This window comes from Phyllobates terribilis, unplaced genomic scaffold (genome assembly GCF_046119375.1).
Source record: "Phyllobates terribilis strain yellow unplaced genomic scaffold, ASM4611937v1 Scaffold_3__8_contigs__length_932513732, whole genome shotgun sequence".
Classification (NCBI taxonomy): Eukaryota; Metazoa; Chordata; class Amphibia; order Anura; family Dendrobatidae; genus Phyllobates; species Phyllobates terribilis.
Window position 1 is genome coordinate 409748606 of NW_027362763.1, and position 72089 is coordinate 409820694.

Here is a 72089-nt window from a genome sequence, read left to right on the forward strand (position 1 = left end):
TATCAGCTGTGTATCCACCAGACTTCTGCACAACACAACTGATGGTCCCAACCCCATTTATAAGGCAAGAAATCCCACTTATTAAACCTGACAGGGAACACCTGTGAAGTGAAAAGCATTTCCGGTGACTACCTCTTGAAGCTCATCAAGAGAATGCCAAGAGTGTGCAAAGCAGTCATCAAAGCAAAAGGGGCTACTTTGAAGAACCTAGAATATAAGACATATTTTCAGTTGTTTAACCCTTTTTTGTTAAGTATATAATTCCACATGTGTTAATTCATAGTTTTGATGCCCTCAGTCTGAATGTACAATTTTCATAGTCATGAAAATACAGAAAAATCTTTAAATGAGAAGGTGTGTCCAAACTTTTTGTCTGTACTGTATGTAGTTGTGTGATTGTTTTTGTCCTTTTTAATATAAATAAATATTAAAAGTCAATTTTTACATACTACTCCAATTAGATTTGACAGTGAATTAAAAAAAATGCAGAGTGCAAAAATATGAATGTATAAAAGCAACAAATAAAGTGTCAGTGCACAATGAAAACATGCAGCACTTAATTCATAAGAATATAGAGTTCAAATCATAATAAATGATGGAATACCAGGAATAAATCACCTAAATGTATACAAAGTTCATAGATGAAGGATCATATCAATGTATGAATAATAAAAGGACTAACTAAACCATAGTCAAAGTGCACTGCTTGTCCTCCAACTCACCCTCCAACGCACATTTTGCAATGCTTCCTCACCACTCCCACTTATTAGTGTATGGTCAGTGTGTCAGTTTTTACCATCAATGATTTTTATACATGGATAAATAAATAAATAAATTACAAAGCTTTTCCTATACTTTGCAATGTTAATCATGGACAGCACATGGTATGTACGCTGATGTCATCCATATGCTGTGTGATTTTTCACATACCCATTGACTTATATTGATCATTTATATCCATGATACTGGTAAAAAACATGAAAAAATGTAACAGCGCAATAGGGTCTTATCAAACGCAAAAAAATTGGTACAAAAATAATAGAACTGCTCGTCTAATAGGGTTGTGTGAGACATAACACCTAAAAAGCTTGGAATCCAGATTCTGAAGCTTCCTAGGGATGTCAGAAATAGATGTCTGGAATGGAAGTTGTTCTGCGCTCTCTGGAGTCACGACAAATCAGTAGTTAGGATGAAAAATGTAGGTTTAGTGTCTACGAGTTTCAGAGTCCACTGACTCTTTCCTCAGGACAACCATACAGAACTGTTATGTATGGTTGTCCTGAGGAAGGAGTCGGTGGACTCTGAAACACGTAGACAATAAACCTACATTTTTATCCTTACTACTGGTTTCTTGTGACTCCAGAGAGTGCAGAACAACTTCAATTCCCGGTAAAAAACAGGCATGTCTCTGTGTTGATTTTTTTGGGGACACAGGGTCCGCAATAAAAACCACATGTTAACATCTCCACAGACTATAATGGGTACGTACTGTATTTGTGAAAAACAAGGCTAGAGCACATATTTGAAAAAGGGGCGTCTGAATGAGGCTTTAGGAAGTTTATAGCAAACGCCAATTAGTAGTTTACCATTATGGCTAGTCCCATGGATATTTCTTCTAGACTTTCACAGCTTCCCCCAATGTCATCACTGAGCAAAGGTCTTAGGTTGGATTGAATAAAAATGCACATCCCTTCTCCTTTTTTACAGTTCCTGTCCTTTCTTAATGTGGTTTAAGACTTCACATGTGTCCCCCAGGCATAGCACTTGTCCAACCAGTTTCTCTAATGCCTTCCCACAATATGATTTGTAGCTGGCTTTACAATCTCTATTTCATGCATTCTATTTGAAAGGACTTCTTGCAGGCATTGGATATGACAAATCCATTGTCAACTACAAAAGAGATTTCCTAATTCATTGCCTATCTGCTTGAAAGTCTAAAGATGTTTAGGTTTAATTTCTATTACTCTGTGCTGGGAATAGTCTGACACAGTGAACGTTATTGAAGTGGATGCATTTTCATTTCACAGACTTCAGGATTTAACAGTATTTCAGTGTTTGTTTTCTTACTTTAGGTACAGCTTTCAGCTTAAATAAATGTCTATTTTATACAGTTTTCTTCAATTCTAGAAAGTCTATACCTGGTAAAAAAAAAACCTACAAATAGAGTGACTCAGTAAGTTGTACAAGGTTACTCTAAAGCATTCCTGTAGTGCAGGTATATTAGAAACCCTAGAGATATGGCCAGTGTAATTTGGTTAAATGTGTACATCTTTTAGTTTGCTCACCGTAGCCGCAGAGGTAAAAACCTGAGCTGCACAGGATAACATATTCACTTACTGCATAGAAACCCTACTGTTATTACTCCAGGGGAAAATATTTTTGGATGCTCGTCAAACTGTCTAGGGACTTTAAAATTGCATTCAAGTTAAATACCGGGCAGTTTTAATAGTATGTTTATGTAAGATCGAGAACATAGCTATAGAATATCACTTTTTTAAACATTTACCAAATAGAGCATATTAATCAAACTGGGGCTAAAATTCTCTAGTACTCATGAGTAAGAATAACAGATGGTTGCAAAAGGGCTAATTCTCTATTCACACATTGTTACATTGTGCATTTTTTACCTCAAGTTAAAAAAAATATTGTCCATATATTTGCTCTTGAAGTTCTTAAAATATGTTGTGTTTTAGTTTGTGGCACGTATGCCATTTTTAATCATGGTGACCTTTTATTTTTTCATTTAATTTAAGAAAAAAGACCACATTGCTTAACCTCGTCAAGACATGGCCCTTTTCCAATTTTTTATTTTAATGTTTTAATTCCCTTCTTCCAAGAGCCATTACTTTTTTATTTTTCTGTCAATATAGCCGTATGAGGGCTTGTATTTTCAGGACGAGTTGTACGTCTTGAATGACACAATTCATTGTACCACATAATGTAATGGAAAACGGGAAAAAAAATTCCAAGTGTGTTGAAACAGCAAAAAAAGTGCAGTTTTACAATTGGTTTTTGGGGTTTTTATTTACCTTGTTAACTGTATGATAAAACTGGACTTGCAATATGATTCTCCAGGTCAGTAATGAGTATACAGGTACCAAGCATATATAGTTTTTTTTTTATTCAAGTGGTGAAAACAAAAGAAAAAAAGATTTAGGTTTTATTCCAATTTCACAAGACCAGTAACATTTTCATTTTTCAGGAAATGGGGCTGGTTGATGGCTTATTTTTTGCTCCCTGAGCTGACGTTTTTACTGATACCATTTTGGAGTAGATACGATATTTTGATCACCTCTTATTGCATTTATAACAATGTTGCGGCTGCCAAAAAAATGTAATTCTGGTGTTTTGATTTTATTTTCATTACGCCATTTACCGATCAGATCAATTTATTTCAAAGTTTTATAGATTGGACTTTTACAAATGCAGCGATATCAAATACTGCGGTAAAAATCCAGCCATTTCTGTCCTTCATTTAGAGTTTGTAGCAGTGTGTTAGTGAAGCTATTCACACGTAGTCGCAGTGAAAATAGGAAACTACAGGGCAGCTATTTCAAACCGTGGGTGTCCATCAAACATATGACATATAACTACGGTACAAATCAAGCCATTTCTGTCCTCCATTTAGAGTTTGTAGCAGTGTGTCAGTGAGCTATTCACATGTGATCGCTGTGACAAATAGTAAACTATAGGGCCACTATTTAAAACCGTGGGTGTTCGTCAGACGTATCACATATAAATACAGTACAAATCCAGCCATTTCTGTCCTCCATTTACAGTTTATATGAGTGTGTCAGTGAAGCTTTTCATACATGGTCGCTGTGAAGGATAGTAAACTATAGGGCCGCTATTTAAAGCCGTGGGTGTCCGTGAGACGTATCACATATAACTACAGTACAAATCCAGCCATTTGTAGTGAACGTGGAAAATATTGTCCTCCATTTAGAGTTTTTTAGCAGTGTGTCAGTGAAGCTATTCACACGAGGTCACTGGATTCCAAGGACTGGGGTAAGGACAGCTGAACGCTGCGAAGGGACAAGGACGTGGATGGTGATGGTTGCAAGTCTGCAATGACGGGTGCAGGGAGGGAGGCATCTTCGCATGCGCCACGGACAGGGGATTGGTGTGCACGCACAAAAAGGGAAGAGGCAGTGGTGTCACTTGCAGACACTGTTTCTGGAACTTGGCGTTTGGCCCAGCTAGTAGGATGCTTTGCTGTCATGTGATTTCTCCCGTGCATCCCCCCTTCTCTGGAACTCTCTACCCAAACATTTCTGACTGTCGCCTTCAAAAGGCACCAAAAGACCCACCTCTTCCAACAACCTGCTGTAACTCTCGCTCCACCATACCGCTGCACGACCAGCTCTATCCTCACCTACTGTATCCTCACCCATCCCTTGTAGACTGTGAGCCCTCACGGGCAGGGTCTTCTCTTCTCCTGTACGAGTAGCTGTGACATTTTTGTTCAAGATTATTGAATTGTTTTTGCGATGTATTCCCCTTTTTCACATGGAATAAATGGTGCTAAAGTAATAATAACAATGTGATCCAGACTCATGGCTACTGAGACTGGACTGTGTGGAGACATGGTGGTGGTGGCAAACTGACTGGAAGCATTATCTGTTATCCAACCAACAACCTTTTCACACAGCTCTGGCTTCAATAGTAGTGTTCCGCAGCCCCCTACAAATTGGGACAGGAAGGTAGTTCGACATGATGTGGCTGTTTGTTGTGCTCCCTCAACAGGCACAGTTTCATCTTGCCCAAGGCCTCGGCCTCTACATCCATCACCATAACATCCACTTCCCCATCCCTTTCCACACACCTTGCCCATTTTAAATGGAGTTTAATATTTGTCATGTTGCCAAAAATGTCTGTATTATTGCAGCAGTAATATAGGATCACATCTGATGACCACAGTTTTAGGCAGTGACCTGGGAGCCAGAGATGCTTCCAGGGGTCTTCCCCATTCTGTTCCCATGTCTTTTCAGCACTGTATGGATGTGTCTGTTCATGTCTCACACACAACATGGACAGATAAGGTAGTAAAATTTTAAAATGACATTTACTGGTGAATGTATTTTCACTGTTGAAAGCAATGCAAAAGTGCAAAAACGCATCCAAAACGCTACGTGTGAACATATCCCAAGGTGTGGAGGAGCATTTTTGTTTTTGGTTATTTATTTTGCCTTATACGTACAAGTCATTACTCTCGAAAGGATGTTCCTTAAAATTTTTCCCAGGAAAATCCATTTAGTTTTTGTATGTTTTATTGTGAGTACGTATAAGTGGTCTAATACTCTGACAACGCTGTTGACAGCAGTGACCTGGGAGTCAAAGATGCTTCAAAAGGTCTTTCCCCATGCTGTTCCCATGTCATTTGAGCACTGTTCCCATCAATTTGGACAATTTTTAGTCCCTTTGCAGACATCCAAGGAGGGGGGGCGCCGGAACAATGCTTGAGTTTCCCATAGACTTACATTGGGCTCCTTTTTTGGATATAGCACTGTGAGCATTCCAATTTGCTCGACTCGAAAAATGAGTATCCGAGCCTTTTAGTGCTCGCTCGTCACTACTATTTACCTCTGTGTTATACAGCTGCTATTAACCTTTGTCATGCTAGAAGATTACAGTCTACATTTACTTCTCGGTCTCTTTGTGGCTAACCAGTGCCCTGTTGAAAGATACCAGACTGCATAGGAATAAATGCTTCCATCCTGGATGATACAAATTTACTATACAGCTACAATGTTTATTTGTAACCACACACCCAGCTGCTTATTTATCTGCCCTCCTTCATATTCCTGCTGTCTTGGTCCCTTCTCTCCATGTGTCATCTGTCAAGTTCCGCTCTTTTCCACTGCCATCATCAGTCCATGCTACTCATCCAGAATCCACATCACCAGCTGAGCCCGTAACACTGCTGTCCAGTGCACAGTAGTAGATCAATTACTATTTGAATTGCCATTTAGTACACTAATGCTACATTCTACTCTTTGCAGCTAATGTATGTGCTGAATACTCACACGGCAACCCCTTTATAATCATAGGATGAGGCACCCTTTGCAGCTACTCAGGTCACATACCCCTTCTGCTAGTCCTGTCTAAAGTTAACATCTTTGATGTAGATTAAATTATTTAGAATATTTAGAAGAAAGCATCTGGACACCACATTTCTTATTTTATAAAAAGCATGAACCCCATTTTTTCACCATCCTCTTATGTGCAATATATACAGTTTTACAAATATTTGTCGCCAAAATGTTGAAGATATTAAATTATTCATTTATTTTTTTTAATCTGCAATCACAGGTTCTGCACAAATGTAAAACAATATAATAACAGGACTTCTTATTCCAAGCTATTTTGGCAGGTTTGCAATGTGATGTTGCTTAGCCAGCATGAAAATGTGCTACTGTAGCTAGCAAATAAATAAGCAAATTATTGCAGTCAGCCCAAATAATTATGTTTGAACTAATTGAGCATAATAAATGAAAGATAAACTGAAAGCAAGGATAAAGTAACATGCAATAGAATTCTGGTCATTCATCTGGTTAAACATCTAAAACATTTATCTTGAGATTTAATCATTTTATTGCATGTTGGTTTGCATGCTCGTTTCCTTTTGGCAGATTGAGAAGATTAATTACACTCTACTGAAGTGATAATAATAGATTTTATAATACATTGAACCAGGCTGCATTTTACTGATTCCAGCAGAGCAGAGTAAAATGATTATTTATATTCCAGTTTAACTGAGTGGTGAAGTTACATTATTTTCTGTTGATATTCAACGTTGCTTCAACCTCTGCAAATATAGACTTCTAAAGGAGTAATGCTAAGTGCTCATGGTGGCTGTGCCTACTGTTAGACATATATGATCAAGAAATATATTTCTGAAAGTGGCCAAAGTCTTAAAGAATACCGTGGCATCTGTCCACTGTAGGACCACATTTTTTGTGATGTCCCACTATTTTGGAAAGTGCAGTCTGCTGTGCTTTCCTATACAGTTGAATGAACGGTATGTGGACTCTTACGGGCCATGCGAAGACTAAAAGGACATTCTTTTATACTCTCTTTGGTGGTTGGATGCCTACATAGTTATATAATGTAGTATGGTTGAAAGAAGTCCATCAAGTTCAATCGGGGGATTAGAGAAGATAAAGGGAAGGAATATAGGTACAATCATAATGCATGAATTAATCAGACCTAAAAGATCAAATTTTTCCTTCTGATTGCAATTGTCAAATGACTGGAGCAACATTTTAAACAAGAATTTTAAACATTTCAATAATTGTTTATATTATTTTCTTCTAAGAAATAAATTATGCCTTTTATGAAACCATCAATGGCTCCTGTTGTGACCAGTTACCTAGGTAGGCTATTCCACAGATTATTAGTTCTCATGATACAGAAGGCTTGCCTCCACTAAGATTGATAATTTTTTCTCCAGATGGAGGAAGTGCCCCCTTATTTTTTGAGTGGGTTTTACACTAAACAGTTTTTGATTATGTTATTTATATACCTGTAAGGCTTTGTGCCCACAATGCAGAAATGCTGTGGATTTTTCCGGAGCATTTCTGCATTTCCCTGGCAGAAAAAACGCATGCGGATTTTACATGCATTTTTTCTGCCAGGTAGAAGCGTTTGTGAAGCGTTTTGAACATGCGATTTCGCATGCGGGTTGTCAAGCACTTTTCCAAGCGATTTTAGCATCACTTGGAAAAGTGCTTGACAACTTGGTCACACTATATAAATCCATGCAACCCAACCGGCATAGATTCATATAGTGTGACCAAGTTACGATGCTGCAATCGCAGCATCAATAGTAAAAAAAAAAAAATTATACTCACCTTCCGATGGCCCCCGGTCTCCTTCTCTGGTGCGTCCGGTGTCTTCGGCGGCTCGCGGTGGTGTAAAAGGACCTTCCATGATGTCATTTAGTCGTGTGACAGGTCACGCAACCGCCGACGTCAGCGGTCGCGTGACGTATCACATGACTAAATGATGTCATGAAAGGTCCTTTAACCACTGCGAGCAGCTGAAGAGCCAGCAGCACCGCCGGGAGCAGACAGAGGGCCATCAGAAGGTAATTATATGTTTATTTTTTATTTTAATTATATTTTAATAACAGGTACTATGGTACCCGAATCTGGATGAGAGTCTCCTCTTCTCCAGACACGGGTACCATCCACGCATTGAATCGCATAATACCCACATGTGTACGTGTAGTCATGCGGATGTTATGCGGTCCAATGCAAGTCAATGGAGGCTAAAACGCCGCAATTCAGCAAAATTAATGGACGTGCTGCGGATTTTTCCGCAATGATAATCCGCAGCGGAAATTTCCGCAGCATGTGCATAGCACATGCGGATTATCATTGGGGTCCATTGCAGACCTATTACCAAGCATTTTTTAAGCATTTCTGTGGCGGAAATTACGCTGCGGAAACGCATAAAAAACAGCCTAAAAGTTAATCATATCCCCCTTTACATATCTCTTCTCAAGACCAAATAAATGTAATTTTTTCAACTTTCTTCATAACTAAGATTAAAATCATAGAATCCTAGAAAGGTAAATTTGGAAGGGACCTCCAGGGTCATCGTGTCCAATCCCTGCTCAATGTAGGATTCAACAAATCATCTCAGACAGATGTCTGTCCAGCCTCTGTTTGAAGACTTCCATTAAAGGAGAACTCACCACCTCTTGTCGCAGCCTGTTCCACTAGTTAAGCACTCTCATTGTCAAAAAGTTTTTTCTAACATCCAATCTGTATCTTCTCCCATTCAGTTTCATCCCATTGCTTCTAATCTTTCTTTGTGCAAATAATAATGAAGCTGATCCTGCTATAGTTTGATAGCCCTTCAGATATTTGTAGACTAGTGTTGAGTGAATTTTTTGGTGAGAACAAGCCGCAACCCCGAACACAAACACAAATTTGAAATGCCAAACAAATTCGCTCAACACTATTGTAGACATTTATTAAGTCACTTCTCAGTTTTCTCTTTTGCAAGCTAAACATTCCCAAATCCTTTAACCGTTCCTCTTAAGGCATTGTTTATAGACCGGTTACCATTCTGGTCGCTTTTCTCTGAACTTGCTCCAGTTTTTTCATGTCTTTTTTAAAATCTGGTGCACACAGTATTACAAATGAGGTCTGACCAAAGAGGAGTAGAGAGGGATAATCACTTCACGTGATCTAGACTGTATGCTTCTGTTAATGCAACCCAGAATTGCGTTTGTCTTTTTTGCTGCTGCATCACACTGTTGACTCATGTTCAGTCTGTGATCTATTAGTATACCCAAGTCTTTTTCACGTGTGCTTTTGCTATGCCCTATTCCTCCCATTCTGTATATGCTTTTTTCATTTTTCTTGCCCAGATGTAGAACTTTGCATTTCTCTCTATTTAAAATAATTCTGTTAGTTGCTGCCCACAGTTCCAGTTTGTTTGGACCTTTTTGAATCCTCTGTCTCTTCTCTAGTATTAGATATCCCTTCTAGCGTTTTGTCATCAGCAAATTTAATCAGTTTACCCTCAACTCCTTCATATAAATCATTGATAAAGATGTTGAACAACACAGGGCCCAGGACAGAGCCTTGCGGTACCCCACTTGAGACATTCTTCCAAATGGATGTGCAACCATTTATGACCACTCTGAGTCTGATCACTAAGCCAGTTATGAATCCATCTAACAGTTGCCCTGTCCATTCCATTGTTGGTCATTTTTTCAATAAGGATGGTATGAGATACTTTGTCAAATGCATTTCTGAAGTCAAGATATATTATATCTACTGTGTTTCACTGTTCCACCCAGTCAGTGATTCCATCATAATAGGAAATTAAGTTAGTCTGATATGACTTATTAGTTACAAACCCATGCTGGCTCTGGTTAATCACTTCATTCTCATAAAGGTACTTGTATACATGTTTAATTATTTGTTCAAAGATCTTTCCTGGCTCACAGGCCTTTAGTTTCCTCGGTCCACCTTCTTCCCATTTTTGAAGATAGTGCCATCATTCACTCTTCTCCAGTCTTCTGGGATCATAGAGAGTGGTTAAATTATTTCCTCTACTATCTCTTTCAGTACCCTAGGATGCAATTCATCTGGACCTGGTGACTTGAATTCATTTATGTTAGCTAAGCATTCCCTCACTATCTCTCTGTTTATAGCTAGTGTGGATTCTTCTATTCCTTCAATAGTACTGTGAAGATAAGGATGATGTTACATTTTCCTTCTGTGAGAAAACAGATGCAAAATAGGAATTTAAAAGTTCTGTCTTCTCAGCATCAGCTTTTACCACTTTACCATTATCATACTGTAAAAATCCTATAGCATCTTTGACTTTTCTTTTACTTTTGACATACCCCCAAAATCCTTACTTATTGCTTTTAACATCTCTTGCAAGCCTTAATTCATTATCAGGTTTAGCTAATCTGATGCGTGCCCTGCAGGTTCTGCAGACAGAATTATATTCTTCTTTAGATATGCCTCTCTCTTTCCATTTGATAAACATTTCTTTCTTCCTTTTTAGCATGTGTTTAAGTTCTGTGTTCATCCATCCTGGTTTCCTTTAAATGCTTCCTATTCTTCCCACTTTTAGGGATTATTAACGATTGGGCTTTGAGAATCTAATTTTTGAAAATTTCCCATCCTTCCTGGACATTTCTGTCTTTAAGGACATCCAGCCATTGGATCCCTCCCATCCTCTTTCTGAGTCCCTTAAAATCTGCCTTTTTGAAATTCAACCTTGAAGCCTGACTCTTCACAGGTCTTCCTCCTCTAGTTCTCCAAATTTCTATGATATCATGATCGCTGCCTCCTAAATTCTCAGCCACCTTTACTTCCTCAACCATTTTCTCCCTGTTGGTAAGAATTAGATCCAAGGTAGCAGATCCCCTTGTTCTTTCTTCTAGCTTTTGGAAGATAAAGTTGTCAGCAAGAGAGGATAAGAATTTGCTGGACCTGTTAGGCTATGTGCCCACGATGCAGAAATGCTCCAGATTTTTTCCTGAGCGTTTCTGCATCTCCCTAGCAGAAAATACGCATGCGGATTGTAGATGCGTTTTTCCTTCCTTGGACAAGCGGATGTGAAGCGTTCTTCACATGCATTTCCACATGCGGGTTGACAAATGCTTTCCAAGCGATTTTAGCATTACTTGGAAAGTGGTTGACAACTTGGTCACACTATATAAATCCATGCAAACGGCATGGATTTATATAGTGTGACCTTAAAGAATGGTATAAAATAAAAAAATAAATATATACTTACCTTCTGATGGCCCCCGGAGTTTTTATTCGATCCGTCCTGGCTTGCCGACAGCTCGCGGTACACTGAAGGACCTGCCATCATATGACTAAATGACATCAGCGCAGGTCCTTCAGTCCACCGCGATCTTCCGGCAAGCAAAAACAAGCACACCGGGGGCCATCAGAAGGTAAGTATCATATTTATTTTTTATTTTATTCTTTTTTTTACAGGTTCTATGGTACCCGGATCCGGAGGAGAGTCTCCTCTCTTCCAGACCCGGGTACCATCCGCACATTGAAACGCATGTAATCCGCATGTACAGATCCAGTGATGCGGATTACATGCGTTCCAATGCAAGTCAATGGCGGCAAAAACGCAGCACTTCCGCAATATAATTGGTAGTGCTGCATTTTTTTCCGCAATGATAATCCGCAGCAGAAATTTCCTCAGCATGTGCACAGCACATGCGGATTATCAATGGGGAACATGGCAGGCCTTCTGCCAAGTGTTTTTTAAGCGTTTCTGCAGCGGAATTGCTGCTGCGGAAATACTTAAAAAACGCATCGTTGGCACACAGCCTTACTTTTGCCTGAGAGAGATTCCCAGCAAATGTCTGGATAGTTGAAATCTCCCATGATCACTACGTCATATTTTTTTTTTTTTGATAACTTGGCCATCTGATGCATAAAGAGTTCATTCATATCTTCAGCTTGCCCAGGTGGCCTTTAGTAAACACATACAATGGTGTCCTTTCCATTGTTCTCTCCTTATATTTTTACCCAAACAGTTTCCTCAGTACTCCCAGTCTTTAAGATTCAATCTCCGTGGAGATATACGGTTTTCTTACATACAATGCGACACCTCATCCCCGTTTATTAAGTCTGTTTCTTGCAAATAAGTTATATCCTTCTAGCCTTGTATTCCAATCACGTGTATCTTCCCACTAAGTTTCGGTGATGTCAATGACATCATATTTCTTTTCCTGCGTTAGTAGCTCCAATTCCCTTTGTTTGTTGCCAATGCGCTGTTCATTTGTATAGAAACATCTTAGTTTGTGATCGATTTCTCTTCAATGTTTTTAGTATTTTGATTTTTTTGTCTTTGTTCTTCCTTTCCACTTCTAATAGCGGAGCTCTCAATAGTATTTGTGCGCTGTATGGCTCTACCTAGCCTTTTGCTTCCCTTCCCACAATGTTCTAGTTTAAAGCTCTCCTGATGAGTGTAGGAAGGTGACTTCGAAATATGTATTTTCCAGTCTTGGTAAGGTGTAGCCCATCTCTGGCAAGTAGCCCATCGTATAGGTAATTCACTCTGTGATCCAGAAATCGAAACCCTTGCTGATGGCACCATCGACGTAACCAGTTGTTTACCTGTAGAATCTTGTTCCACTCCCTTGTTCTATAGACATCCAATGGGAAGATGAATCAGAAGAACACCTGCGCTCCCAGTTCTTTCACTTTTTTGCCTAAGTCTTCAAAGTCACTGCAGATGGTTTTCAGGTCCTTTCTTGCAGTGTCATTTGTCCCCACATGTATTAGCAGGAATGGGTAGTCATCTGTAGGTCTGAAGAGTCCTGATATCCTGTCAGACACATCTTTGATTTTTGCAGCTGGAAGGCAGCACATTTCTCTTGAGGTTATATCTGGTCTGCAGATAGTGGCCTCTGTTCCTCTCAACAGGGAATCCCCCATGGCCATCACTCTCTGTTTCTTCTTCATAACAATTTTCTTTCTCCATCCAAGAGGACTCTGAATGCTTACAAGGTTGTTCTTTGTGGGCAAAGTCTTGTTTTGATGTATTTGAAAATTATTCTCCTACATGAGAGCCTATTACTGGTTCCTGGGTAGAAAGGGTGTTGACTGCCTTCTGATCCTCCTACTTCTCTGGGTCACATGCTTCCATTTCTCCGTTTCTTCAGGTTCACTACAAATTTCTTCTCTTTCTGTATTCTGAAGAGATACTTCTGTTCTGTCTAAGAATTCCTCACCTTCCTTAACCTGAGAATTCCTCACCTTCCTTCCACCTTCCTTAACTTCGTTAACACCTTCCTTAGCCCGAGGGTGGTTTGCACGTTAATGACCTTGCCAATTTTTACAATTCTGACCGCTATCACTTTATGAAGTAATAACTCTGGAATGCTTCAATGGATCCCACTGATTCTGAGATTTTTTTTGTGACATATTGTACTTCATGATAGTGGTAAAATTTTTTAAATATGACTTGCGTTTATTTGTGAAAAAATCATAAATTTGGCGAAAATTTAGCAATTTTCAAAGTTTTAATTTTCATGCCCTTAAATCAGAGAGATATGTCACACAAAAAAGTTAAATAACATTTCCCACATTTCCTACATGTCTTCTTTACATCATCACAATTTTGGAACCAATATTTTTTTTTGTTAGGAAGTTATAAGGGTTAAAAGTTGACCAGCAATTTCTCATTTTTCCAAAACAATTTACAAAACCATTTTTTTAGGGACCACATCACATTTGAAATGACTTTGAGGGGCCTTTATGTCAGAAAATACCCAAAAGTGCCACCATTCTAAAAACTACCCCCCCCCAAGATGCTCAAAAGCACATTTAAGAAGTTTATTAACCCTTCAGGTGCTTCACAGGAATTTTTGGAATGTGGAAGAAAAAAATGAACATTTAACTTTTTTCACAAAAATGTTACTTTAAACCCCAATTTTTTTATTTTCGCAAGGGTAACAGGAAAAGTGGACCCCAAAATTTGTTGTGCAATTTCTCCTGAGCATGCCAATACTCCATATGTGGGGGAAAACCACTGTTTGGTCGCATGGCAGGGCTCGGAAGGGAAGGAGCATCATTTGACATTTTGAATGTAAAATTTGCTTGAATAATTAGCGGATGCCAGGTCACGTTTGGGGAGCCCCTACAGAATAGGAGGAATAGAACTAAGCAACAGCACGTGTGAAAAAACTTGGGTATACTAATAGATCACAGACTGCACATGAGTCAAGAGTGTGAGGCAGCAGCCAAAAAGTTCTGGGATGTATTAAGAGAAGCATAGAGACTAGATTAAACAAAGTAATTATCTAGTCCTCCTTGATCAGACCTCATCTGGAAAACTGTGTCTAGTTCTGGGCACCACATTTTAAAAAGACATTAAAAAAACTGGAGCAAGTTCAGAGAAGAGCTACCAGGATGGTGAGCGGACAGCAAACCATGTCCTAGGAGGGGCTGTTAAAGGATCTGGGAATGTTTAGCTTGCAAAAAAGAAGGCTAAGAGGAAACTTAATAGCTGTCTACAAGTACCATTTTTATTTACATTTGTTTTTTTGATCGCGTTTTATTGCATTTTTTGCTTGGCGGTATAATGATAAAGCAATGATTTTTGCTTCGTTATTTATTTATTTTTTTAGCATGTTCACTAAACTATTGGGACAGTTTTATATGTCAGGTCGTTCCGGACGGTGCGATACCAAATATGTGTACTTTTATTGGTTTATTTTTTTCATAATAAATAAATATTATGGGTACAATATATTTTTATTTTTGGAGGGTTATTTTTTTCTTTTTTTTTTAAATATTTTTACAATTTAAAAAATTTTTTTTTTTCATTTTCTGGCACTTTTTTTACTTTTAAACTTTGACCCACTATGGCACTTTCACTTTTTGCAGCCTGATCGACTGTATAGCATAGAGAGCAGCAGCTCCTTATGTTATGCAGCCTATCAGCGCTGCACAGGGAGAAGTTACTTTGGTCATGCACATTGCATGACCAAAGTAACTTCCTGCTGTCTGGTGACCCAGATGTTGTGATGACGTCATGGGGTCACCATGACAACATCCGGGAGCCGTAGCAGACAGCGGGGAGCATCGGCAGAGGAGGTAAGTATCAGCGTTTACCTCCCCTTGCCCCTTGCTTGTGTGCGGGTGCGATCGCAACACGCGTAATAGTACATAGCTGGTCCATAAGGCCCAGGGCACAGCTACTATTACTGACAGGATCGTAAAGGGGTTAACATTGAGAGATAGAATATCCAAAAAAAAAATCAAGAAAATCACATTGTATAAATTAGATAAATTTAGTTGCATTTTGCAGTGAGAAATAAGTATTTGATCCCTCTGGCAAACAACACTTAATACTTGGTGGCAAAACCCTTGTTGGCAAGCACAGCAGTCAGACATTTTTTGTAGTTGATAATGAGGGTTGCTCACATGTCAGGAGGAATTTTGGTCCACTCCTCTTTGCAGATCATCTTTAAATCATTAAGATTTTGAGGCTGTTGCTTGGCAACTCGGAGCTTCAACTCCCTCCATAAGTTTTCTATGGGATTAAGGTCTGGAGACTGGCTAGGCCACTCCATGACCTTAATGGGCTTCTTTTTTAGCCACTCCTTTGATGCCTTGGCTGTATGTTTTGGGTCATTGTCTTGCTGGAAGACCCAGCCACGACCCATTTTTAATGTCCTGGCGGAAGGAAGGAGGTTGTCGCTCAGGATTTTGCAGTATATGGCTCCATCCATTCTCCCATTGATGCGGTGAAGTAGTCCTGCTTCCACTTGCATGCTTGACAGTGGGGACGGTGTTCTTTGGGTCATAGGCAGCATTTCTCTTCCTCCAAACACGGCGAGTTGAGTTAATGCCAAAGAGCTCAATTTTTGTCTCATCTGACAACAGCACCTTCTTCCAATAACTCACAGAATCATCCAGGTGTTCATTGGCAAACTTCAGACGGGCCTGCACATGTGCTTTCTTGAGCAGGGGGACCTTGCGGGCACTGCAGGATTTTAAACCTTTAAGGCGTAATGTGTTACCAATGGTTTTCTTGGTGACTGTGGTCCCAGCTGCCTTGAGATCATTAACAAGATCCCCCTGTGTAGTTTTAGGCTGATTTCTCACCTTCCTCATGATCAAGGATACCCCACGAGGTGAGATTTAGCATGGTGCCCCAGATCGATGTTGATTGACAGTCATTTTGTATTTCTTCCATTTTTTTACTATTGCACCAACAGTTGTCTCCTTCTCACCCAGCGTCTTACTTATGGTTTTGTAGCCCATTCCAGCTTTGTGCCTGGGTATAATCTTGTCCATGACATCCCTAGAAAGCTCTTAAGTCTTGCCCATGTTGTTGAGGTTAGAGTCAGACTGATTAATTGAGTCTGTGGACAGGAGTCTTTTATACAGGTAACTATGTAAGACATCTGTCTTTAATGCAGGTAATGAGTTGATTAAGAGCGTCTAACTGGTCTGTAGGAGCCAGAACTCTTAATAGTTTGTAGGGGATCAAATACTTATTTCTCATTGCAAAATGCAAATAAATTTATCTAATTTATACAATGTGATTTTCTTGATTTTTTTAGATATTCTCAATGTTAAAATTAACCTACCCTTAAAATTATAGACTGTTCATGTCTTTGTCAGTGGGCAAACTTACAAAAACAGCAAGGGATCAAAAAATTATTTCCTTCACTGTATATTGTTTGAATGGGCACCTACCTCAGAATGCCACAAGTTCATGTTCATCCACAGTGACATTTTCTTCAGTATTGCATCTCTTGGAAGAATCTCTTTCCATTTATCCCAAACTTCTCTAATAGCGGCTAGTTATTAGAGAATTATCTAATGTTAGCAGAGGACAATTTTCATGGATGGGTAGAAGGCTGCAAGTTCCAAATTACATTTTTGTTTTTAGACTGAATTGCTTGCTTTGGACTAGTTCTCTGGGTATCATGTGCCTCATCAGTTCAACTTCAGAATCAGAATTCTTGTAATCACTTTCCTCGCCACTTATATGGTCCTCATCTTTAGACACTTTTCCAGTTGCATATCTTCTTCAGAATCTGAGGCGTTGGCAAGCTTTTCCAATTCAGCTTCATTCAATAGATGTCTTAGCCACATTTTTAGCCAGCTTTCAAGATAATGGACACTCATGACTTTCACGGGGTAAAATCAGCATTGTGGAATAAAATAGTACTATATAAATAATAGTGTTGAGTGAACACTAAAATGCTCGGGTGCTCGAAGCTCGGGCCGAGCTCACCGTGATACTCGGGTGCTCGCCCAATGTTAGTCTATGGGAGACCCAAGCATTTTTGCGGCGGCACCCCCGGCAGTCTGTAGAAAGCCTAAAAAGTGCCCAAAACGATAGTGACAGTGCTCAAATGACATGGGGACAGCATGGGGATCGCACCAGGAAGCATTTCAGACCCCCAGGTCACTGCTGTCAACAACGTGGTCAGAGGTATTAAGCCACTTTTACGGGCTCACAATAAAACGATCAAAAACGAAACTGAAACTGTTTTCCTGTGAAATATGTTAAGGAACATCTTTTCCAGGGTAAAGACTTGTGTATAAGGTAAAATAAATAACCAAAAGAAAAAATACTCCTCCACACCTTGGGCTATGTTCACAAGTAGCATTTTTTATGCGTTTTTGCACTTTTGTATTGCTTTCAACCGTGACAAATGCATTCACCGGGAAATGTCATTTTAACATTTTGCAACCTTATCTGGCCATGTGCTGTGTGACACATGCATACAGTTCTGAAAAGACATGGGAACAGTATGGGGAAGACCCCTGGAAGCATCTCTGACACCCAGGTCCCTGCCTAAAAGTGTGCTCATCAGAAGTGATCCTTGCCGCCTCAGAAGATGCAGACTTGCAACTATCCCCGTGCAAGTCCTTGTCCCAGGGCAGTGTTCAATTGTACCTTCCCAATTCCTTGCAATGCAAGCGCAAATATGCAGCCAACCACCCACCCACCCGCAGGCTACAATACTATACTGCTAGCTTGCACTTGAAATGGGGTCTTTTAGTTTGAAGGAGGCCGAAGCTGGCCACAACCTCATGGCTGCGTCGGTGGCGAGGTCTTCATACTCAGTACCCAGCCGCCACTATTTGTCCCGGGAACCTTCCCCACACTTTTCTTAGCCTGGCCTGCTTTAGGGCAGCATTGGACAAACCCACCAGACAACCAGACTCCTCCGGTGGGCCCTGGCTTCTCCATCAAAGGAGTTGAGAGTGCCAAGGTGAGGAGCATGATGATGATGATAGAAGTTAGCATCTGCTTTGCTTTCTTGGAATGCAGGCATAAGTGTGCAGCCTGCCACCCACCCACCCCCAGGCTGCAATACCATACTGCTAGCTTTCTTGCACTTGAAATGAGGTCTTTTAGGCTTGTGAAGGCAGACGCCGGCCACCATGTCATGGCTGCGTCGGCGGCTTGGTATCCATACTCAGTCCCCAGCCGCCCGGCGGCCGGGTGTCCACACTCGGTCCCCAGCCACCACCAATTTGTCCCGGTGCACCTTATACACAAGCGCACATACCAAAACATTACCTGTGCCCTCCCCAGTGCATTTAGTGGGAAGGACAGCCTAACTACAAACACATGGACAAGTGAATGTGGCCAGGGATGGTCCATCTCACTGACAACTTGACACTGGGTTAATATTGTGGAAGCCGGGACACAGTTGGACACTGGGATGCAACACGTCCTCAAGACATAGAGGATTGCGGGTCCTGGGTCAATCAGGCTTCAACACAAAGTTCAGAAGGTAGACAGCAGCAGTGGTCAGCCTCCTACATAACGAGTAAATTATTCATGATCATGAGGCCATCCATCTCCTTAGCTTTCTGTTCCTTGGAATGCAAGCGCATGTATGTAGTAGCGGCTAGGCCTGAGGTGGTCAGCGTTTTGGCGCATATCCTACCTCCTCCGAGGATTGCTGGATGTTTTCCTGCTACTATCCCAGTTCTATGACTCCAGTTAAAACAAAGCTTCAGGTGATAAATGATTGATGAGGTGGTGGCAAAGGAGAAAGAGCAGGAGGAACAGGGACCATTCACATCAATATCAGGCCAGTCAACCACACATGTCTTGTAGGATATGTTTCTGTACCAAAAGGAGCGGTTCGGCTACACAGTTATAGGACATACAGTGAGTGCAATGCCTACCAAAAATTTTGAGGCACTCCAATGCCCCTTGGAAGTGACATGGAGGTCAGAGGGCCTTAACTAAACCGTTTTTTCCATTTATAGCAACTGGGTCTCCTGTACACTGTTGGCCTAAGCAGTGAATGGAAGGCTTTCCAAAAATTATGAGGAACTGCAATGCCCCTTGAAACAGACGTGGATTACAGCATACTAAAAACCTTCTACCCATTAGGGGAGTGGGTCTCCCTTAGTGTTCGCCTATGCATTGAAATGCAAAAGCTGACTAAAATTAGGAGGAAATGAAATGCCCGTTGGAAGAGTCGTGGAGGTTAGAGGTAATTAAAAACAACATTTCAATGCCCCTTGGAAGAGCTGTGGAGTTCAGATTGGTTTAACAAGATGGTTTTACTGCCCCTTGGAAGAGACGTGGCGGTTGCAGTAGCTTAACAAGACGGTTTTAATGCCCCTTGGAAGAGACATGGGGTTCAGAGTGGTTTAACAAGATGGTTTTAATGCCCCTTAGAAGAGACGTGGAGGTCACAGTAGCTTAACAAGACAGTTTTAATGCCCCTTGGAAGAGACGTGGAGGTCACAGTAGCTTAACAAGACGATTTTAATGCCCCTTGGAAGAGACATGGAGGTCCCAGTGGAATAAAAAGACAATATCAATGCCCCTTGGAAGAGTGGTGAAGGTCCCAGTGGAATTAAAAGACAATGTCAATGACCCTTGGAAGAGACGTGGAGGTCACAGTAGCTTAACAAGACAATTTTAATGCCCCTTGGAAGAGACGTGGAGTTCAGAGTGGTTTAACAAGACGGATTTAATGCCCCTTGGAAGAGACGTGGAGGTCACAGTAGCTTAACAAGACGGTTTTAATGCCCCTTGTAAGAGACGTGGAGGTCCCATTGGAATAAAAATACAATATCAATTCCCCTTGGAAGAGATGTGGCGGTCACAGTAGCTTAACAAGACAATTTTAATGCCCCTTGGAAGAGACATGGAGGTCCCAGTGGAATAAAAAGACAATATCAATGCCCCTTGGAAGAGTGGTAGAGGTCCCAGTGGAATAAAAAGACAATGTCAATGACCCTTGGAAGAGACGTGGAGGTCACAGTAGCTTAGCAAGATGATTTTAATGCCCCTTGGAAGAGACGTGGAGTTCAAAGTGGTTTAACAAGACGGTTTTAATGCCCCTTGGAAGAGACGTGGAGGTCACAGTAGCTTAACAAGACAGTTTTAATGCCCCTTGGAAGAGACGTGGAGGTCACAGTGGAATAAAAAGACAATATCAATGCACCTTGGAAGAGACGTGGAGGTCACAGTAGCTTAACAAGACGATTTTAATGCCCCTTACAAGAGCCATGCAGTACAGCATATTAAAAACATTATTCCCTTTATTGGGGAGTGGGTCTCCCATAGTCTTTGCCTATGCCTTCCAAGCAAAAGCTGCCAAAAATTAGGACGGAGGAACTTGCAATGCCCCTTACAAGAGCCATGCAGTACAGCATATTAAAAACATTATTCCCATTATTGGGGAGTGGATCTCCCATAGTCTTTGCCTATGCCTTCCAAGCAAAAGCAGCCAGAAATTAGGACAGAGGAACTTGCAATGCTAGCAACACGGACCACGGTCACCCTGGTGGTAGAGGCTGAAGATAAGGAGAAGAGCAAAAAACAGCCGAAATGAGGAAGCGTATACCCATGTGTGGGTGTGAAGCGGTGCATGGGAATACACCTCCCGAAATAACACAGTGGATTTGACTTTATGTTACTCTGCTGTCTTTTGGTGGTGATGAGAAGTCTGGCCCAATCCAGCCCTTGTTCATTTTGATAAGGGTCAGCTTGTCAGCATTGTCAGTTGACAGGCGAGTGCGCTTATCAGTTATAATTCCATCAGCTGCACTAAAAACACGCTCAGATAACACGCTAGCGGCAGGGCAGGCCAGGACCTCCAAGGCGTACAGAGCGAGTTCATTCCAAGTGTCCAGCTTGGATACCCAATAATTAAAAAGCACAGAGGAATCACGGAGGACGCTGGTACGGTTGGCAAGGTACTCCCTCACCATCTTTTGAAACTTTCCACTCCTTGTGAGAGTACCCCACGCCTCAGGGCCTGTAAGCTGGGCAGGTCTCAGAAAACTGTCCCAGAACGTTGACAGTGCTCTCCTGCCTCTGCTGGATTGGAGTTGCGTCTCTCTCGCCTGTACGCCTTGATTGGGCAACGAACTGTGACCTCTGCCGCTAGCGTGTTCAGATGGGAATTTTTTTAACAGTTCTGCAGCAAGGGCCTTCTGGTTCAGCCCCATTTTTGTAGACCTCTCCACCTCAGGAATAAGAGAGTGAACGTTCTCCTTGTAGCGGGGGTCTAAAAGTGTCACCAACCAGTAATGACTGTCACCCCACATTTTGACAACAGGAGGGTCACGGTTAAGGCAGCGTAACATAAAGTCAGCCATGCGTGCCAGACTGGTAATGGGCAAGACTTCCGTGTCCTCACCAAGATGACGACTGACCATGCTCTCCTCCTCCTCCTCCCACCTGTCCTCAGGCCACCCACGCTGAACCAACGGTATTACAGTTGTACAGATACTACTGTCTACAGCGCATGATACCAGCTCCTGTTCTTCCTCCTCCTCCTGTCCCTCATTGTCCCCCACTGCACATTGGGAGGAGATGAGGCTGGGCTGTGTGTAATCGCCCGCTACGGCTTCTTGATCCATCTCATCATACTCTGGCTGCAATACCTCCTCTTTAATTCTCTGCAGAGAGCGTTGCAAAAGACAGATAAGTGGGATGCTGACACTAATGATGGCGTCATCGCCACTCACCATCTTGGTGGACTCCTCAAAGTTTGTCAGGATGGTACATATGTCAGACATCCAGGTACACTCCTGAGGTCTTATGTGTGGAGTCTGACCTGAATATCGACGGCCTTGTTGCAGCTAGTACTCCACAACTGCTCTCTTCTGCTCACAAATCCTTTGCAACATGTGGAGTTCCAACGTGTGGGGACATCACACACCAGTCGGTGTGCCGAAGCTACAAACGCTGCTGCAACACAGTAAGGGCGGCGGAAGCTGTAGCCGACTTCTGAAAATGAGCTGACAGGCGGCGTACTTTGACGAGCAGATCTGGCAACTCGGGGTACGATTTAAGGAACCGCTGAACCACGAGGTTAAGCACATGAGCCAGGCATGGTACGTGTGTGATCTCGCCTCACCTCAGAGCCACCACCAGGTTACGGCCATTGTCACACACGACCATGCCGGGATGTAGGTTCAGCGGTCTCAGCCACAGATCTGCCTGCTCTTTCACAGCTGTCCACAAGTCACAAGCAGTGTGAGGTTTATCACCTAAGCTTATGAGTTTTAGCACAGCCTGTTGCTGCTTGGCTGAGGCAGTACTGCAGTGCTTCCAGCTTGTAACTGATGTGGTGATATCTGAGATGGAGGCTGAACATGAGGAGGAGGAGGATGATGCGCAGGAGCTGTACACTGTGGGGGCAACTCTGATTGACATAGGGCCCGCAATCCTCGGTGTAGGGAGGATGTGTTCTGTCCCAAGGTCCGACTGGGTCCCGGCTTCCACTATGTTTACCCAGTGTGCCGTCAAGGAGATGTACCGTTCCTGGCCACATGCACTTGTCCACGTGTCCGTTTTCAGGTGGACTCTCCCAGTAACTGCGTTGTTGAGGGCACGGCAGATGTTTTGGAACATGTGCTTGTGTAGTGCGGGGATGGCACACCGGGCAAAATAGTGTCAGCTGGGGACCGAGTACCGAGGGACGGCCAACACCATAAGGTTGCGGAAGGATTCCGTCTCCACCAGCCTAAAAGGCAGCATTTCCAATGCAAGCAGTTGTGAAATGTGCGAATTTAGGACTGTGGCCTCTGAGGCGTTGGCTGCGAATTTGCGCTTTCATTCAAAGGTCTGGGATATGGACAATTGAACGCTGCGGTGGGACGTGGACGTGGACGTTGATGCTGTTTCTTGACAAACTGCCATAACAAGTGAAGACTGAGAGGAGTGGGCATCTTTGCATGCAGTATGGACAGGGGATTGCCTTGCACACACAACAGGGGGTTCTCTTACATGCACAATAGCGGAAGAAACAGTGGTGAGACCCACTGACACTGGTCGTGGACCCTGGGGTTCGCCCCACAAGGTCGGGTGCTTTGCTGACATGTGCCTGATCATGCTGGTGGTGGTCAGGCTGGTAGTTTTGTCACCCCTGCTGATGCTGGCCTGGTACATGGTACAAATGGCCTTTTTGGGGTTATCAGCAGAGTCTTTAAAAAAATTCCAGACTCTGGAAGACCTACAGGTTGTACTGGCAACATCCCTCCTGTTGATGTTACGGGGAACCGTTGCCCGCTTTCTGTCTGTGGCCACCACACTGCTTCTTCCTGCCTGTTGGGGTACTCTGCCTCCCTCCCTCTGTGTGCTGCTGGCCTCGCTCTGCCTGTCCTCCTGCCACGTTGGGTCAGTTAGTAGATCATCCAGCACCTCCTCCTCTTCCACTTCTGCACCACGGTCCTCCTCCTCACTTCGTGGCAATTGTGTCTCGTCATCGTCCACCTCTTGTGACAAGAGACCCAGCAGGAAGCAGAACGATCGCCTAAAGGTAGTTAATCTGTCTGACTTAACCCTAACAGAAACACAAATAAAAGTTCTAGAAAAGGGTTTAACCTTCTCCCCGTCCTCACACCTAGATCAGTTCACGGTGGTGAAGGACTTGCATTTATTCGCCAGAAAAATCATCCTGCAAAAACTTCATTACAGACCAGACTTGGACCTACTCTTTCCCACTGAACTTGAAAAACGGGCCTTAAAGGATCTTGAGGATCTTGAGGTGGAAAATATGCAGAGTGATGGAGGTAGGTTTCCAATGTCACTGATTCAGAAATCCAAAACCTTCCCTCCACTATCTACTTGCCCGGCAGTTGACATTTTTACAAAAATAGTAACAGCTGAAATTGAGTCACTTCCACGTAGTCCTATGAATAAACTGAATATGAGTAGGGATGAGAGATTGGCCCTTGAGGATTTAAAAAATTTACCAAATGTGGTCATTAAGCCAGCAGATAAAGGGGGCAATCTGGTTATTTGGCCACATGACTTGTATGAGAAACAGGCAGCCAAGATTCTGGATTTTCCAGGGTGCTATCAAAAATTAACATATAATCCACTGACTCAATATCAGTCTCAACTAATAGAGATATTGGAGAAAGCATTGGAAGACAATATTATACCTAAAAGATTGGTTGACTTGATTAAGAGGACACGACCAAGATTGTCAACTTTTTATTTATTGCCGAAATTACACAAAGATCAGTTGGATCCTCCTGGAAGACCCATTATTTCAGGCAACGGTAGCCTGTGTGAAGACATATGTAAAATCATAGATCACTTCCTTCAACCTTTGGTACACACGTTACCATCTTATATTAAAGATTCAACTGAAGCCCTGAAAAGGCTAGATACAATACAACTGGAAGCTGGATCTATCATGGTGACCGCGGATGTTGAGGGCTTGTATTCCTCAATCAAGCATGATGACGGACTAAGAGCGATATCTCTGTTTATGGAAGAAAGTAACATTGATAAACCCATGTCTACCTTGATTACAACACTACTCCGATTTGTTTTGGAACACAATGTTTTTACTTTCAATAAGAAAATCTATCTACAGAAACAGGGAACTGCGATGGGGGCCTCATGTGCCCCTGCATACGCAAACCTGTTTCTGGGGGCATGGGAGAGGTACCTTTTCCAGAGTGATGAAGTCGATGACATCCACCTCATACAGGGGTGGATGAGGTTCATCGATGACATCTGGTTCATCTGGGAAGATACAATTACCCAATTAGAGAAATTTATGGAACTACTAAGCAGGAATAACCTCAATATCAGACTTACCTACCAATATGGGAGAGAAGTCAACTTTTTAGACCTGCATATCATTACCACTTACAGTGGATACATCATGACTGATGTGCATAGGAAGGCGACTACCACAAATTCACTTCTGCACAGTACCTCCTCTCATCTCCCCTCTACCATCAGAGGAATCCCTATCGGGCAATTCCTGAGATTAAGAAGGATTTGTACCACTAGGGAATTGTTTCAACAACAGTCCCAGGATTTGACGAGATGTTTTAGAGATCGTGGCTACAGCAACAGAAGTATAAAGGCTGGCTATAAGAGAGCTATATGCACCAGTAGGGAACAATTGCTTTACTGCAATAAAGAGATAAAGGAGGATAGCCATGGCCCCATAAGATTCATAACTGAATACAATGTTCAGTGGCACGAACTCATGGAAATTATCAAAAAACATTGGAAAGTCTTATTAATGGATCCCACATTACAAAAAATTCTACCCCAGAGGCCTTTCATGGTGGCAAAAAGATCTAGAAATTTGCAAGACTCATTAGTACACAGCCATTATGAAAAAGGCTCTTGTCCACGACCTATTGATAAAACCAGATTTGGCTTCTCAACATGTGGCAGATGCAAAGCTTGTAAAAACATGACTAATGGAAAAAACTTTAGTAATTTCAATAACACCAAGATATTTGAGATTAGGAAAACTTTGTCCTGTAATTCGAAGGGTATTATTTATTACGCACAATGCCCATGTAAGAAAATCTATATTGGTCTTACAACCCGAGAATTGAAGGTAAGAACACGAGAGCATGTTCTGGACATAGAGAAATCGGCTTTGATTGATGAGGTGGCTGGTCTGCGCAGTCTTCCCAGGCATTTTAAGCTTCACCACAATAGTGACCCTAGAGGTCTTAAGATTAAGGGCATTGACCAAATTGACATGGGCATTAGGGGTGGAGATTTGGGTCAGGCCCTGGCCAAACTCGAAAGTAGATGGATATTCCGGCTTGGCACATTATCTCCTCAGGGGTTGAATGAGCAATTTGGATTTGGTGCTTTCTTATAATTATAATTATGTTATTCACATCCTTTTACTATCCATCTATTATCAATTGATCTCTTCCTACTGTAATATAACTGTTACCTTGTTTCCCTTATATCCTGGGTTGTACCCTTTTTAATCCGTTTTTTTATAGATTTTAACTTTATTGCTTCTAGTTCTTACCTGCTGCTGTTCCTTGATGTGACATGGAGTCTGGGATGACCCTTCGGAGTGTTTGGGTTTAGGTGATGGCTCCGGGATATGAAGTCTGCGGTGATTGGACCGTGCCAACTAATGACTACGTGAGGCTAAAAAGGATGAGAAAGACACAAGAAGATCCATTACTTTGGACTTTATTAATTAATTAATAACAATTAATTTTTATTTTTTGTCTCAAGGACATTTATATTTGTATTTATTCAAACTAATTTTTCATTTCAATGATATGTATTCATTTACAAATTTCTATCCATTTTATCATTTTTCATGTTCACTCTCACACATTTCACATTTCACATCTCACTATATATTTTCTCATACCTTCATTCACACTCTTCATTCAACACATTCAATCTTAATTTTTTCCACTCTTTTTTACACTTTTCATTCATTATATCCAATTTTCATGTTCACACATTTTCGGTATCTTCATTGACTCATGTTCAATACTTATTTGCTACAGTATTTTTCATCAACCTTTTCGGTTATATTCACACATTCCTCACTTGGCTCACACTTACATTCACTTACCACAGCATTCTTCACCAACTCTTCTGTTCACATTCCCACATTTCCTACTTGGTTCACATTCAATATTCATTTGTCACTGTATTCCTTCACCCACTTTTCAGTTTACATTCACTTACTTTTCACCTGGCTCACACCTAACATTTCATGTAACCAGGTGTTTGCATTACATATATCTTTGTTTTTACACATTTCTTCACCTTACATGCACTATCTTTTTTTTTTTTTTTTTCTTAATTACTGTCCCACTTTCTCTCTTTCATCCAAGTTTCATTCTATGTTTTGTAGTGTATTGATTGACATCTCCTTGGTATTTCCTTGATATCCTCTTGACTTTTTTTTTTTTTGTTTCTATGTTGATATATTGCCCTGATCACTGGCACGCCCCCTCCAAACATCGCTACTTCTGTATGGGGATTCCAAACCTGAGAGCCTTGATCATTGGCACGCCCCTTCCAAACATCGCTACCTCCGTATGGGGATTCCAAACCTGAGAGCCTTGATCATTGGCACGCCCCTTCCAAACATCGCTACCTCCGTATGGGGATTCCAAACCTGAGAGCCTTGATCACTGGCACGCCCCTTCCAAACATCGCTACCTCCGTATGGGGATTCCAAACCTGAGAGCCTTGATCACTGGCACGCCCCCTCCAAACATCGCTACCTCCGTATGGGGATTCCAAACCTGAGAGCCTTGATCACTGGCATGCCCCCTCCAAACATCGCTACTTCTGTATGGGGATTCCAAACCTGAGAGCCTTGATCACTGGCACGCCCCTTCCAAACATCGCTACCTCCGTATGGGGATTCCAAACCTGAGAGCCTTGATCACTGGCACGCCCCCTCCAAACATCGCTACCTCCGTATGAGGATTCCAAACCTGAGAGCCTTGATCACTGGCACGCCCCCTCCAAACATCGCTACCTCCGTATGGGGATTCCAAAACAGAGAGTGCGCATGCGCGTGAACGGACCCATCGCACTTCCGGTCCTGCTCAATAGACACGCTATGCGATCCATCGCATGTGTGCCACGCGCAGGACTAAGGAAGTTCCTATTCACTGATGGGATACCTATGTGACGCGCCCCCTGGGCCTGTGCTGTGCAGGGGGATACCCGGAGCCGGATCGCTGGGGGTTGTAGTCCTCCGTGGCGGTGACCCGGTCCGTGCCCAGGGCGGTCAAACCAGTGGCAGTCTATTGGTGTTATAATAAGTGTCCGACTACGCCACCCGTGGATTGCGGTCAGTGGAGACCGCCGCTGCGCTGCAGACCGCTGAGGCTGATGTTGTTTGCGCAGCTGAGTATGGGATGACTCCCCACGGGAGAAGTATTGCCTCAGGGCAGCTAATGTGGATGATGGTGGTAGTGATGGTGTGAGTGTCCCAGTACTGATGGTGCTGGTGCGGCGATGAAACACAGAGACTTGTAATTGCAGTTTCCAAAGCTTTACTCACGGTTGTTATTCAGGTCAATGCTGCAGGCGATGACTGCCCAAGCCGTGCTGCGTCCACCAGGTGAGGGACTCAGTCAACTCCCAGGCAATTCCAGAGTGTGATTCAGAGTTCCCCTCTCTTCCTTTCTACTGGCCGTCCCCACTACTGACCCACCTTTGTCCAGCTTCCTCGGGCCTTCTGTTGGCGAAACCTCTCCCGGTTTCCCTGACCCTATACGGTATGCCTTTCTGGTGGATGTAGTGAGGGGTCGCACCAAGATGTGGTCACAACCTCCGGTTTTGGCTGAGGATTAGTCGCCTCCACCAATTCGGGTTCCGGTACCCTGCTCTGCCAACCCTTCACCCAGTATCTCCTCTGGGCATATGGGGTTCCTTCTGCCTTCGTGTCTCTGGGCCTTTCTCTGTGTTCTTTGCTTCCTTTCTCCTCTGTTCCAGTTCCTTTCTTACTTTCCTTTCTGTTCCTCCTCCTCTCTCTCTCTGCTGTTTCTGGCCTCCACTCCAGGCCTGCCTCTGGAGCTGGGCCCAGACTGAGCCACAGCTCCCTGTCAGCCCTCTCTGGCTGAGCTCCTCTCCTCTTCTCCTCCTGCCTGAACTGAACACTGATCTAAGATGGTGCCCACCTTATATACCTCCCTCTATGTGTGAGCCCAGGTGACTAGCAACCAATGGGCTCCTATCTATGCCCAGAAACCCACCCCTATCTGCTCCTACACCACTGGGTGTACTTTCCCCTCCCCACTCCAGCCAGGAACAGAAGCTGTCGTGCCTGCACTCTGTCTAGTGGGAGCACCGTTGGTCTGTTCCTCGGAAATGGGGTGTGTGTGGTGCATGCAGCCTACCGAGCCCTGGTCCACACTCCATCCTTACCCGGGAGTGGAATATCACACCTCTGGTTTGAGGTGCAATACCCCTGTAGCATCCGAGCCCTCGGGGTGCTACATTCCCCCCTGGTAAATCACAGCACGTCCTCGGGCTGGAAAAGAGCAAAGACAATTTAAACATACAAAATTTTAGAATGCATTCGTATATAAGACATTAACTTTTCACTCATCCCTTTATGGGAGGTACTCTTCTCCTTTTAACGTTACTGGTACTCCTTTTCATAAAACATCTTGCTAATGCCACTGGAACTCTTTTAGCATATAAAACATCACATAAAACATTTGTATTATTATTCTAGCAGCATATAAAACTTTTCAATATAAAACATTTTCAAGACAGTTTCTTGAGTTCTGGCCGCTGTGCAACTTGCGACCAGGAAAAGGTGCAACAGTCCATTTAATCCGTCTTGAGGTAGACGTTGCGGTTCTTGTATAAAACCAGTAGGGGGCGCTTTAAGAAGCGCAACTATTTACAAGGGATTGGCCGCTCTCAGTCCTCGGCCAGTGGGAATAAGGGAGTGGCTGCTCACAGTCCTCAGCCTGGTAAAGGATATTGGGGTAACACGCACACAGGAAACTTTTTATCAAGAAACAGTTCCACACTAGTCCCAACGGGGACCACACTTCAATCTAGTAACAGTTCTTGTACCATGACGGGTAACTATATACAGTTCCATTTTACCGCTTACTGGTAACGGTGTCCTTCTCGCTCCTCCGGGTAATCTTCTGGTCCGTCCGGATCCTCAGTGTATTCCGTGTCTGGGCAGTACTGCAGTTCCTCCTCTGTGAGCCGGTGAACATGGAGAGCATACAGTCCCTTTGCGCCCTTGTGCCCGGTGTAGGTGACCACGTCGCCGGGGTACAGGTCACGTCCGTGATGTCCCTCTGGCAGGTGGCTTTCAACGTCCCTTCTAGTGACGAAGACGTCGGTGTCAGCCTCCGGGTCTCTGATGAAGCCCCAGCCATGCTCCAGCTGGAACTTGACTACGGTCCCGGTGGCTCTGGGTCCGCGGATGGCGTGGGTGTCTTGTCGGGCCCTCCTCTTTTGCTCCGCGCTCCTGGCCTGGAGTCGCTGCTCCCTGATGCGCCTCTGCCGCCGCTCTCTTTCATAGGTGGCTAGCTGCTGACGGCAGCACTCCAGGCGCTGGGCTTCTTCCGCCCGGGTCTCCTGGGTGAAGCCCATGAGGTTCTCGCCAGTGGGGTCCCATGCAAACTGGGCATCCTCCGGCAGGGGTGGAGCGATGTTGGCGGGCTCCGGGGCCGGAATCAAAGGCTCACTCAGGGGTCGCTCTTTCCGGAGACGGGGGTTGGCGAACTCCGGCGGCCATTCAAAGGGTAGCCCGTCCGGGCTGGTATATTGGGCATACAGGTCCGCGCCCAAGGGTGGCACTGTGGGCTTCGGACGGGTGGCAGCGCCCGGGGGCACTCGGCCTTGCGACCAGGCCGGCAGTCGCTTGTCGGTCTTGCCCGGGGGTGGCACCGCCAAGGTAGGGGGCGCTGGTGAGGCAGCGGCGCCCGGGTGTGCTGGGCCTTGCGTCCTGGCCTGTGACGTCTCACGCTGTACGGCACCAGAGTTCAGAGGGCACAGCTCGGGACGGGGCGTGACGATGGTGCTTGCTGCCTGAGGCCTAGCTGGTGGCGGTGGAGGCGTGGTGTCAGGTACGGTCCCCGGGGCTTTGGGTCCCGCAACGGAGGGTGAGGGCAGGCTGGTGTTCCCCGGGCTTGGGGTGGTGGCGTCCCCATTACCTGCCTCGGTCTCCGTGGCCTCCTCCGCGGCATCATCTGCAGCTGCCGGTCCCTCTTCTCCGCGCCCAGTGGTAAGCGCGCTGCCCGGTTCCGGCGGGGTCCTCTGCTGGTCACCTCCGTGCTGCCGGGCCATCTCCTCTCTCCACCCGGCAAACACATCCCGCTGCGCCCGGACCATTCTTCTATTCAGATCTTCCAGCGCTGCGCGCGCACGATCCGGGTCTCTAGGCAGTTGGGCCAGCAGTTCTGTCAGGCTGCAGGGTGGCTCCGCTTGCAGCAGGCTGCGGGCCAGGGTGCTGGTGGAGTTTTCTGCTCCCTCCATCTCCAGGTGCAGCAGGTCCAGACTGATCCAGGCCGCACCCAGCCCCTCAGTTTTCTTTCCTATCCGCCCCCATGGGGGTTGGTCTTGGGGGCATCTGCTGACAATCACCTTCAGGGGCAGCCCCCCCACGTTGATGGACATCTCCATTGCTGCATTCATGGCTGGTGGGGGCGGGCTCCTTCTTTGGCGCCACTCTGGGACCTGGCCCACGATGGGAGGTGGCTTCCTGCTGTTCTTTGGTGCGCACATAATGGCGTCCGCTCTGCCAGGGCGGGAAAAACGGATGAAGATGGCGGGAAACGGTCCAAAATGGCGTCTGATGGCGGGAATCGGCTCCGGATGGCGGGAAACGACTCCGGACAGCGGGAAACTTCTGGAAATGGCGGGAGACTTCTTTTTAAGGTACATGTGCAGTTTTCTTCAGGCACGCAATACCCGCTTGTGGCGGGTTGGTAATGATCCTGCCGACTACGCCAAAAGTTGACGCGCCCCCTGGCCTGTGCTGTGCAGGGGGATACCCGGAGCCGGATCGCTGGGGGTTGTAGTCCTCCGTGGCGGTGACCCGGTCCGTGCCCAGGGCGGTCAAACCAGTGGCAGTCTATTGGTGTTATAATAAGTGTCCGACTACGCCACCCGTGGATTGCGGTCAGTGGAGACCGCCGCTGCGCTGCAGACCGCTGAGGCTGATGTTGTTTGCGCAGCTGAGTATGGGATGACTCCCCACGGGAGAAGTATTGCCTCAGGGCAGCTAATGTGGATGATGGTGGTAGTGATGGTGTGAGTGTCCCAGTACTGATGGTGCTGGTGCGGCGATGAAACACAGAGACTTGTAATTGCAGTTTCCAAAGCTTTACTCACGGTTGTTATTCAGGTCAATGCTGCAGGCGATGACTGCCCAAGCCGTGCTGCGTCCACCAGGTGAGGGACTCGGTCAACTCCCAGGCAATTCCAGAGTGTGGTTCAGAGTTCCCCTCTCTTCCTTTCTACTGGCCGTCCCCACTAGTGACCCACCTTTGTCCAGCTTCCTCGGGCCTTCTGTTGGCGAAACCTCTCCCGGTTTCCCTGACCCTATACGGTATGCCTTTCTGGTGGATGTAGTGAGGGGTCGCACCAAGATGTGGTCACAACCTCCGGTTTTGGCTGAGGATTAGTCGCCTCCACCAATTCGGGTTCCGGTACCCTGCTCTGCCAACCCTTCACCCAGTATCTCCTCTGGGCATATGGGGTTCCTTCTGCCTTCGTGTCTCTGGGCCTTTCTCTGTGTTCTTTGCTTCCTTTCTCCTCTGTTCCAGTTCCTTTCTTACTTTCCTTTCTGTTCCTCCTCCTCTCTCTCTCTGCTGCTTCTGGCCTCCACTCCAGGCCTGCCTCTGGAGCTGGGCCCAGACTGAGCCACAGCTCCCTGTCAGCCCTCTCTGGCTGAGCTCCTCTCCTCTTCTCCTCCTGCCTGAACTGAACACTGATCTAAGATGGTGCCCACCTTATATACCTCCCTCTATGTGTGAGCCCAGGTGACTAGCAACCAATGGGCTCCTATCTATGCCCAGAAACCCACCCCTATCTGCTCCTACACCACTGGGTGTACTTTCCCCTCCCCACTCCAGCCAGGAACAGAAGCTGTCGTGCCTGCACTCTGTCTAGTGGGAGCACCGTTGGTCTGTTCCTCGGAAATGGGGTGTGTGTGGTGCATGCAGCCTACCGAGCCCTGGTCCACACTCCATCCTTACCCGGGAGTGGAATATCACACCTCTGGTTTGAGGTGCAATACCCCTGTAGCAGCCGAGCCCTCGGGGTGCTAAATATGTAACTGACGCATGCGCCGTAACCCCTCTGACTCATGCCATCCTAATTTGATTACCATACTCAGCTGGTTAGAATAGGTATAAAAGCGGTACCTTGTGCACATATGTTAGTGCCCCCATTGAAGAAGCTTGTGGTGAAACGGCGTCGTCGGGGTTAACTTCACCATCCCTCCTCTGATCAACTTATTGAATTACTATATGTGAGTACTCTCCACTGGCTTTAATGTTTTGTCATAACACACCCTATATGTAGCTATACTATATGCACAGCCTTAGTAATTAGTAGAGATGAGCGTTGTTCTACTCGAACTGTTCGCCAATCTCAAATTCGAGCTGTTTTGGGCGGTGTTCGAGCCGGTCGGCGAACACGAACAATTTGAGAAAAATTCGGCTGTTCGAGGTTATGTTCGATAACTGTTCGTGCACCAAAATCATAACTGGATTTTTTTTCAGTAATGATGAAAATTAATGTTAATACGCAGTTTGAGTGTACAGCGGGGCGGGGGGAGGGGCAGGGGATGGATCTCTGCAGGAACAATGAAGATCTCCATTTTTTTTTCTCTTTCCCGCATTTGCAGTGGGGAGGTGCAATCTGTCAGCCTATCAGCAGCGCACACACGGAGCGAAGTGCTTTTTTTCACACAAGCAAGGGCATGTGTGATTGGCAGTGTATGTCACATGTCCTTGCCCTATAAGACCAAGCCATTTTCCCCGTCGCCACCATTTTCTCACTGCTGCAGCTGCGTGTTAGACGGCACCGCTGTTGCTGTGTGCGCTATACCTTGTTAATTTCAAGCCAATTTTCGCACAAATATACAGATAGCTTGGGAGTAGGGAATAGTTGTGATTGCAGTCCTTTTAAGGACTAGGTTACAGCATTTCCTACGACTTTTATCAGGCAGGTCTGTGCTCTTAAATAGATAGATTGTGGGAGTAAAGACTAATTGTAATTGGAGTCCTTTTCAGGACTAGGTTACATCAGTTCCTATCAGTTTTTGCCAGGCAGGTCTGTGCCAGTGCTGTGCAAGTTTTTTTCACAGCATTTGGCTGAATCTAGCAAAGCTAATCCTTTTTGGCCTATTGCAGAGTGTGTTAGTCAGTGGAGTAGCCTATCTGTGTTGCAAGATATACCACCTGTGTATAGAATACCAATTTTTTTACTGCACCTAGTGAAGTAAAATCTTTTGGGCATAGCATCATTCTATTAGTCCATCTATACTGACCTCCATCAGGTTGCAAACTGAATATAATTTTTTTCTGCATCTAGCGCTGAAAAAATATTTGGGCTTCTAGCGGTGTGTGGGACTTGGTCTATTAGTCCATCTATACTGACCTCCATCAGGTTGCAAATTAAAAATAATTTTTTTCTGCATCTAGCTCTGAAAAAATATTTGGGCTTCTAGCAGTGTGTGGGACTTGGTCTATTAGTCCATCTATACTGACCTCCATCAGGTTGCAAATTAAAAATATTTTTTTTCTTCATTTATCTCTGAAAAAATATTTGGGCTTCTAGCAGCGTGTGGGACTTGTTCTATTAGTCCATCTATACTGACCTCCATCAGGTTGCAAATTAAAAATAATTTTTTTCTGCATCTAGCTCTGAAAAAATATTTGGGCTTCTAGCAGTGTGTGGGACTTGGTCTATTAGTCCATCTATACTGACCTCCATCAGGTTGCAAATTAAAAATAATTTTTTTCTGCATCTAGCTCTGAAAAAATATTTGGGCTTCTAGCAGTGTGTGGGACTTGGTCTATTAGTCCATCTATACTGACCTCCATCAGGTTGCAAATTAAAAATAATTTTTTTCTTCATTTATCTCTGAAAAAATATTTGGGCTTCTAGCAGCGTGTGGGACTTGTTCTATTAGTCCATCTATACTGACCTCCATCAGGTTGCAAATTAAAAATAATTTTTTTCTGCATCTAGCTCTGAAAAAATATTTGGGCTTCTAGCAGTGTGTGGGACTTGGTCTATTAGTCCATCTATACTGACCTCCATCAGGTTGCAAATTAAAAATAATTTTTTTCTGCATCTAGCTCTGAAAAAATATTTGGGCTTCTAGCAGTGTGTGGGACTTGGTCTATTAGTCCATCTATACTGACCTCCATCAGGTTGCAAATTGAATAAAAAAATTTTCTGCATCTAGCTCTGAAAAAATATTTGGGCTTCTAGCGGTGTGTGGGACTTGGTCTATTAGTCCATCTATACTGACCTCCATCAGGTTGCAAATTAAAAATAATTTTTTTCTGCATCTAGATCTGAAAAAATATTTGGGCTTCTAGCAGTGTGTGGGACTTGGTCTATTAGTCCATCTATACTGACCTCCATCAGGTTGCAAATTAAAAATAATTTTTTTCTGCATCTAGCTCTGAAAAAATATTTGGGCTTCTAGCAGTGTGTGGGACTTGGTCTATTAGTCCATCTATACTGACCTCCATCAGGTTGCAAATTGAATAAAAAAATTTTCTGCATCTAGCTCTGAAAAAATATTTGGGCTTCTAGCGGTGTGTGGGACTTGGTCTATTAGTCCATCTATACTGACCTCCATCAGGTTGCAAATTAAAAATAATTTTTTTCTGCATCTAGCTCTGAAAAAATATTTGGGCTTCTAGCAGTGTGTGGGACTTGGTCTATTAGTCCATCTATACTGACCTCCATCAGGTTGCAAATTAAAAATAATTTTTTCTGCATCTAGCTCTGAAAAAATATTTGGGCTTCTAGCAGTGTGTGGGACTTGGTCTATTAGTCCATCTATACTGACCTCCATCAGGTTGCAAATTAAAAATATTTTTTTTCTGCATCTAGCTCTGAAAAAATATTTGTGCTTCTAGCAGTGTGTGGGACTTGGTCTATTAGTCCATCTATACTGACCTCCATCAGGTTGCAAATTAAAAATAATTTTTTTCTGCATCTAGCTCTGAAAAAATATTTGGGCTTCTAGCAGTGTGTGGGACTTGGTCTATTAGTCCATCTATACTGACCTCCATCAGGTTGCAAATTGAATAAAAAAATTTTCTGCATCTAGCTCTGAAAAAATATTTGGGCTTCTAGCGGTGTGTGGGACTTGGTCTATTAGTCCATCTATACTGACCTCCATCAGGTTGCAAATTAAAAATAATTTTTTTCTGCATCTAGCTCTGAAAAAATATTTGGGCTTCTAGCAGTGTGTGGGACTTGGTCTATTAGTCCATCTATACTGACCTCCATCAGGTTGCAAATTAAAAATAATTTTTTTCTGCATCTAGCTCTGAAAAAATATTTGGGCTTCTAGCAGTGTGTGGGACTTGGTCTATTAGTCCATCTATACTGACCTCCATCAGGTTGCAAATTAAAAATAATTTTTTTCTGCATCTAGCTCTGAAAAAATATTTGGGCTTCTAGCAGTGTGTGGGACTTGGTCTATTAGTCCATCTATACTGACCTCCATCAGGTTGCAAATTAAAAATAATTTTTTTCTGCATCTAGCTCTGAAAAAATATTTGGGCTTCTAGCAGTGTGTGGGACTTGGTCTATTAGTCCATCTATACTGACCTCCATCAGGTTGCAAATTAAAAATAATTTTTTTCTGCATCTAGCTCTGAAAAAATATTTGGGCTTCTAGCAGTGTGTGGGACTTGGTCTATTAGTCCATCTATACTGACCTCCATCAGGTTGCAAATTGAATAAAAAATTTTCTGCATCTAGCTCTGAAAAAATATTTGGGCTTCTAGCGGTGTGTGGGACTTGGTCTATTAGTCCATCTATACTGACCTCCATCAGGTTGCAAATTAAAAATAATTTTTTTCTGCATCTAGCTCTGAAAAAATATTTGGGCTTCTAGCAGTGTGTGGGACTTGGTCTATTAGTCCATCTGTACTGACCTCCATCAGGTTGCAAATTAAAAATAATTTTTTTCTTCATTTAGCTCTGAAAAAATATTTGGGCTTCTAGCAGTGTGTGGGACTTGTTCTATTAGTCCTTCTATACTGACGTCCAGCAGGTTGCAAATTGAATATAATTTTTTTCTGCATCTAGCTCTGAAAAAATATTTGGGCTTCTAGCGGTGTGTGGGACTTGGTCTATTAGTCCATCTATACTGACCTCCATCAGGTTGCAAATTAAAAATAATTTTTTTCTTCATTTAGCTCTGAAAAAATATTTGGGCTTCTAGCAGTGTGTGGGACTTGGTCTATTAGTCCATCTATACTGACCTCCAGCAGGTTGCAAATTAAAAATAATTTTTTTCTTCATTTATCTCTGAAAAAATATTTGGGCTTCTAGCAGCGTGTGGGACTTGTTCTATTAGTCCATCTATACTGACCTCCATCAGGTTGCAAATTAAAAATAATTTTTTTCTGCATCTAGCTCTGAAAATATATTTGGGCTTCTAGCAGTGTGTGGGACTTGGTCTATTAGTCCATCTATACTGACCTCCATCAGGTTGCAAATTAAAAATAATTTTTTTCTGCATCTAGCTCTGAAAAAATATTTGGGCTTCTAGCAGTGTGTGGGACTTGGTCTATTAGTCCATCTATACTGACCTCCATCAGGTTGCAAATTGAATAAAAAAATTTTCTGCATCTAGCTCTGAAAAAATATTTGGGCTTCTAGCGGTGTGTGGGACTTGGTCTATTAGTCCATCTATACTGACCTCCATCAGGTTGCAAATTAAAAATAATTTTTTTCTGCATCTAGCTCTGAAATATATTTGGGCTTCTAGCAGTGTGTGGGACTTGGTCTATTAGTCCATCTATACTGACCTCCATCAGGTTGCAAATTAAAAATAATTTTTTTCTGCATCTAGCTCTGAAAAAATATTTGGGCTTCTAGCAATGTGTGGGACTTGGTCTATTAGTCCATCTATACTGACCTCCATCAGGTTGCAAATTAAAAATAATTTTTTTCTGCATCTAGCTCTGAAAAAATATTTGGGCTTCTAGCAGTGTGTGGGACTTGGTCTATTAGTCCATCTATACTGACCTCCATCAGGTTGCAAATTAAAAATAATTTTTTTCTGCATCTAGCTCTGAAAAAATATTTGGGCTTCTAGCAGTGTGTGGGACTTGGTCTATTAGTCCATCTATACTGACCTCCATCAGGTTGCAAATTGAATAAAAAAATTTTCTGCATCTAGCTCTGAAAAAATATTTGGGCTTCTAGCGGTGTGTGGGACTTGGTCTATTAGTCCATCTATACTGACCTCCATCAGGTTGCAAATTAAAAATAATTTTTTTCTGCATCTAACCCAGCCAATAGTTTTGGCCTAATACCACAGTTTGGCCACTCAGCTCTGCTCGGTTACCATCCATTGTTTTTTTGTGCAAACAACTCCAGAGTTGTGAATTAGTTAACCACCAAAATGAGTGGAAAAAGGCCTGCTGCTGGTGGAAAGGGGAATAGGCGTGTTGGGAAGGGGAAAAAAGGTTGTGTCCGTGGGGTAGGTGCAGAAGAAAGACCATCTTCCAGCCAAACTAAAATGTCTACTTCTTTTAGCGGACAATGTGATAAGATCCCTTTCTTACGGCCACGCCAATCGCTACAAATTCCAGATGAGGCACAAAAACAGCAGGTGCTTCAACGGATATCAAGTGCTCCTTTAAGTGGGCTCTCCTCCACATCAACTTCAACATCACAAATACTCCAGTCCTCAAAGGTGTCACCCAAATCGCACTTGCTTCCTCACAGCTCCCAAATCTCCAGCTGCCCGTCTGAGTATGAGGTAGAACAGATGGTTGAGTCTGCAGAGCTGTTTACTCATACTATAGCCTGGGAATCAGAGGTCGACTCCAGCGCTTCTGTGAATCCAGACGAGGAAATGATCTGCACTGATACCCAGAATCTTTATGAGTCGGATCCAGGACCAGACGCAGAAGGTTCTGACCATAATGTAGACCCTCATTCCCAAACTGTAACTCCTGTTGGTGGAGACAATGAGGAAGACGATGATAAGACTCAAATACCTGATTGGAGCGACAACTTTAGTTTTTTGTCAGGGCAGGAACAGGTTGGCTCTGAGGACGACGGGTGTGATAACGCACAGGGTGATGATGATGAGGTCGGAGATCCCACTTACTGTCAACCCACAGTCAGCCAAGAGATGAGGTCAGCAGAGGAGGTGGAGGAAGATGCTAGTGACGACGAGGTCAGGTTGCGCCTTCCTGGACAGAGACGTAGTACTGGAAGCACGTCAACAACTGCATCCTCAAACACAACTCTGCCTCTCACCACAAGTCGTGGTGGCTCTTCAGGTCGCATGGGTGCTAAGCCTTGCATAGCCTGGGCATTTTTTCAGATCGATAAAGATGACCCAACTCGTGTTATCTGTAACATTTGTCAGCAAAAGCTAAGTAGAGGCCAAAAAATACATAGTTTGAGTACTTCATGCATGAACCGGCAGATGGACATGAAGCATAAGTTGCAGTGGGAAGCTCAGTGTGCTACAATGCGGTCTAGCCGGCCGGGCCAACCACCGTCTGCCATATCTTGTGCATCCGCGGCCTCTTCATCCTCTGTGACTGGGGGGACAGCAGTCACACCTGTTTTGGGGCGCAGACCTGCCACCTCTTTACCCGCAACAGCCAGCGTGATTGGCAGGTCATCATTTTCTTTGGAGGTGGTAACACCAGCTGGTCTTGAGCGCTGTCCGACATCGATAGCACCACCTTTGGATCAAGGCAACCTAACATGTCCGCCTGCATCTTCCTCACAGACCGGCAGTTTGCCGGGGACACCCTTATCAACCCCGTCTAAGCACAATAGCCAGCCCTCGGTCCCTCAGATGTGGACAAGTAAAAGACCATTTCCTCCTAGCCATGAGAAAGCTAAGAGGTTGAATTTCACCATCTGCAAGCTCTTGGCTACAGAAATGCTGCCTTTCCGCCTGGTGGACACAGAGGATTTTCGAGACCTTATGTCCGTCGCAGTGCCCCAGCACCAGATGCCCAGTCGGCACTACTTCTCAAAGAAAGGTGTGCCTGCGCTCCACCAGCATGTCGCACACAACATCACCGCTTCTTTGAGAAACTCTGTGTGTGACAGGGTGCATTTCACCACAGACACTTGGACGAGTAGGCATGGACAGGGGCGTTACATGTCGCTGACTGGGCACTGGGTAACTATGGTGACAGCAGGACAAGGGGCTGCTGTCCAAGTCTTGCCGTCCCCACGAGTTGTGCGTCAATCCTCTTTATGTCATTTTTCCTCCACTGCTTCTGCCTCCTCAACCTCCTCTCGGTCTTCCACCTGCACCCAAAGCCTGTCTGGTCATGCCACAAGCTTTCTAACTGCGCAGAAGGGATCCTGCACACCTCCTTACTATGCTGGCAGTAGGGCTCAACGTCATCAGGCGGTTTTTACATTGAAATGTCTGGGAAATGTGAGTCACACAGCTGAGGAGTTGTGGTCAGCTCTGGAGAACCAATTTCATGAATGGTTGTCTCCACTGGACCTGAAACCAGGGAAGGCCGTGTGCGACAATGCTGCAAACCTGGGTGCGGCCCTTCGCCGGGGCAATGTCACACACGTGCCTTGTATGGCTCACGTGTTGAACCTGGTTGTCCAGCAATTTTTAGCCCACTATCCCAGACTAGATGGTCTTCTGCAGAGGGCACGGTCGCTGTGTGCTCACTTCCGCCGTTCGCATCCCGCAGCTCAGCGACTTACATCTCTACAGAAGTCGTTGGGCCTGCCACTTCACCGGCTAAAATGCGATGTGCCTACCCGGTGGAATTCAACTCTGCACATGTTGCAGCGACTGTGGCAGCACCGACAAGCCCTGGTGCAATACGTTCTGACGTATAGCCTGGGCCAACGAGATTCAGAGGTGGGGCAAATCACGCTGGAGGAGTGGTCTCAGATCAGGGACCTATGCACCCTTCTGCACAGTTTTGAAATGGCGACGAAGATGTTTAGTGCTGACGATGCCATTATCAGCATGACTATTCCAGTGATTTACATGCTGGAGCACATGTTAAACAGAATTCGGAGTCAGGTGGTGGCACAAGAGGAGGTGGAGGAAGTAGAGGAGGAGGAGTTGTATGCGGAAGGGCTAACATCTGCAAGGTCCAGACGGTCGGCAGCACCAGGGCGGCAGGCATGTGAGGGTGGGGGAGATGATTTTACCAGGGCGCATGGTAGCAGCCAAACTAGTGAGGAAGGTGCAGGAGCCCAGGAAGAAGTGGAGGACGAACTGATGGAAGACTCATCAGATGAGGGAGACCTTGATCACATTTCTGTTGTGCGAGGTTGGGGGGAGAGGACAGAGGAAGGAAGCATGATTGTTACCTCGCCACCAACACAACAGGGACTTGGTGCTCCTGGATGCGCAACACACATGAGTGCCTTCTTGCTGCACTACCTGCAACATGACCCTCGAATTGTGAGAATTAGAAATAATCCTGACTACTGGGTTGCCACACTGTTAGATCCCCGGTACAAAAGTAAATTTGCAGAAATTATTCCTGCCATAGAAAGGGATGCACGCATGCAGGAGTATCAGCAGAGACTGTTGCAGAATCTTACATGTGCTTTTCCACAAAACACCAGTGGTTCACGTAGTGAATCTTACAGTTCTAACTTGCCAACCGTGGTCTGTATGGAATTGTTCAATAAAGGGCCCAAAATTAAGATAACATAGATGGGAGAGGTCTCTATGAATAGGAATTCCTAAGTATTTGATACCCTGTGAGGGCCAGGCAAAGGGAAAGTTGGACTGGATGGAATCCTATATGGATTTAGGGAGGGAGACATCGAGGGCCTCAGACTTCGCTGCATTGATTTTAAAATTTTACCATGTAACAAAGTGATCTATTTCAGCCATAACAGCAGGGATGGATATATGTGATTGAGTGATATATACTAGGACATCATCAGCAAATAGAGAGCACTTGTACTCGGTGCCTCCCACCTCAATCCACCTAATATTGGGGTTATGGCGAATTGATGAGAGCAGGTGCTCCGTCACTAGGATGTATAAGAGAGGGGACAGAGGACATCCCTGCCTTGTCCCATTGGTGATTGTGAAAGGTGATGAAAATGTTCTGACGCACCCCCTGGGCCTTGGGACACCCGGAGCCGGACCCTTTTTGGTGGATGCTGGTGGTTGTAGTCTTCGTGGCGGCGATCCGGTTCCGTGGCTCAGGGCGGTCAAACCAGTGGCGGAACTATTTATGTGGTTTTGATGTTTAAATGTCCGACTACGCCACCCGTGGATTGCGGTCAGAGTGAACCGCCGCTACAGGGCAGACCGCTAAGGCTGGTGTTGTGGGTGCAGCAGAGCGTAGCATAACTCCCCACGGGAGGAGTATAGCCTCAGGGCAGTGTATGCGGAGGATGGGGGTGATGGTGCAGGGCAGCAGCAGTAACGACACGGAGTCAGTGATGCAGTTCAGGGCCTTTACTCACAGTTCTTATTATCCAGACCACGTCTGCAGGTAACGGCTGCCCACGTCGTACTGTGCTCACCAGGTGAGGGGCTCAGACAACTCCCAGATAACTTTGGAGCGCTTCACAGGACCCCCTTTGTGTGTCCTTTGTCTGGCCTTTCTTACCAACACTTCTGTCCGGCTGCCTCGGGCCTCCTCTTGGTAAACTTGGCGCCAGTTTCCCTGACCCTATGTGGTGCCTTCCTAGCGGGTGGAGCAAGGGGCTGCGCCACATAAAATGTCAGAGCCTCCGGTTTCTAGCTGAGGGTCGTTTCCTGCCTCCACTAGTTCGGGGACCGGTCTCCCCCTTTGGCCTGACCCCTCCACGCAGGTGGATTCGGGCGTGCGGTGGCGACTCGCCCGTCCGCACCCCTGGGATCCCTTCATTCCTCGTTCCTGGAGCCTTCTCCGCTCCTCTTCCTTCCTTCTCCCTCTTGCAGGCCTGGGCCTCTGTTACTAGGCCCGCCTCCGGAGCAGAGCTCATGCAGAGCCCCTGCTCCCTGCCACTTCTGCTCAGACTTCTCTGCACTGAACTAAGATGGTGCCCACCTTTTATACTCCCTTCTCAATGCACCCAGGAACTGCTTCCTCCCTGCTCCTGCACTGCAGGGTTCCCCTTCCTCAGTGTTCCCTCCCCCCACTCCAGCCAGGGACAGGGACTGTCGTGCCCATCTCAGGGGCATATTGGTCGCCCTGCCCCACGGCAATGTGGTGTAATGCATGCAGGTGTCGGGTCCTGATCCACACTCCATCCTTATCTGAGAGTGAGATATCACACCTCTGGGTGAGGTGCAATACGTCTGTAGCAACCGAGCCCTCGGTGCTACAGTTCCATTTATCTTCAGCCTAGGTGACGTATTGTGATACAGGGCCGTGATTTTGGCTATAAAAGGGTCCCCTAGACCCCTACCCCAAGCTTTTTAAGAGAATCATATATGGCGTGCCAGGAGACTCTATGGAATGCTTTCTCAGCATCCAACGAGAGTATCTGCTTACAAATTTTTAACTGCATCTAGCCCAGGAAATACTTTGTGCCTAGTAGCAGTGTCTGCTAGTCAGCGGATTATCCCGGCTGTTAAGCAAGCTACACCACCTGTAGTTTGGACACTTAATTTTTTCAAAGGTTCGGGACCACGGGATACTTAGTGAAGAGCATCAGGAGGCACCCCAAGGCATAGGGGCTGGGACTGGCACTAGGATGCCTTGCGGTGGACAGCCGAGCTCGATCCTTATAAAAGCTTTTTAACTGCAGCAGCTTTAGTGGATGCTACTGGAGCTGGAATTACGCGGCTGCTGGCATGAGACTTGCCCTCCAATAGATCCTTGTAAATGGATTTAAAGTGTATTCATTCAAATTAGAGGGACAATTTAAATTAAAAAGCTTAGAGCTGCCTCCACCACAGGGGGGCTCTCTCGACCCACCAGCGGACAGGCACCAGTATTGGGAGAGGGGGGCTGGCCGTCAGGGTTCACCGCGGCTCTGGCACAAACCCGGCGACACGGAGGTGGCACGGGCAGGAGCGGACTGGCCGTCTCGGCTTCTCACTTTTTGGATTTTAGAAGGGCATGACATGCCTATATCTGTGTCTCCCCCTCCTTTTACTCCTCCACCTCTTTTCTTTTCGCATGACTATATGTACTTGTCACTTTTCCATGTGTTAGTTGTGTCTTCTGAGCAGTTTGTCAGCTTTTGGACACCTTTGAAGGTGTTTTCTATGTGTTTCTATGTGTTTTTGTTTGCCTGCCATTGGTTTTAACGGTGTTCGAAGGTGTTCGACGAACAGTTCGACGAACAGTTCGGCGAACACACGGGTGTTCGACGAACCGAACCGAACTCGAACACTACGGGGGTGGCTCAACACTAGTAATTAGTACATTTAATATGCATTAGCCTGATGCCTTTATACCTTGTACTTATCTGCTGACTTACTTATAGCATATAGGGGCTATATGCTCCAATATTTGAACTTCTGTTTGTAAAATATTCTTGTGTTGTGCTGCTACTTTGATGCTAATCTTTCCACATACTTAAAACAACCCCCCCCCTTTTTGCACTTGCAATTTACCTTGTTTCAGGGGAGTTCTATATGCATTTTTCATTCACGGATTAATTGGCAACAGCACTTTATAATAGGGTTAGTGCAATATTGGATCAATGAATCAAAATTGCCATGGATGGGCTTATTTTCATGTACTAATATAGCTATGTTGGAGGTTTGGTTGTTGTAATATTTGAAGGCACCTGTTTTTTATATAAAAAAATATATTTTAAAACTATTGAAATAAATTATATTGATTTTATGTGTCTATTTATCTTCCTTTAAACTTGGCCTATACAGCTCGAGTTTTTTTTGTTTCTTGTGACAAATTGCCAGAGTCGCCTTCCTGTGGCCGTGGCTGTTCAAATATTTGGCCATCGCTACATGGGATCTCCTCTTCCACCACTTCAAGTGGAGCAGGCGAGGGGCCCAAATATGGAAATGGACCAGTTAACCGCTCTTCAGAGTGTCCAACTGTGGGATCAGTTGCTGTCTGACGACACTCGGCATGGTGGGAGGAAGGAGCATCAGGGTGAGGAGGAGTATGCGGTCGAGACTCACGGCTACTAACACTTGACCGTGTGGAAGACAGACCGAAGTTGGTGGTGCCCAGCTGACTGGAAGTATTATCTGCTATCCAATTAATAACCTGTTCACACTGATCAGTTCGCAATACTGGTGTTGTTGTGTGCTTCCCTAGTAATTCGGTCAAGAACTGGGAGCGAGAAGATGTGGCTGTTGTTTGTGGCACATTTTCACCTTGGCCACGGGCCCATCCTCTGCACGCACCATCACCAGAACGTCCACTTCCACGTCCCTTGCCACGCGCCTTTCCCATTGTAAATGAAGTAAAATAGCTTACACTCGCACTATCAATGGCAAAAGGGTAATAGAAAGGAGATTAGAACCGTGGAAAAGGAAAACCACAGTTCTAGTTCTCTGGCCTACACCAGAATCTTTTAAACAGATATATTTGTGTCTGAACAGTCAGCGACACACTCAAACTGTTTTTTTTATGTAAAAAATGCAAAAAGGTGGATTACACCCAGATTTGAACCGTGGAAGAGGAAAACCGCAGTTCTAGTTCTCTAGCCTACACCAGAATCTTTTAAACAGATATATTTTTGTCTGAACAGTCAGCGAGACACTCAAACTGTTTTTTTTTTTTATGGAAAAAAGGCAAAAAAGCAGGATAATACAGAGATTTGAACCGTGGAACTGCAAAACCACAGTTCTAGTTATCTGGCCAAAACCAGACTCTTTTAAAGAGATATATTTGTGTCTGAACACTCACAGACACACTCAATTTTTTTTTTTTGGGGGGAGGGGAATACCAAAAGGTTAATAAGACCGGTATTTGTACAGTCTGACTGAGGAAAAAAAAAAAAAGAGGATTTAGATGAAAAAAAAGGATTTTCCTGGCCCCTGAGACCAGGGGCTGGCTATGTCTAGCAATTTGAGCAGCAGCACACAGGACTGTAATGCAGTGTTTGTTGGTATAACCACTGCATCCCCTATACAGCCTGCCTGCCTGATATCTAGGATGGATATTAGTCCTAAGAAGGACTGTTTGTTTGATTTTGCAGGCTTCAGAGACCCTACACTACCTATTTCGCAGTATAAATCTCTCCCTAGTTTAGCAGCACTCTTCCTACACTGTGTGATCCAGAGCGACTGTGTCCAAGATGGCGGCGCCCGGTTTTAAATACTCGAGGTGACGCTGTGCCGCCAGCCAATCACTGTAATGCCCACAACCAACATGGCTGCGGCATTACAGTGACTGGCTGGCAATCCCTGCATGTTCATTGGCTCTGTAAAGAGCGCCAAACATGTTGGGTGGAGACCCGAGCTCCCGCCCGAGTAACCCGGAAATGCTCGGTGCTCGCCGAACATCCCGAGTAGTGAGATGCTCGGGCGAGTACCGAGCAGTGTCGAGCATGCTCGCTCAACACTAATAAATAGCAATAATAATAATAATAAAATCGCAGCAAACACTAACCAGTGTAGAAGCAATAAGAGTTAATATATTCCAGTGAAACAGACCTATACAGACCTGTACTCAAAGCCCATCCATCTGCAGTAGCTTGCCAATGTATCGAGCGCACGGACCGGGAGGAACTAGAGGAATCGATAAACGATAGGAGATGCAATAAATGATCAACAATCATATTATAAATCATTTGTGTGACTAAAAACATGACAGGAGATCTGTTTAAAACACTATCAAAAAGTACATATGTAGCAATCATTATTTCATACAAAAAGAGTTTAAAAAAAACAAACAAACAAAAAAAACACTCTCTTAATAACACCTATACATGAACAAACTCATCTAACCACGATTTGAAGATACTCATAGTAAATAATCTGCAGCTTCACAAACTTTTTTTCAGTTTAGATAAACCAGAGCAGTATAGCAGGGTTAAAAAGGTTACATGATCAAATTGAGTATGTGCTCCAAGCAGGGATCATATGTTACTTTACCTAAACATATTGCAGTCATGATGTTTCTGTGTGAGGCCTAGTGCCCAAGAAGCAGAAATACTCTGGATTTTTTCTGCATCTCCCTGGCAGGAAAAATCGCATGTGGATTTTACATGCATTTTTCCTGCCAGGTAGAAGCGTTTGTCAAGCGTTTTTGCATGCATTTTCGCATGCGGGTAATCAAGCGCTTTTCCAAGCAATTTTAGCATCAATTGGAAAAGTGCTTGTCAACTTGGTCACACTATATAAATCCATGCAACCGGCATGGATTTATATATTGTGACCAAGTTAATAATTAAAAAAAGAATAGAAATGGTAAAAAATAAAAAAATAAAAACATTATACAAACCTTCTGATGGCCCCCGGTCTCCTGTACGGTGCGTCCTGGCTCCCCGGCAGCTCGCGATGGTGTAAAAGGACCTTCCATGACGTCATTTAGTCATCTGACAGGTCACGAGACCACCGACATCAGCAGTCGTGTGACCAGCACATGACTAAATGACGTCATGGAAGGTCCTTTTAAAACATCTCGAGGGGTCCATCAGAAGGTGAGTATAATGTATATTTTTTATTTTAAATTCTTTTTTTTAACAGGTACTATGGTACCAGGGTCTGGATGAGAGTCTCCTCTTCTCCAGACCCGGGTACCATCCGCACATTGAATCGCTTAATATCCGCATGTGCACATATAGTCATGCGGATATTAAGCAATTCAATGCAAGTCAATGCAAAAATAATGGACATGCTTCGGATTTTTCCGCAATGATAATCCACAGCGGAAATTTCCGCAACATGTGCACAGCACATGCGGATTATCATTGGGGACCATGGGGCACGTATTACCAAGGGATCTTTAAGCGTTTTTACTGCGGAAATTCCGCGGCAAAAACACTTAAAAAATGCATAGTGGGCCCGCAGCCTGAGATTTGATACAATGGTCTGCTCTGTTGCTATAAGGGATATGAGTTGTCCATCGAGGAGAATCTGGAGGATGTAAAGGAGGTATAGAAGCATCAGCTAGCTTGGAGGTGTCACCACCTGGCTTGCTTGGGGTTAGTGCATTGCCACCGTTCAAAACATTGACTCAGTGGGCCATAGAAGTCATATACTATGCCTGGTTATAGTTGCTGTTGCTGATGCTGGAGTGCAGCTTGTAACACAATGACAATTCCAAGTAAAGTCTACTTCTTAACTCTCATATCTTCTCTATTCCACAACTCCAAACAATTATTCAATGCTATTAATTCACTTCTCCATCCACCATTGTCCCCACAACTCCAATTTCAGCAGAAGATTTTGCGCATATTTCAATAACAAGATCGACCACATAGCATTAATGTACAGCCATCACAAACCCCTCCATATAACAGACCAAGGCCCTTTGCCAAAAACCTTCTGTCTCACCATCACTGAAGAAAAGTTTGCTAATTTATTATCCAAATCACATGTCACCACCTGTGCGCTTGACCATATGCTATCACACATCCTCCTCAACCTCACCACTTTGTTTATCTAAGCACTAACCCATCTTTTCAACATATCATCAAAGAAGTTATCCACTACCCTAACTCATTTCATTTTTTAATCATTAATCTTTCTACTATGTGCCAGTACATTCATCCATACTAGAGTAATATATACCGTACCTTTATCATGCAGATAGCATCACTTCGTGTCTGCCAGCTTCAGCTTTAATGTTTACAGTGATCATGTCCTGTCCCCAGGCTTACTGTGGTATAATACTTCAAGTTCCATCATGCATTGCAGTGGCCTGTGAGCCAGCACTTATCACCCCTCTCCATTCTCCAACTTCTCTCTCCCTCCTCACTCTTCAGGAATCATGCTCAGGCAAGCTATCGTTCAAACCAAAACATCTACACCCACCATCAGGAGCACAGTGACAACTTCCTTTCATTTTGTAGGATTCCTGTGCCAGAAAAGGAAGTATCAGACAAAACAGAGGAGGAAGAAGAATCTCCATAACAATCCAGTACCATGTGATCCCTGCTGAGATGCACTCATAGAAGCTATACATCTAATACAAGTATATTATAAAAGGTATTGTTTTGAAGAGCTATGATATATAATGGGCGTGAAAAAGTAGTGGAAAACCCCTTTAACTTTTGGTGTTTTCCTTTCATCTTTCAAACATGCATCCATCACACTCATCCTGAAGAAGCCATCCCTTGACTTAACCGCTACGTCTAGATATCATTCCAGCAACAGAAACTATATCACTACTCCTGTTCCCCTCAAAACTTCTTGAGCAGCATGTCCACATTGAACTTTCTTCCCACCTCTCATCCAATCGCTCTTTGACAACCAACTATCTGGCTTCTGTCCCCACAATTCCACTGAATGTGCCCTAACCAAAGTTAATAATGAACTATTAACTGCCAAAGCTAACAGACAATACTCTGTAATCCTTCTCCTAGACTTGTTCTTTGCCTTAGACACAGTCTTCTTACAATAGGTCATCTTTTACCTTGGCGTCAAAGATCTTGCCCTTTCCTGGATATCAGTATAGCTCACTAACTGCACCAACGGCCCTCTCTCTGTTCATGTCCCTCAAGGCTCTGTCTAAGGACCGCCATTTTTTTCCATTTATACCTCCTAAAATCCCATGGATTCCACTACCACTCGTATTTGCTTCCTCACGCTTTCTAAAGCTTAATGTGGTCAAAACTGAATTCATCATCTTTCTTCTGTCTCACTCAACACCCCTATTTGATCTATATCACAAAACCCCTGCCTCGCTGTAGATCTCGACTCTACTCAGTCCATCAAACCACACATCTAAGCTCTTACCGCCTTCTGTTGCCTCCAACTCCAAAAATATTTTCAAAATATTTCGTTTCCTCAACCCAAAATCAAGTAAAATGTTTGTAGATGCTCTCATCATCTCCCAAATTGACTATTGTAGTATCCTTCCCTGTTGTATCCCAACTAACACTCTTAATCACCCTATCCCTTCGGTACTCCTCCACATCTGCCATCTGCCAATCCCTTCACTGGCTTCCAATTCCCCAGTGAATATAGTTTAAATTCTGAACAATGATTTACAAAGCTCTCCACAATCTGTCTTCTCCATATATCTCCATGCTAATTGTTAGGAGGGCGGTTGCAAACAACTTTATTATAATGGAATGCAACCGACCCCGGGGTCCACGATGCAGCCTGGTGGACTGCTGCCGAACACTTTCTGGATGAAAAGGAAAGCAACCAACTTAAATGATAAACCCTTCCGTGTTACTGCACACTGGAACAGGTATAGCAATTCGCATTATCTCCGTTAGCAGCACGAGAGATATGAGGTGAAAAACTATCTGTAGTCCTGTTACAGCACAGGGACTACACTGGCGGTGCTAGGATTCGTGTGTGACTACGCCGACGGGTACACGTGCGTCCAGCCGGCATGCTTCCGGACTGAAGGGTACTACTCCATGTGGCTGACAGGCGATAGCCGTGGATAGGACATCTGCAGGTTGCTCGGGGTGTTAGGGGACCCCTTTGGCAGAGCCAGACTGCTAGACGAAGCTACCTGCCTATTTCCACTACACCTGCCTATGTAAACTACGTGGAACACAGTGTCCACACAACAGCATCACTTGCTCAATGATCAGAGTGCGCCGCCATGTTTGTGGGCGGGCCTTTAAAAGACTAAGCCCTGCCCACCGTCGCACCATTGGTGACTTCACCCGTGGACCAATCAGGTGGTGCCAGGTCACCGGGTCAAGTGGTTGCCAAACCACCAATCACGGTCTGCCAGGTCACGGGCATGCTCAGTGCTGCGAATCCTGGACTTAGACTCCAAGAGCCCTGTCTCCCTCCGCAACCTATGCTTAACATTGCTAGGCACAAATACCCAAGAGACAATCTGTACATCTCGTGGACCAGGTAGGCGTTGGGGCTGATGATGATGCTGAGCAGCATCAGCCCTGGCTGGACTGGAATGGAAGACCACAGAAGGTTTTGGACCCATTTCAAATACAGCAACAGCCCAACGCCTAACATTAATTCACTGATACCTTTCTTTTCCGGCTCTCACAAGATCTGCTTTTCTCCTGAACGTTCCTCGCCCAACAATCTCCAAGATTTTTGCAGAGCATCTCCCATCCTCTGGAATTCACTGCCTCCATATGTCTGAATGTCTACCACAATTGAAACCTTCAAATACGATCTGAAAACTCATCTCTTTAGAAAAGCCTAAAACTTGCAATAACCCCTCTGCCACCTCTCCACCACCGGAGCTGCTGCAACCCCCTAACCTACTGTCTCTTTCCCCATTATCCTGCAGACTATAAGCCTCCAAGGGCAGGGTCCTCTCTCCCACTGTACCAGTATGTCACTGTTAGCAAAAAATATATATAGTTGAAATGAACTCACGACTCTACATATATATTAAACTGCGCTTGTCGGTGCTGTCCAGTAGTGATGAGCGAGTATGTTCTGTTAACCCTTTTGACGAGCATGCTCGGGCAAACAACTAGTATCTTCAGCATGCTCAGTGTTATGTTTGAATCACTCCCGTGTGCATGATTTGTGACTGTTTGACAGCTTTAATACATGCGAGGAATGCCTGTTTCTTTGCACCAAGTGCACAAAGAAACTGAAATTAGAGAAAGGTTTAAATTAATAAAAGCATAATTTTCTTGGAAAATAAATTAAAACATGTAATTGAACAGATTAGCCAAGAAATGGCACTACATTCCAGTAATGAAAAAACAGGTACTTTTACATATACTATACATGCTGGTACTAGAGTATAGGTTGTAAGAGTAAGATATTACCTGTGCTAGAATGTGATGCCAAATCCCTGACCCACCTTTTGTCACTACAGCCTTCTTCTGGGGGAGACTCTTCTCTTGGCTTCCCTCATTTTTGCTCTACATGGGATTTTCAACTGCCAAATAAGCTACTACATGTGCCCTATATGACAGTATACATCGTTTCAGTACTAATTGCCGCTGCTGCAGTGTATTAAACAGCTTCCAGACTGCGCACTGTACATAAATGTTGGCGCTTGCTGGGCTCTGTGCAGCCCCCACGTTTATGAATGGCCCACAGTCTCACAGCGCTCAGGAACCCCAGGGTCCTGCGTTACCTGTGCAGATCAACAGCTCTGACAGGTAATATCATCGGGACCTGATTGGATCAGGTCCCAATGATTTTAACCATATGCTATCTTCTAGATGCCGCGATCCAGAGCGATCGTGGCATTTAAAAGATAGTGAGAGGGAGAGGGGGTCGTCCACTCACCTTTCTGACGGCCCCCGTGATAAGATCTAGCATTGTCATGGCAGCCGGAGGTCACATAAGTAGAGATGAGCGGTGTTCGACACTCAAATTCTCAAATTCGATCTGTTTTGGGCAGTGTTCGAGCCGTTCGGCGAACACGAACAATTTGAAAAAAATTCGGCTGTTCGAGGTTATGTTCGATAACTGTTCGTGCACCAAAATCATAACTGGATTTTTTCTCAGTAATGCTGAAAATTAATGTTAATACGCAGTTTGAGTGTACAGCGGGGTGGGGGGAGGGGCAGGGGATGGATCTCTGCAGGAATAATGAAGATCTCCATTTTTTTTTTTTCTCTTTCCCGCATTTACAGTGGGGAGGTGCAGTCTGTCAGCCTATCAGCAGCGCACACACGGAGCGAACTGCTTTTTTTCACACAAGCAAGGGCATGTGTCATTGGCAGTGTATGTCACATGTCCTTGCCCTATAAGACCCAGCATTTTCTCACTGCTACAGCTGCGTGTTGGACGGCACGCTGTTGCTGTGTGCGCTATACTTTGTTAATTTCAAGACAATTTTCACACAAATCTACAGAAAGCTAGTAGGGAAGAGTTGTGATTGCAGTCCTTTTAAGGACTAGGTTACATCATTTACTACGACTTTTATCAGGCAGGTCTGTGCTCTTAAATAGATAGGTTGTGGGAGTAAAGACTAATTGTAATTGCAGTCCTTTTCAGGGCTAGGTTACATCAGTTCCTATCACTTTTTGCCAGACAGGTCTGTACCAGTGCTGTGCAAGTTTTTTTTCAAAGCATTTGGCTAAATCTAGCAAAGCAAATCCTTTTTGGCCTATTGCAGAGTGTGTTAGTCAGTGGAGAAGCCTATCTGTGTTGCAAGCTACACCACGTGTGTATAGAATACAAATTTATTTAATGCACCTACTGAAGTAAAACCTTTTGGGCATAGCATCATTCTATTAGTCCATCTATACTAACCTCCATCAGGTTGCAAATTCAATATAATTTTTTTCTGCATCTAGCTCTGAAAAAATATTTCAGCTTGTAGCAGTGTGTGGGATTTGTTCTATTAGTCCATCTATACTGACCTCCACCAGGTTGCAAATTAAAAATAATTTTTATCTGCATCTAGCTCTGAAAAAATATTTCAGCTTCTTGCAGTGTGTGGGACTTGGTCTATTAGTCCATCTCTACTGACCTCCATCAGGTTGCAAATTCAATATAATTTTTTTCTGCATCTAGCTCTGAAAAAATATTTAGGCTTCTAGCAGTGTGTGGGACTTGGTCTATTAGTCCATCTATACTGACCTCCATCAGGTTGCAAATTCAATATAATTTTTATCTGCATCTAACCCAGCCAATACTTTTGGCCTAATACCACAGTTTGGCCACTCAGCTCTGCTCGGTTCCCATCCATTGTTTTTTTGTGCAAACAACTCCAGAGTTGTGCTGGTGGAAAGGGGAATAGGCGTGTTGGGAAGGGGAAAAAAGGCTGTGTCCGTGGGGTAGGTGTTAAAGCAACAGTAACATCTGCAGAAGAAAGACCATCTTCCAGCCAAACTAAAATGTCTACTTCTTTTAGCGGGCAATGTGATAAGATCCCTTTCTTACAGCCACGCCAATCGCTACAAATTCCAGATGAGGCACAAAAACAGCAGGTGCTTCAACAGATATCAAGTGCTCCTTTAAATGGGCTCTCCTCCACCTCAACTTCAACATCACAAATACTCCAGTCCTCAGAGGTGTCACCCCAATCGCACTTGCTTCCTCACAGCTCCCAAGTCTCCATCTGAGTATGGGGTAGAACAGATGGTTGAGTCTACAGAGCTGTTTACTCATACTATAGCCTGGGAATCAGAGGTCGGCTCCAGAGCTTCTGTGAATCCAGACGAGGAAATGATCTGCACTGATGCCCAGAATCTTTATGAGTCAGATCCAGGGCCAGACGCAGAAGGTTCTGACCATAATGTAGACACTCGTTCCCAAACTGTAACTCCTGTTGGCGGAGACAATGAGGAAGACAATGATGAGACTCAAATACCTGATTGGAGCGACAACTTTAGTTTTTTGCCAGGGCAGGAAGAGGTTGGCTCTGAGGACGACGGGTGTGATAACACACAGAGTGATGATGATGAGGTTGGAGATCCCACTTACTGTCAACCCACAGTCAGCCAAGAGATGAGGTCAGCAGAGGAGGTGGAGGAGGATGCTAGTGACGACGAGGTCAGGTTGCGCCTTCCTCGACAGAGACGTAGTACTGGAAGCACGTCAACAACTGCATCCTCAAACACAACTCTGCCTCTGACCACAAGTCGTGGTGGCTCTTCAGGTCGCATGGGTGCTAAGCCTTGCATATCCTGGGCATTTTTTCAGATCGATAAAGATGACCCAACTCGTGTTATCTGTAACATTTGTCAGCAAAAGCTAAGTAGAGGCCAAAAAATACATAGTTTGAGTACTTCATGCATGAACCGGCACATGGATATGAAGCATAAGTTGCAGTGGGAAGCTCACTGTGCTACAATGCGGCCTAGCCGGCCGGGCCAACCACCGTCTGCCACATCTTGTGCATCCGCGGCCTCTTCATCCTCTGTGACTGGGGGGACAGCAGTCACACCTGTTTTGGGATGCAGACCTGCCACCTCTTTACCCACAACAGCCAGCGTGATTGGCAGGTCATCATTTTCTTTGGAGGTGGTAACACCAGCTGGTGTTGAGCGCTGTCCGACATCGATAGCACCACCTTTGGATCAAGGCAACCTAACATGTCCGCCTGCATCTTCCTCACAGACCGGCAGTTTGCCGGGGACACCCTTCTCAACCCCGTCTAAGCCCAACAGCCAGCCCTCGGTCCCTCAGATGTGGACAAGTAAAAGACCATTTCCTCCTAGCCATGAGAAAGCTCAGAGGTTGAAATTCACCATCTGCAAGCTCTTGGCTACAGAAATGCTTCCTTTCCGTCTGGTGGACACAGATGATTTTCGAGACCTTATGTCCGTCGCAGTGCCCCAGTACCAGATGCCCAGTCTGCACTACTTCTCAAAGAAAGGTGTGCCTGCGCTCCACCAGCATGTCGCACACAACATCACCGCTTCTTTGAGAAACTCTGTGTGTGACAGGGTGCATTTCACCACAGACACTTGGATGAGTAGGCATGGACAGGGGCGTTACATGTCGCTGAATGGGCACTGGGTAACTATGGTGACAGCAGGACAAGGGGCAGCTGTCCAAGTCTTGCCGTCCCCACAAGTTGTGCGTCAATCCTCTTTATCTCAAAGTTCTTCCACTGCTTCTGCCTCCTCAACCTCCTCTCGGTCCTCCACCTGCACCCAAAGCCTGTCTGGTCATGCCACAAGCTTTCTAACTGCACAGAAGGGATCCTGCACACCTTCTTACTATGCTGGCAGCAGGGCTCAACGTCATCAGGCGGTTTTTACTTTGAAATGTCTGGGAAATGTGAGTCACACAGCTGAGGAGTTGTGGTCAGCTCTGGAGAACCAGTTTCATGAATGGTTGTCTCCACCGGACCTGAAACCAGGGAAGGCCGTGTGCGACAATGCTGCAAACCTGGGTGCAGCCCTTCGCCGGGGAAATGTCACACACATACCTTGTATGGCTGTATGTTGAATCTGGTTGTCCAGCAATTTTTAGCCCACTATCCCGGACTAGATGGCCTTCTGAAGAGGGCACGGTCGCTGTGTGCTCACTTCCGCCGTTCGCATCCCGCAGCTCAGCGGCTTACATCTCTACCGATGTCGTTGGGCCTGCCACTTCACCGGCTAAAATGCGATGTGCCTACCCGGTGGAATTCAACTCTGCGTATGTTGCAGCGACTGTGGCAGCACCGACAAGCCCTGGTGCAATACGTTCTTACGTATAGCCTGGGCCAATGAGATCCAGAGGTGGGGCAAATCACGCTGTAGGAGTGGTCTCAGATCAGGGACCTATGCACCCTTCTGCACAGTTTTGAAATGGCGACGAAGATGTTTAGTGCTGACGATGCCATTATCAGCATGACTATTCCGGTGATTTACATGCTGGAGCACATGTTTAACAGAATTTGGAGTCAGGTGGTGCGACAAGAGGAGGTGGAGGAAGTAGAGGAGGAGTTGTATGCGGAAGGGCTAACATCTGCAAGGACCAGACGGTCGGCAGCGCCAAGTTGGCAGGCATGTGAGGGTGGGGGAGATGGATTTACCAGGGCGCATGGTAGGAGCCAAACTATTGAGGAAGGTGCAGGAGCCCAGGAAGAAGTGAAGAACGAACTGATGGAAGACTCATCAGATCAGGGAGACCTTGATCACATTTCTGTTGTGCGAGGTTGGGGGGAGAGGACAGAGGAAGGAAGCATGATTGTTACCTCGCCACCAACGCAACAGGGACTTGGTGTTCCTGGATGCGCAAGACACATGAGTGCCTTCTTGCTGCACTACCTGCATCATGACCCTCGAATTGTGAGAATTAGAAATAATCCTGACTACTGGGTTGTCACACTATTAGATCCCCGGTACAAAAGTAAATTTGCAGAAATTATTCCTGCCATAGAAAGGGATGCACGCATGCAGGAGTATCAGCAGAGACTGTTGCAGAATCTTACATGTGCTTTTCCACAAAACACCAGTGGTGCACGTAGTGAATCTCACAGTTCCAACTTGCCAACCATGGGACCGTCGAGTGTTCAGCACTCAAACCGTAACAGAAACACAGTATCTGCTGGTAACATCAATTTTGCGGAATCATTTCACCACTTTTTTAGCCCATCCTTTGCAAGGCCACAGGAGACAAGAAGTCTGACACATAGTCAATGCCTAGAGACGATGGTACAGGAGTATCTCCAAGTAAACATTGAAGCCATGACTGTGTCACTAGACCCTTGCCCTTTTTGGGCTTCCCATCTGGATAAATGGCCGGAGCTCGCCACTTACGCCTTGGAGATCTTGTCATGCCCCGCAGCCAGCGTTCTGTCTGAACATGTGTTCAGCACTGCTGGTGGTGTGCTGACAGATAAGCGCACGCGGCTCTCCACTGATAATGTAGACAGACTCACGTTCATAAAGATGAACAAATTATGGATCCAAAACGAGTTTTCTACCCCTGTGTCATCCTGGGGAGAGTAAAAGCTTGATGATTTGTTAAAATCACCTCACCAACCGTTTTAAGCTTTAAAATTACTAATCATGTTTATCTGTATCTTGGCTGGAAAATAATTTGGGCTTTGTAGCAGTGTGCAGTACTGATTCTATTATACCATCTATACTAAGCTCCACCAGATTTAAAATTACTAATCATGTTTATCTGTATCTTGGCTGGAAAATAATTTGGGCTTTGTAGCAGTGTGCAGTACTGATTCTATTAGGCCATCTATACTAAGCTCCACCAGCTTTCAAATTAATAATAATTTTTAGCTGCATCTAGCCCGGAAAATAATTTTGGGTCTCCTAGATGCGCAAGACACATGAGTGCCTTCTTGCTGCACTACCTGCAACATGACCCTCAGATTGTCAGAATTCGAAGTAATCCTGACTACTGGGTTGCCACACTCTTAGATCCCCCACACTCTTCGATCAACCTTTTAATTTTAATAAAGAACAAAAAAATGGTCATTTTTGAAATAATAAGCAATAGCAGGTTATTAGAAACTGAAATCAAACAGTTTTCAACTCAAAACTTTATTCTAGGTGATGTTACATTTGCACATAGGACCACTTGTTCGAAAGGAGCTTCTGTACTGTCTCGTCCATTGAATTTGTCAGGTTTTGGATGGTTTCTGCTTCAATTGTTTTGACAGAATACCCTCCCAGAGCTGTTGCTTAGATGTGAACTGCCTCCCGCCATCATAGACACTCGTTTTGATGATGCTCCAGAGGTTCTGAATGGGGTTGAGGTCAGGGGAGCATGGGGGGTCATACCATAAGTTTGTCCCCTTTTAAGCCCATATCAGCCAGAGATGCAGATGTGTTATGTGCAGCATGAGACGGTGCATTATCATGCATGAAAATGATCTTGCTGTGGAATACACGGTTCTTCTTCTTGAAGCATGGCAGGAAGTGCTGTTTGAGAAACTCCACATACATTATGGAGTTCATCTTTACTCCTTCAGGGATCCTAAAGGGGCCGACAATCTCTCTCCCCATGATTCCAGCCCAAAACATTACTCCACCTCCTCCTTGTTGGCGCTGTAGCCGTGTTTACCTGGGGTGTCCATCAACCAGCAATCCTCCACTCCATCCATCTGGACCATTGAGCGTTGCACGGCACTCATCGGTGAACAAAACAGTTTTGAAGGCAGTCTTCATGTATTGTTGGGCCCACTGGAGCCGTTTCTGCTTGTGTACAGTGGATAGAGGAGGTCGACAGAATGGCTTACGCACAGCTGCAAACCTCTGAAGGACTCTGCATCTTGTTGTTCGGGGGAAGTTGGAGGCACCAGCAGCTTCAAAAACTTGTCTGCTGCTATGACAAGGCTTTTTTGCCGCTGCTCTTTTAACCTGACGTAATTGCCTGTAGGAAAGAGTCCTCAATTTTCCCTTATCAGCACGCACACGTGTGTACTGTGAATCAGCTACATACTTCTTGATAGTGCGATGATCAGGATGAAGTGTCTTGGCAATGTTGATTGTAGTCATGCCTTGAACTAAGCACTCCACAATTTGTTGCTTCTCAGCAGCCGACACCTCCTTTTTCTTTCCCATTTTGGCAGAAAATGTAGGGTGCTTAATAATGTGGGACAGCCTTCTTAAGTAGTCTTGCCTTTCATTGGACACACCTGCCAAACTAATTAGCACAGGTGTCTGCAATTGCTTACAGTGATATAAAGAGCCCTGACACACATCACCATCAATGAGTTTAACTGACAAACAAAACAATTCTTACCTTATCACTAGAGATGAGCGTTGTTCTACTCGAACTGTTCGCCAATCTCAAATTCGAGCTGTTTTGGGCGGTGTTCGAGCCGTTCGGCGAACACGAACAATTTGAGAAAAATTCGGCTGTTCGAGGTTATGTTCGATAACTGTTCGTGCACCAAAATCATAACTGGATTTTTTCTCAGTAATGCTGAAAATTAATGTTAATACGCAGTTTGAGTGTACAGCGGGGTGGGGGGAGGGGCAGGGGATGGATCTCTGCAGGAATAATGAAGATCTCCATTTTTTTTTCTCTTTCCCGCATTTACAGTGGGGAGGTGCAATCTGTCAGCCTATCAGCAGCGCACACACGGAGCGAAGTGCTTTTTTTCACACAAGCAAGGGCATGTGTCATTGGCAGTGTATGTCACATGTCCTTGCCCTATAAGACCAAGCCATTTTCCCCGTCGCCACCATTTTCTCACTGCTGCAGCTGCGTGTTAGACGGCACCGCTGTTGCTGTGTGCGCTATACCTTGTTAATTTCAAGCCAATTTTCGCACAAATATACAGATAGCTTGGGAGTAGGGAATAGTTGTGATTGCAGTCCTTTTAAGGACTAGGTTACAGCATTTCCTACGACTTTTATCAGGGAGGTCTGTGCTCTTAAATAGATCGGTTGTGGGAGTAAAGACTAATTGTAATTGCAGTCCTTTTCAGGACTAGGTTACATGAGTTCCTATCAGTTTTTGCCAGGCAGGTCTGTGCCAGTGCTGTGCAAGTTTTTTTCACAGCATTTGGCTGAATCTAGCAAAGCTAATCCTTTTTGGCCTATTGCAGAGTGTGTTAGTCAGTGGAGTAGCCTATCTGTGTTGCAAGATATACCACCTGTGTATAGAATACCAATTTTTTTACTGCACCTAGTGAAGTAAAATCTTTTGGGCATGGCATCATTCTATTAGTCCATCTATACTGACCTCCATCAGGTTGCAAATTAAAACTAATTTTTATCTGCATCTACAGTACCTCTGAAAAAATATTTGGGCTTCTAGCAGTGTGTGGGACTTGTTCTATTAGTCCATCTATACTGACCTCCATCAGGTTGCAAACTGAATATAGTTTTTTCTGCATCTACCTCTGAAAAAATATTGGGCTTCTAGCTGTGTGTGGGTCTTGTTCTATTAATCCATCTATACTGACCTCCATCAGGTTGCAAACTGAATATATTTTTTTCAGCATCTACCTCTGAAAAAATATTTGGCCTTCTAGTAGTGTGTCGGACTTTCTCTATTAGTCCATCTATACTGACCTCCATCAGGTTGCAAATTAAAACTAATTTTTATCTGCATCTACAGTACCTCTGAAAAAATATTTGGGCTTCTAGCAGTGTGTGGGACTTGTTCTATTAGTCCATCTATACTGACCTCCATCAGGTTGCAATCTGAATATAGTTTTTTCTGCATCTACCTCTGAAAAAATATTGGGCTTCTAGCTGTGTGTGGGTCTTGTTCTATTAATCCATCTATACTGACCTCCATCAGGTTGCAAACTGAATATATTTTTTTCTGCATCTACCTCTGAAAAAATATTTGGCCTTCTAGTAGTGTGTCGGACTTTCTCTATTAGTCCATCTATACTGACCTCCATCAGGTTGCAAATTAAAACTAATTTTTATCTGCATCTACAGAACCTCTGAAAAAATATTTGGGCTTCTAGCAGTGTGTGGGACTTGTTCTATTAGTCCATCTATACTGACCTCCATCAGGTTGCAAACTGAATATAGTTTTTTCTGCATCTACCTCTGAAAAAATATTGGGCTTCTAGCTGTGTGTGGGTCTTGTTCTATTAATCCATCTATACTGACCTCCATCAGGTTGCAAACTGAATATATTTTTTTCTGCATCTACCTCTGAAAAAATATTTGGCCTTCTAGTAGTGTGTCGGACTTTCTCTATTAGTCCATCTATACTGACCTCCATCAGGTTGCAAACTGAATATAATTTTTTTCTGCATCTAGCTCTGAAAAAATATTTGGCCTTCTAGTAGTGTGTCGGACTTTCTCTATTAGTCCATCTATACTGACCTCCATCAGGTTGCAAATTAAAACTAATTTTTATCTGCATCTACAGTACCTCTGAAAAAATATTTGGGCTTCTAGCAGTGTGTGGGACTTGTTCTATTAGTCCATCTATACTGACCTCCATCAGGTTGCAAACTGAATATAGTTTTTTCTGCATCTACCTCTGAAAAAATATTGGGCTTCTAGCTGTGTGTGGGTCTTGTTCTATTAATCCATCTATACTGACCTCCATCAGGTTGCAAACTGAATATATTTTTTTCTGCATCTACCTCTGAAAAAATATTTGGCCTTCTAGTAGTGTGTCGGACTTTCTCTATTAGTCCATCTATACTGACCTCCATCAGGTTGCAAACTGAATATAATTTTTTTCTGCATCTAGCTCTGAAAAAATATTTGGCCTTCTAGTAGTGTGTCGGACTTTCTCTATTAGTCCATCTATACTGACCTCCATCAGGTTTGCAAATTAAAACTAATTTTTATCTGCATCTACAGTACCTCTGAAAAAATATTTGGGCTTCTAGCAGTGTGTGGGACTTGTTCTATTAGTCCATCTATACTGACCTCCATCAGGTTGCAAACTGAATATATTTTTTTCTGCATCTACCTCTGAAAAAATATTGGGCTTCTAGCTGTGTGTGGGTCTTGTTCTATTAATCCATCTATACTGACCTCCATCAGGTTGCAAACTGAATATAATTTTTATCTGCATCTAGCTCTGAAAAAATATTTGGCCTTCTAGTAGTGTGTCGGACTTTCTCTATTAGTCCATCTATACTGACCTCCATCAGGTTGCAAATTAAAACTAATTTTTATCTGCATCTACAGTACCTCTGAAAAAATATTTGGGTTTCTAGCTGTGTGTGGGACTTGTTGTATTAGTCCATCTATACTGACCTCCATCAGGTTGCAAACTGAATATATTTTTTTCTGCATCTACCTCTGAAAAAATATTTGGCCTTCTAGTAGTGTGTCGGACTTTCTCTATTAGTCCATCTATACTGACCTCCATCAGGTTGCAAATTAAAAATAATTTTTATCTGCATCTACAGTACCTCTGAAAAAATATTTGGGCTTCTAGCTGTGTGCGGGACTTGTTGTATTAGTCCATCTATACTGACCTCCATCAAGTTGCAAACTGAATATATTTTTTTCTGCATCTACCTCTGAAAAAATATTTGGCCTTCTAGTAGTGTGTCGGACTTTCTCTATTAGTCCATCTATACTGACCTCCATCAGGTTGCAAATTCAAAATAATTTTTTTCTGCATCTAACCCAGCCAATAGTTTTGGCCTAATACCACAGTTTGGCCACTCAGCTCTGCTCGGTTACCATCCATTGTTTTTTTGTGCAAACAACTCCAGAGTTGTGAATTAGTTAACCACCAAAATGAGTGGAAAAAGGCCTGCTGCTGGTGGAAAGGGGAATAGGCGTGTTGGGAAGGGGAAAAAAGGTTGTGTCCGTGGGGTAGGTGTTAAAGCAACAGTAACATCTGCAGAAGAAAGACCATCTTCCAGCCAAACTAAAATGTCTACTTCTTTTAGCGGACAATGTGATAAGATCCCTTTCTTACGGCCACGCCAATCGCTACAAATTCCAGATGAGGCACAAAAACAGCAGGTGCTTCAACGGATATCAAGTGCTCCTTTAAGTGGGCTCTCCTCCACATCAACTTCAACATCACAAATACTCCAGTCCTCAAAGGTGTCACCCAAATCGCACTTGCTTCCTCACAGCTCCCAAATCTCCAGCTGCCCGTCTGAGTATGAGGTAGAACAGATGGTTGAGTCTGCAGAGCTGTTTACTCATACTATAGCCTGGGAATCAGATGTCGACTCCAGCGCTTCTGTGAATCCAGACGAGGAAATGATCTGCACTGATGCCCAGAATCTTTATGAGTCGGATCCAGGACCAGACGCAAAAGGTTCTGACCATAATGTAGACCCTCATTCCCAAACTGTAACTCCTGTTGGTGGAGACAATGAGGAAGACGATGATAAGACTCAAATACCTGATTGGAGCGACAACTTTAGTTTTTTGTCAGGGCAGGAACAGGTTGGCTCTGAGGACGACGGGTGTGATAACGCACAGGGTGATGATGATGAGGTCGGAGATCCCACTTACTGTCAACCCACAGTCAGCCAAGAGATGAGGTCAGCAGAGGAGGTGGAGGAAGATGCTAGTGACGACGAGGTCAGGTTGCGCCTTCCTGGACAGAGACGTAGTACTGGAAGCACGTCAACAACTGCATCCTCAAACACAACTCTGCCTCTCACCACAAGTCGTGGTGGCTCTTCAGGTCGCATGGGTGCTAAGCCTTGCATAGCCTGGGCATTTTTTCAGATCGATAAAGATGACCCAACTCGTGTTATCTGTAACATTTGTCAGCAAAAGCTAAGTAGAGGCCAAAAAATACATAGTTTGAGTACTTCATGCATGAACCGGCACATGGACATGAAGCATAAGTTGCAGTGGGAAGCTCAGTGTGCTACAATGCGGCCTAGCCGGCCGGGCCAACCACCGTCTGCCATATCTTGTGCATCCGCGGCCTCTTCATCCTCTGTGACTGGGGGGACAGCAGTCACACCTGTTTTGGGGCGCAGACCTGCCACCTCTTTACCCGCAACAGCCAGCGTGATTGGCAGGTCATCATTTTCTTTGGAGGTGGTAACACCAGCTGGTGTTGAGCGCTGTCCGACATCGATAGCACCACCTTTGGATGAAGGCAACCTAACATGTCCGCCTGCATCTTCCTCACAGACCGGCAGTTTGCCGGGGACACCCTTATCAACCCCGTCTAAGCACAATAGCCAGCCCTCGGTCCCTCAGATGTGGACAAGTAAAAGACCATTTCCTCCTAGCCATGAGAAAGCTAAGAGGTTGAATTTCACCATCTGCAAGCTCTTGGCTACAGAAATGCTGCCTTTCCGCCTGGTGGACACAGAGGATTTTCGAGACCTTATGTCCGTCGCAGTGCCCCAGTACCAGATGCCCAGTCGGCACTACTTCTCAAAGAAAGGTGTGCCTGCGCTCCACCAGCATGTCGCACACAACATCACCGCTTCTTTGAGAAACTCTGTGTGTGACAGGGTGCATTTCACCACAGACACTTGGACGAGTAGGCATGGACAGGGGCGTTACATGTCGCTGACTGGGCACTGGGTAACTATGGTGACAGCAGGACAAGGGGCTGCTGTCCAAGTCTTGCCGTCCTCACGAGTTGTGCGTCAATCCTCTTTATGTCAAAGTTCCTCCACTGCTTCTGCCTCCTCAACCTCCTCTCGGTCTTCCACCTGCACCCAAAGCCTGTCTGGTCATGCCACAAGCTTTCTAACTGCGCAGAAGGGATCCTGCACACCTCCTTACTATGCTGGCAGTAGGGCTCAACGTCATCAGGCGGTTTTTACATTGAAATGTCTGGGAAATGTGAGTCACACAGCTGAGGAGTTGTGGTCAGCTCTGGAGAACCAATTTCATGAATGGTTGTCTCCACTGGACCTGAAACCAGGGAAGGCCATGTGCGACAATGCTGCAAACCTGGGTGCGGCCCTTCGCCGGGGCAATGTCACACACGTGCCTTGTATGGCTCTCGTGTTGAACCTGGTTGTCCAGCAATTTTTAGCCCACTATCCCAGACTAGATGGCCTTCTGCAGAGGGCACGGTCGCTGTGTGCTCACTTCCGCCGTTCGCATCCCGCAGCTCAGCGACTTACATCTCTACAGAAGTCGTTGGGCCTGCCACTTCACCGGCTAAAATGCGATGTGCCTACCCAGTGGAATTCAACTCTGCACATGTTGCAGCGACTGTGGCAGCACCGACAAGCCCTGGTGCAATACGTTCTGACGTATAGCCTGGGCCAACGAGATTCAGAGGTGGGGCAAATCACGCTGGAGGAGTGGTCTCAGATCAGGGACCTATGCACCCTTCTGCACAGTTTTGAAATGGCGACGAAGATGTTTAGTGCTGACGATGCCATTATCAGCATGACTATTCCGGTGATTTACATGCTGGAGCACATGTTAAACAGAATTCGGAGTCAGGTGGTGGCACAAGAGAAGGTGGAGGAAGTAGAGGAGGAGGAGTTGTATGCGGAAGGGCTAACATCTGCAAGGTCCAGAAGGTCGGCAGCACCAAGGCGGCAGGCATGTGAGGGTGGGGGAGATGGTTTTACCAGGGCACATGGTAGTAGCCAAACTAGTGAGGAAGGTGCAGGAGCCCAGGAAGAAGTGGAGGACGAACTGATGGAAGACTCATCAGATGAGGGAGACCTTGATCACATTTCTGTTGTGCGAGGTTGGGGGGAGAGGACAGAGGAAGGAAGCATGATTGTTACCTCGCCACCAACACAACAGGGACTTGGTGCTCCTGGATGCGCAACACACATGAGTGCCTTCTTGCTGCACTACCTGCAACATGACCCTCGAATTGTGAGAATTAGAAATAATCCTGACTACTGGGTTGCCACACTGTTAGATCCCCGGTACAAAAGTAAATTTGCAGAAATTATTCCTGCCATAGAAAGGGATGCACGCATGCAGGAGTATCAGCAGAGACTGTTGCAGAATCTTACATGTGCTTTTCCACAAAATACCAGTGGTGCACGTAGTGAATCTCACAGTTCCAACTTGCCAACCGTGGGACCGTCAAGTGTTCAGCACTCAAACCGTAACAGAACCACAGTATCTGCTGGTAACATCAATTTTGCGGAATCATTGCACCACTTTTTTAGCCCATCCTTTGCAAGGCCACAGGAGACAAGAAGTCTGACACATAGTCAACGCCTAGAGACGATGGTACAGGAGTATCTCCAAGTAAACATTGAAGCCACGACTGTGTCACTGGACCCTTGCTCTTTTTGGGCTTCCAATCTGGATAAATGGCCGGAGCTAGCCACTTACGCCTTGGAGATCTTGTCATGCCCCGCAGCCAGCGTTCTGTCTGAACGTGTGTTCAGCGCTGCTGGTGGTGTGCTGACAGATAAGCGCACGCGGCTCTCCACTGATAATGTAGACAGACTCACGTTCATAAAGATGAACAAATCATGGATCCGAAACGACTTTTCTACCCCTGTGTCATCCTGGGGAGAGTAAAAGCTTGATGATTGGTTAAAATCACCCTACCAAACGTTTTAAGCTTTCAAATTACTAGTCATGTTTATCTGTATCTTGACTGGAAAATAATTTGGGCTTTGTAGCAGTGTGCAGCACTGATCCTATTAGGCCATCTATAATAAGCTCCACCAAATTTAAAATTAAAAATAATTTTTAGCTGCATCTAGCCCGGAAAATAATTTTGGGGCTCCGAGATGCGCAAGACACATAAGTGCCTTCTTGCTGCACTACCTGCAGCATGACCCTCATATTGTCAGAATTCGAAGTAATCATGACTACTGGGTTGCCACACTCTTAGATCCCCCAAACTTTTCGATCAACCTTTTCATTTTAATAAAGACCAAAAAAATGGTCATTTTTGAAATTATAAGCATTAGCAGGTTGTTAGAAACTGAAATCAAACAGTTTTCAACTCAAAACTTTATTCTAGGTGATGTTACATTTTCACATAGGACCCCTTGTTCGAAAGGAGCTTCTGAACTCTCTCGTCCATTGAATTTGTCAGGTTTTGGATGGTTTCTGCTTCAATTGTTTTGCATGAGGACAGAATACCCTCCCAGAGCTGTTGCTTAGATGTGAACTGCCTCGCGCCATCATAGACACTCCTTTTAATGATGCTCCAAAGGTTCTGAATGGGGTAGAGGTCAGGGGAGCATGGGGGTCACACCATAAGTTTGTCCCCTTTTATGCCCATATCAGCCAGAGATGCAGATGTTTTATGTGCAGCATGAGATGGTGCATTATCATGCAGAAAAATGATCTTGCTGTGAAATACACGGTTCTTCTTCTTGAACCATGGCAGGAAGTGCTGTTTGAGAAAATCCACATACATTATGGAGTTCATCTTTAGCGCCTTCAGGGATCCTAAAGGGGCCGACAATCTCTCTCCCCATGATTCCAGCCCAAAACATTACTCCACCTCCTCCTTGTTGGCGCTGTAGCCGTGTTTGCGTGGGGTGTCCATCAACCAGCCATCCTCCACTCCATCCATCTGGACCATCGAGCGCTGCACGGCACTCATCCGTGAACAAAACAGTTTTGAAATCAGTCTTCATGTAATGTTTGGCCCACTGGAGCCGTTTCTGCTTGTGTGAAGTTGATAGAGGAGGTCGACAGGATGGCGTATGCACAGCTGCAAACATCTGAAGGACCCTGCATCTTGTTGTTCGGGGGACGTTGGAGGCACAAGCAGCTTCAAAAACTTGTCTGCTGCTATGACAAGGCTTTTTTGCCGCTGCTCTTTCAACCTGACGTAATTGCCTGTAGGAAAGAGTCCTCAATTTGCCCTTATCAGCACGCACACGTGTGTACTGTGAATCAGCTACATACTTCTTGATTGCCAAGACACTTCATCCTGATCATCGCACAATGTTGATTGTAGTCATGCCTTGACCTAAACACTCCACAATTTGTTGCTTCTCAGCAGCCGACACATCCTTTTTCTTTCCCATTTTGGCAGAAAATGTAGGCTGCTTAATAATGTGAGAGAGCCTTCTTAAGTAGTCTTGCCTTTCATTGGACACACCTGCCAAACTAATTAGCACAGGTGTCTGCAATTGCTTACAGTGATATAAAGAGCCCTGACACACATCACCATCAATGATTTTAACTGACAAACAAACAAATTCTTCCCTTATCACTCCTAAACACTTTTTGCATAATAATTTGGAACGCGGTGTACATGTGCTTTTCCACAAAACACCAGCGGTTCACGTAGTGAATCTTACAGTTCTAACTTGCCAACCGTGGTCTGTATGGAATTGTTCAATAAAGGGCCCAAAATTAAGATAACATAGATGGGAGAGGTCTCTATGAATAGGAATTCCTAAGTATTTGATACCCTGTGAGGGCCAGGCAAAGGGAAAGTTGGACTGGATGGAATCCTATATGGATTTGGGGAGGGAGACATCGAGGGCCTCAGACTTCGCTGCATTGATTTTAAAATTTTACCATGTAACAAAGTGATCTATTTCAGCCATAACAGCATGGATGGATATATGTGATTGAGTGATATATACTAGGACATCATCAGCAAATAGAGAGCACTTGTACTCGGTGCCTCCCACCTCAATCCACCTAATATTGGGGTTATGGCGAATTGATGAGAGCAGGTGCTCCGTCACTAGGATGTATAAGAGAGGGGACAGAGGACATCCCTGCCTTGTCCCATTGGTGATTGTGAAAGGTGATGAAAATGTTCTGACGCACCCCCTGGGCCTTGGGACACCCGGAGCCGGACCCTTTTTGGTGGATGCTGGTGGTTGTAGTCTTCGTGGCGGCGACCCGGTTCCGTGGCTCAGGGCGGTCAAACCAGTGGCGGAACTATTTATGTGGTTTTGATGTTTAAATATCCGACTACGCCACCCGTGGATTGCGGTCAGAGTGAACCGCCGCTACAGGGCAGACCGCTGAGGCTGGTGTTGTGGGTGCAGCAGAGCGTAGCATAACTCCCCACGGGAGGAGTATAGCCTCAGGGCAGTGTATGCGGAGAATGGGGGTGATGGTGCAGGGCAGCAGCAGTAACGACACGGAGTCAGTGATGCAGTCCAGGGCCTTTACTCACAGTTCTTATTATCCAGACCACGTCTGCAGGTAACGGCTGCCCATGTCGTACTGTGCTCACCAGGTGAGGGGCTCAGACAACTCCCAGATAACTTTGGAGCACTTCACAGGACCCCCTTTGTGTGTCCTTTGTCTGGCCTTTCTTACCAACACTTCTGTCCGGCTGCCTCGGGCCTCCTCTTGGTAAACTTGGCGCCAGTTTCCCTGACCCTAGCGGGTGTAGCGAGGGACTGCGCCACATAAAACGTCAGGTTTCAAGCTGAGGGTCGTTTCCCGCCTCCACTAGTTTCGGGGACCGGTCTCCCCCTTTGGCCTGACCCCTCCACGCAGGTGGATTCGGGCGTGCGGTGGCGACTCGCCCGTCCGCACCCCTGGGATCCCTTCATTCCTCGTTCCTGGATCCTTCTCCGCTCCTCTTCCTTCCTTCTCCCTCTTCCAGGCCTGGGCCTCTGTTACTAGGCCCGCATCCGGAGCAGAGCTCATGCAGAGCCACTGCTCCCTGTCACTTCTGCTCAGACTTCTCTGCACTGAACTAAGATGGTGCCCACCTTTTATACTCCCTTCTCAATGCACCCAGGAACTGCTTCCTCCCTGCTCCTGCACTACAGGGTTCCCCTTCCTCGGTGTTCCCTCCCCCCACTCCAGCCAGGGACAGGGACTGTCGTGCCCATCTCAGGGGCATATTGCTCGCCCTGCCCCACGGCAATGTGGTGTAATGCATGCAGGTGACGGGGTACTGATCCACACTCCATCCTTACCTGAGAGTGAGATATCACACCTCTGGGTGAGGTGCAATACTTCTGTAGCAACCGAGCCCACGGGTGCTACAGTTCCATTTATCTTCAGCCTAGGTGACGTATTGCGATACAGGGCCATGATTTTGACTATAAAAGGGTCCCCTAGACCACTACCCCAATCTTTTTAAGAGAATAATATATGGCGTGCCAGGAGACTCTATGGAATGCTTTCTCAGCATCCAATGAGGATATCGAATTACAAATTTTTAACTGCATCTAGCCCAGGAAATACTTTGTGCCTAGTAGCAGTGTCTGCTAGTCAGCGGATTATCCCAGCTGTTAAGCAAGCTACACCACCTGTAGTTTGGACACTTTATTTTTTCAAAGGAAATGCTTCGGGACCCCGGGATACTCAGTGAAGAGCATCAGGAGGCACCCCAAGGCATAGGGGCTGGGACTGGCGGTAGGACGCCTTGCGGTGGACTGCCGAGCTCGATCCTTATAAAAGCTTTTTAACTGCAGCAGCTTTAGTGGACACTACTGGAGCTGGAATTACGCGGCTTCTGGCATGAGACTTGCCCTCCAATAGATCCTTGTAAAAGGATTTAAAGTGTATTCATTCAAATTAGAGAGACAATTTAAATTAAAAAGCTTAGACCTGCCTCCACCACAGGGGGGCTTGCTCGACCCACCAGCGGACAGGCACCAGTATTGGGAGAGGGGGGCTGGCCGTCAGGGTCCACCACAGCTCTGGCACAAAGCCGGTGACACGAAGGTCGCACGGGCAGGAACGGACTGGCCATGTCGGCTTCGCACTTTTTTGGTTTTAGAAGGGCATGACATGCCTATATCTGTGTCTCCCCCTCCAGTTTGTCAGCTTTTGGACACCTTTGAAGGTGTTTTCTATGTGTTTCTATGTGTTTTTGTTTGCCTGCCATTGGTTTTAACGGTATTCGAAGGTGTTCGACGAACAGTTCGACGAACAGTCTGGCGAACATACGGGTGTTCGACGAACCCAACCGAACTTGAACACTACGGGGGTGGCTCAATACTACACATAAGTCTAACAGGAGAACTGACAGTGTAAAACTGTCAGGTCTCGTGCAATGCAATACATGTCTATTGCATTGCATGAGAACAGTTATCAGAAAAATAAAAATTTAAGTCCCATACAGGAACTTAGTAAAAAAGTAAAAAAAAAGTCTAAAAATGTTTTCAAACTATTAAAAAAAAAAATCACAAAATAAATAAAAAATAAAAAAAATTAAACCAATAAATCTGTATAATTATGCAAAAACAATAAAAGTGCACATATTTGGTATTGCCGCATCCGGAACAACCCGATCTATAAAACTGTCACACTAATTAACCCCTTCTGTGCATACCGTAAAAAAAAGAAATAAAAAAACGGAGCAAAAAAATTTGGCTTTTTCATCATACCCCCAAACGGAAAGTGGAATAAAATGCGATCAAAAAAGCCAAATGGAAGTAAAAATGGTACGTCATCTTGTCCCGCAAAAAAAGGCTGGCATGCTGCTCCATCAGGGAAAAATAAAAAAAGTTATAGCTCTCATAACAAAGCGATGCAAAAACAATTATTTTTTCTGTAAAATAGTTTTTATTGTGTAAAAGCGCCAAAACATTAAAAAACTATATAAGTGTAGTATCGCTGTAATCGTACTGACCCAAAGAATAAAGTGGCCTTATCAGTTTTACCACATGTGGAAAGGCATTAAAAAAAAAATTAAAAAACAAATCCTGAATTGCTGTTTTTTGTTCATTCTGCCTCCCAAAAACAGAATAGAAAGCAAGCAAAAAATGTTGTGTGCCCAAAAATGGTACCAATTAGTGATGAACGAGCATGCTCGCTACTGCTCGGTGCTCGCCCGAGCATCTCACTACTCGAGATGCTCGGCTCTCGCTGAGTATTTCCACGGTTGCTTGGCGGGAGCTGGGGTCCCCTCCCTGCATGTTTGGCGCTCTTTAGATTGGCGCAGGGATTGACTGCCACACACTGTAATGCCGCAGCTATGTTGGTTGTGGCATTACAGTGATTGGCTGGCCGCACAGCATCATCAAGTCTATATCAGACCTGACACCGCCGTGCTAGTCACAGTCTACTCCACAATCAGGCAGTGTAGAGAGAGGTGCTGCTGAGCTAGGGAGAGATTTGGTTGTTTACTAGTTAGTGCAGGTATTCTACAAGATTCTCTACATATTCATTTCAACTAACAGTCCTTCTGAGGACTAATCCAGCTGCAGAGATATCAGTGTTAGGCAGGCAGGTAGGGTATATAGCAGACTGTAGTGCACATAGCAAGAGGGTCCATTCTAGCTCTGTCTTATGGTGCTTTTACTGATATTTGTAGAAATAGCCCCAGGTATCAGGGGCCAGGAATATTTTTTTTTTATCTTAATCCTGATTATTTGCTTAAAAAGCAATCCAGAGAACACCGTTTTTCTGCACTATTTGCTTGTTGGCCCTGCAGAATACAGCCAGGTCCTTTCCATATTACAGCGCTTAAAATCCAGCTATTTAAA